Raw genomic sequence first — 60002 nt, 5'->3', positions numbered from 1 at the left:
CAGAAGATCCTCATAGAGAAGCTGCTGACATACGGGCTGGATAAACAGGCAGTGAGGTGCACTGAAAATGCGCTGAACAACCAGGCCCAAAGGGTGGTGATCAGTGGCACAAAGTCTAATGGAGGTCACTAACAACAGGTGTACCCGAGGGGCCAACACTGCATCCAGTCGTGTTTAACATCTTCATTAATGATTTGGATCATGGGGCAGAATGTACCTTTAGCAAGTCTGCAGATGATGCAGAAGTGGGGGGACTGCTGATATCACCAGAGGGCCTTGCTGCCATCCAAAGGACCTGGACAAGCTGGAAAATGGGCTGACAGGAACCTCAACAGTTCAGCCAGGGCAAGTGCCAAGTCCTGCACCTGAGGAGGGACAACCGCAGGCACCAGGGCATGCTGGGGCCACCCAGCTGAAAAGCAGCTTTGCAGAAAAGTACCCGTTTGTCCTGGTGGATACCAAGAAGAACACGAACCAGCAATGTGTCTTTGCCACAAAGGTGGCAAACAGTAGCCTGGCCTGCATTAGGCAAAGTATTGCCAGCAGGTTGAGGGAGGTGATCCTTCCCCTCTGCTAAGTGCTGGTGAGGCCACATGTGGAGTACCATGTCCAGTTCTAGGCGCCTTACTACTACAAAAGACATGGACGTACTGGAGAGCGTCCAACAAAGGGCCATGAAGATGATGAAGGGACTGGAGCATCTCACCTATGAGGAGAGGCTGACAGAGCTGGGAGGCTGATCGGCCTGGAGAAGAGGAGGCTCAGGGGGATCTTATCAATGTCTACAAATACCTGAAAGGAGGATGCAAAGAAGACAGAGACAGGCTCTTTCTAGTAGTGCTCAGTGACAGGACTAGAGGCAATGGGCACAAACTGAAACAAAAGATTCCTTCCGAACATCAGGAAATGCTTTTTCACTGTGAGGGTGACCAAGAGCAGGCACAGGTTGCCCATAGAGGTTGGGGGGATCTCCATCCTTGCAGACATTAAAAAAATGTCTGGACATGGTTCTGGGCAAGTGTCTTTAGGTGATCCTGGTTGATAGGGTAGCTGGACCAGACGACCTGCAGAGGTCACTACCAATCCCACCCATTCTGTTGAGTCTGTGAAGTTGTCCTAAACTTGCATGAAAATCAAGAAGGCTATTTCACCATACTTCAAAGTTTCATAGGATTTTAGTAGTAACATGAAAGCCCCAGTAGGAACAGAAGTCCTATGAGACAAAAAGCTTAGAAAAATTGGACCCAAGGAGCTAAGATAACCTCAGAGAAATACTATGTGGAAGCCATGAAAAGAGATTGTTTCTAGCATTTGACGGGAACTTTTTGTTTCCAGTTATTTTTCTGATTTTGTGGTGGTTTGACCATGGTTAGTCCCCAGATGCCTCGCAGGGCTGCCGCCCGCCGGCGCCCCCCGCGCGGTGCCGGGCAGAGCCCCTGTAACCCCCGGCTGGTGGGGCGAGGCCCGGGCAGGGAGAGCGCTCGGCAGTTCCCTCCCGGCACAGCGGGCTCCGCCGGGGGAAGCCGGGGGCCTTTGGGGCCGGCCACAGCAGGGCAGGGCGGGGAGAGATCCCCCCGGCCCTGACACACACCGTGTGCTGCCCTGCCCCGCGGGGCCCTCCCCGGGCGGGGGGCACGGCCTGCCCGGCCCTGGGCTGCCCGCGGGCTGCCCTGCCCGGCCCTGCCCGGCCCTGCCCGGCCCTGCCGGGGGGGCTCTGCTCCGGGCCGGGCCCCCCCGGCCTCCCCCTGCCCGGCCCTGCCCGGCCCTGCCCTGCCCTGCCGGGGGGGCTCTGCTCCGGGCCGGTCCCCCCCGGCCTCCCCCTGCCCGGCCCGGCCCTGCCCTGCCCTGCCGGGGGGGCTCTGCTCCGGGCCGGTCCCCCCGGCCACCCCCTGCCCGGCCCGGCCCGGCCCTGCCCTGCCGGGGGGGCTCTGCTCCGGGCCGGTACCCCCCCGCCACCCCCTGCCCGGCCCTGCCCTGCCCTGCCGGGGGGGCTCTGCTCCGGGCCGGTCCCCCCCGGCCTCCCCCTGCCCGGCCCTGCCCTGCCCTGCCCTGCCGGGGGGGCTCTGCTCCGGGCCGGTCCCCCCCGGCCTCCCCCTGCCCGGCCCTGCCCTGCCCTGCCGGGGGGGCTCTGCTCCGGGCCGGTCCCCCCCGGCCTCCCCCTGCCCGGCCCTGCCCGGCCCTGCCCTGCCGGGGGGGCTCTGCTCCGGGCCGGTCCCCCCCGGCCTCCCCCTGCCCGGCCCTGCCCTGCCCTGCCGGGGGGGCTCTGCTCCGGGCCGGTCCCCCCCGGCCTCCCCCTGCCCGGCCCTGCCCTGCCGGGGGGGCTCTGCTCCGGGCCGGTCCCCCCCGGCCTCCCCCTGCCCGGCCCGGGGGCTGCAGGGCCGCTGCTCTCAGGCAGGCTCTCTGCTCTCTCCCGCAGCTCCGTGGGCCATTTCCCCCCCTCCTCAGCCGCGCTGCCCCCCAGGGGCTCCCGCCGGGGCTGCTGGGCCGGGCCGTGGCCAGCGCCGGGCCCGTCTGGCAGCCGGCGGCCACGGGCTCCACCGGGCACGGGGGCAGCGCCCGGCAGCCACCCACACCTCGCTGCGCACAACCAGTATAGCTTTGTTAGAATAATTTTTTCTTATTGAAGCTTGTTGGGTGCTGTGGCCAATTCCAGGACACTCTGGAAAACATAAAATAACCTAATTCTCAAGAAACAAATCCATGTAAAGTGATGTTGCATTAAAGCGGTATTGCAGATGAAGTTTTCACATGCTTGCCGTGCAAGAAAAATGTAGGAACTGGGGCTTATTAGTTACGAGGTTTGTTTGGTGGTGGGCAACATCCAGTATCAAGAAAGAAGAAAACATCTTTCCCAGCAGGCTTTGACCAGATTGCTTCTGGCATGGAGGGAACATGGGAGAGACACTTCACAGCATCTGCTAATCCCGTGCTGACACGGGGGCCTTCATCTCCCAACATGTCCATGACTGCTCCTGCAGGAGAGAAAGCGCCTGCGAAGCAGCCGGGTGGACGCAGGACTGGCGCAAGACGAGGCGAGAGAACTGGGGCCGCTTCACCCCCCCGCAAGCCCACAGGCCCCAACTCCCTTCCTGCTCTGGCGCCAAGGTAGCGGGGGGTTCACGGCGCAGCCAGGCCGGGGCGGTGCGGGGGGGCGCTGTGTGCGGGCGGCGGCGGGGGGCGCGGGGGTTGCGGGGGCGCGGGTGTGGCGGCAGCCCCGCCCCGCCTCGCCCCGCCCCTGGGCCCCCTCGGCCGCCCGCCGCGCCCCCGCGGGCCAGGCGCTGCCCGGGCGCGACTCAGCCCCGGCGGGGGCCCCGCCCCGCCCCGCCCGCCCCGCCCCGCCCCGCCCCGCCCCGCCCCGCCCCGCCCCGCCCCGCCCCGCCCCGCCCCGCCCCGCCCCGCCCCGCCCCGCCCCGCCGGTGAGCCCCGGGGGCGGCCGCGCCTCGCCTCCCCTCAGCGCCGCTCGGGGCGGGACGGAGCGCGCTATTCCCGCCCGTCCCCTCAGGCGGCGGCTGCTGTGGCCGCGCCGGTGGCTGCTGGGCGGGAGCCGCCGGCGGCGCGGGCTGGGGCTGCGGGCTCCCGGCGTGCCGCTGGCGGGGCTGGTGCCGTGGGCGGGCAGAGCGCTTCCCGCGGCCGGCGCTGCCCCGGCACCCGCCGGTGCCTCCCCTCCCGCCCGGCGAGCCGTGAACGCGGGAGCAGACGCTGCCGACGGCGACAGGTAAAATCGGTCCCCTCACCGTCCCCCGGACACCGCCGCCCGGTGCGGCGCCGCCTGGCCTCTGCCTGCCCCCTCGGGGAGGGGGTGGCGCGGGCTCCTCGCGTTGTGGGGCGCGGCGCCGCGGCCGGAGCGCTGAGGGAGGGTCAGGCCGGAGCGGGGCGGTCGGTCTGTCCGTGCAGGTTTGTCGTGCAGGCCGCCCCCGGGGCGCTCGGCAGCCGGAGCTCGGCCCTGCGCGGCGGGTGCCCGAGGGAAGAGCCCGTGCCCGTGCTCCCTTGCCTAGCCTGCGCTTCAGTTTCTCAGGTGTGCTCTCTGTAACTCCTCTGCAGAGAAGTTGCCCGTCCCTGTTTTTACAGGTCTCCCTCAGGAAAAACGTGAGCCGTTAGGTTACAAGTCAGGATGCTGTGAAACAGGAGTGAGCAACAGCATGGACTTTAACGTAGAGAGCCCCAGCAAAAACTTCCCTACCATGCTGCAGTAATTGGTACCATAGGAAACGCCTCCAAGTGAGAGAACACTCGGAAGGATGATGCTGTGACAGGAAAAAAGTACTTGTTGAGCTGGCTGGACTGCTCCAAACTTTCTTCAGAACTGCAAACACGGGAGATCCTGAGTGAGAAACGTACAGATCCCCACTGTCCTGCAGTTAACCTCGCAAAACAGCAAGGCTGAAGAGACAGGTGCTTCACTGTGGGAAGTTGCACTTTACAGGCTAGCTTTCCAAAACTGACCTTGATTCTGGCAACTTTGGCTCAGGGGCAGGGCAGGTGTTAGAACAGTAATTTTAAAATCAAGTTACTCTCATGTTAAATTTCAGCATGTTTATAACAGTGTAGGAAATCAGAGTTCTTGCTATAGTGAGTGAAGGAATTCACAGGGTTAATGTGGACATGAAGAATCACAAAAATATTTGAAGGATTGTTAGGCTCTTTAAACATGTAAGCACATCTTATTTCGGAGATGAGAATCTGTGACTTAATTTTACTGGAATGATTCTAGAATCTCTAAACACTACTGTGAAAGCCTATTTGTGTAACTCCAAGAGTGCCAAGGCACAGAGGGCAGAAAATCTGCCTTTCACATTGAAAAAGCAAGCAATACCTTGCAAGAACATTTATTCGTAGCACTCCTTTAGTCAGTGAAAATGCTGGTTATGTTTGTGATTGTTTATATATTATAACATCAGTGAGCTTTGCCCCCCACAGTTTTGTGAGTATTTACACAGTTAGATTAATGAAACACTGTAGGAGTTTTTCTTGGTAGTTAAAATCTGTTTACAAATCAAGAAGCAAGAGCTGGAGGAAGAAGTGCTAAAACTTTGAAGTTTTAGTGGCTTTTCCTATGGTGATGGCAGCAGAATTTGTACCAGAATAGGACACTATGTTATTACTGCTATATTTGTCAGCCTGACCTCAGTATAAGACCCAGCACAAATCCACAATAGCAGCTATCTACTTCTTGGAAACAAATCGTCATTGGCTTCAAAAAACAATTTTCATACTATGAGGTGCTTTGTGCTACTTCATCTCAGAGCACTTTCCAGGACAGAACTGCTTTTTGAAAATAAAGTGAAGCTCTTCATAGACTGAAGGAGTGTTCCAGCAATATGATTTGTACAAGAACACCAGAAATGTTGTTGATGATCTGAAAGACCAGTTCATGATTTGGTGTCACACACTAGGTTGCATAGGCCCTCATTCCTTAAACTGCTATCTTGGCACAAGTTTACCTCCGCAGCTGAAAAGCAGCTCTGTCAGTCCTTGCATCTCAATTACACATGTAGTGTTTCTGACATTGCAGTTAATTAGATTTAGGAATGTTTTATAATCCCAATCTGTCCAGCATTAATCTGTCATGAGTTACTAAACTAACTACCGTTCTAGGGAATCTGCTTGAACTGTGGTCTTTCACCTCAGAATACCTAGCTGTGGTGGTTTTGGACCAGGTTGTACCTAGTCCAGGTGTGGCATGTGTTTCCACTGAGCCAGTGTCAGTGTGTGCCTTATGGAAGTCCAGCTGCACATTGTTGCCACGGTGGCAGTTTTAGGATGATGCAGCCCCAAGCACATTCTCCTGTAATTAACAGATTCTCCAGATGAAATCACGGTTATCTTCATCCAGCATTCAGGAATGTATTCTGCATAATATTGTTCCAGTTGCAAATCTGTAATGCTTCCTTAGGATCGTATAGTGTCTGATTCTGAAGTATTTGTGGATTTTTAGTCCCCAGTTTCTATTTCTCCACTTTCCTTTGCAGTGCAAAGTGTTATTACATGGCTGGATCCTAGCAGCGCTGGTACCTGTGCTCTTTCTTTCTGGGGTTAGCCAGCCTTTGCAGACCTGACAGTCCGTCCCCACCTGCACCTGCATATATAATGATGAATAGGGTTTCTGAAATTAAATATATTAGTACCCTACAAGCCCTGGTGAGATCTTAGGCACACTGAAACTGCTGACCTGCTTGCACAAAAACATCTTGGGCTTTCTCTACGGCAGGTTCATACACCATCCTGGCAACCCAATCTACTCCAGACTTCTAACTATTGGCTTAGACTAGCCTTCCTCTACCCTCACTCACGTTAACAGTCTTGGTAAAGTCTACGGAGACATCGAATTTAAGAAATTGGAGGCATTTGATCAGATGTCAGAAAAAATCTCATTTTTAGCACTGAGCCGCTGCATGACTTCAAGTAGTGTTATTCTCTTTCTGTGCCTGTTTAATGTTCTTTTGGCCTTGGCCTTAAAAGGTATTGCTGCAGGTGAAAAGGCTCATGTAAGGAGCACTGTATGCCCTCACTTAAGTAAAGAAAGCAATTTAAGTATCAAAAGAGCTTTAGATAAATATGAAAGAAATGCAATCACTGGTGACTTCCAGGTAGGTCAGAACCAAGGGAGAACACAATCAGAATTCGAGCATCTGTGCTAGCTGTTCTTTAGTTTGTTTCTGGAAACCTAAACGCACAAATGAATTTTCTTTAGTTTGTTTCTGGAAACCTAAATGCACAAATTAATTTTATACTTTTTATAAAAGACTTGATAAAGGTCTTGAATATATTACTTGTCAAAAATATGCATTTCATAATAATGATTTGCACATGAATGAAAGCTGAGATAGACACTACTGAATCATGTACTTGCAGTATAATGGAATGAATCCTTAAAGTAATTTCAACGCAACTACTTCTAAAAAATACTTTGTCAAGACAGAGGGGGGAAACCAAGAACCGGTCAAAAGACGATGATAGTACCACAGTGGTGCCGTTGTTCTTAGCAGTGATCAGAAGTGGGATGTTTACTGCTATGGACAAACAAAGAAGTTCTGGCCCTCTTCCATCCTCCTTTAGTGCTCGGAACAGGACTGCAGTCATACACTGACAGCCAAGCTTTAAGCATCTATGAAGTTTATAATTTTATCCAGATATTATTTTAAGTATTTAATGTGTTTCTTGAAGCCTAGGTGGGACAACCTTTTTTTTTTTTTTTTTTCCCCTTCACTGTGCTCACACACAGTGAGCAGTCTTTGTGAGGGCTATAAGCCCAGGAGTAAAATGCCACCAAAGGAGAACTGGTTCATCTCACACATTTGTCTCATGAGTTTTTTTTCCTCACGTTCCAAATACTGTGAGATGTCTTACGCAAACACATGCTATGTGTGACCATTATTACGCCATGTCTCCGAATGACTATATTGAATAATAGTTACATACTTTGTTAACCCAGTGCAAGTATGAAGCCCCCTACCTAACTGTTCTTAGTGACTGATGAGCCACGGGGTGTCACTGCTTAGTAAAAGCACCTGTAAGCTGCAGAGCGTGATGCCATGGAGTGAAATAAATGGAGGGATGGAATCTGTGACAAAAATGTCTTGTGTATTTCAACCAACATTTTTTTGTTTCTTTGTTGGACTTTGTTTAGAACAAACTACATTCTTTGATTTTGGAATTCGAAGTAAAACTCCAATATCAAAGACAGTAAAATTAACTGCTCTTCAGTTATTCACCAGAACATTACTAGTGCTTTCAGTGGTAAATAAAAATGAGTCTCTGTTAATTTCCTTTGCAGTTAAATGAATTAAACACTTTTCTTTCTCTAGAAATATACTGTAAATAACCCCCCCTGTAATTTTCTTAGTCTGATTTTCTCTTGGAATTACATTGCTCTGCCAACTGTTAAATATTGGTATTTTTTTCTTTTAAAGATTTTCCCTACGCATGCATAAGCACATAAAAGACATAAATAAAAGTAATTTAATTGTATTAGTTGCAGGTATACATTTGTACAAGACCTTTTGTTATTTATACCGCATTAAGCTCTTAATTTTTTTGAGTGATAACTTCAGATTTTCTTTGATACTGTCAAATGTTTCTTTTGTTTTAGAGCTGATACAGTCTGCTCAGGTACAGGACTCCCTCTCAGTCGACTGATCCCCATGATGAGTGGGACAAGCTGTGCATCACTTCACTTACACTATTTCACTCAAACTAGTATGTTTTCAAAGCAACATAAGGAAGGTAGTGTACTTCCACAAATGCGATTGCTTTTTATTTGTTTTCCAGCCACTTAATAGTTTCTTCTTAGATAAAAAATATTTTACTATGCTTGCTTTCCTTAAGACCTGTGAACTTTATTTTTCTCATTAATTTCTAGATGTTTAGCATTGTAATTTTATGAGAAAGAATAAGTGAATGTGACACTGTCTCACATTAATGAAAAAACTTTTACAGGATTCATTCAGTTCTTGCTTCTTGCACTGGTGAAAATCAGGAGTGGTACAACTACTACAGCTGCTTGAGTGCAGTCAGTATAAAGCCATTAGCATGTGAAGGATTAAGACTTTTTTTTGCAGCTTATTTGGCAAAGTGTGATGAAAGGGGGAACAGTAAAAAAACACAAACCAGAACTGACAGCCAAGCTTTAAGCATCTATGAAGGTTATAATTTTATACAGATATTATTTTAAGTTTTTAATGTGTTTCTTGAAGCTTAGGTGGGACTACCTTTTTTCTTTTTTTTTTTTTTTTCTTCCCCTTCAGAGTCTTTTCACAAAATACAGAGGTGTTTATAGAAGCAATTTGTGCAGTTAAATCCTCTATTTCGTTTTTTCTGGAGGGCCTTTTTGCTTTCTCTGAAAACCAGGTGTTCTTCCCAGCTACTAGGAAGGTGTGAGACAAGTGCGATGATGGAAATGGCAGAGTTGCCAGCAGAGGGAAATTCCCTGATAAGAGCAGTCTATCAAAGCCGGCTTCGCCTCACCAGACTGTTACTCGAGGGTGGCGCCTACATCAACGAGAGCAATGACAGAGGTGAAACCCCTTTAATGATTGCTTGTAGGACAAAACACCTGGACTCCCAGAGTGCCAGCAAGGCAAAGATGGTTAAATACCTACTAGAAAACAAGGCTGATCCGAACATACAGGACAAATCTGGAAAGACAGCCTTGATGCATGCTTGTTTGGAAAAAGCAGGCCCTGAAGTGGTATCTCTGCTACTGAAAAGTGGAGCTGACCCAAGCCTGCAAGATCATTCCAATTGCTCTGCACTTGTGTATGCAATAAACTCTGAAGACAAAGAGACCCTGAAAGTTCTTCTTAATGCCTGCAGGGCACAAGGAAAAGAAGTCATCATCATCACGATGGACAAGTCCCCATCAGGAAGGCAGAAAACAAAGCAGTACCTAAACATGCCTCCTGCAGACCTGGAGGAATGGCATTCCCCCGCTGCTTGCACTTCCCCATCAGAAATAGAACTGAAAACATCTCCCTCCCCACTTTCAAGTTCAAATGAAACTAAAAAAGCACTTTTCAGCTTTAAAGAGCTGGATCATCTACGAAGTGTGGACAACTCATCTCAGACAGTTTCACTGATGAGAAAATCCAGCTCAACAAAAGTAGGGTCCAAGCTGGCACAAGTGCAGCGGCTGCAGTCTGAGCCTTGGATAAAGAGTTCTCCGTCACTGTTCCACCAGAATAAAACTGCCTGTTTACAAGAACTTCATGATATTAGTCCAGAAGAAGAGGTCTCTTTTAAAATTAGTGGCCTTGACTTATCAAAGAGATTCATTACCAGGCACCAAAGTATTGACATAAAAGACACTGCTCATTTGTTGACAACCTTCAATCAAACTGGATCGAGGAAATTATCATATGATGAGCTAAACTGTCAGGTTCCTTATGTTGAAGGGAAGCATATCTCCAGTGGGATTCCTATGGGTAGGGATGTCAGTTCAGCACAAACCAGCTTTATTTCAAACCTCAGTAGTATTATCCGGAAAAGAAATTCAGGAGCAAATCACTACAGCTCTGATTCTCAGTTAACTAACAGTCTAAGTCCTGCTGCTGCAGAAGACAGTAAGTCAGTGATAGAAAAGAAAAAGATTTTTTCTCCATCTCGCTCTTTGTTACCAAGTTCTAGAGAAGTAGTGGACACCATGCCGCCTCTTACTTTGAGCAGGAGAAACCAAGCTTTTCTGGAAAGAGAGAGTCCAGGAGCCGTATTGTTGGATCATATTGCTCAGACAAGACCAGGTTTTCTCCCACCACTGAATGTGAATCCTCACCCCCCAATTCCAGACACTGCTTTCATAAACCGGGTTTCTGGCATGATTTCCTGTGGACAAAAACACTTAGTACCAGCAGCACCTGCTTTCCCTGGGGAGACCAAAAATATGAAAATGCTACTAAGGAGGCAGTCATTACAGACTGAGCAGATTAAGCAATTAGTGAATTTTTAACAAGGGAGTAAAGGATTACAAAATCTTTATGATACGTGCATATTCACTGCAGTACCTCACTGTAATGATACATACCACAAAACAGCAGGGCGGTGATACAAAGCTTTCTCAAGTTAAATAGCTTTGAGACCACATGAAGAGTTAAATAGCTTTGAGACCACATTAACTAATGATGCTGCTTTCTGCAAACTGAGGAATATTTATTACACTGTTTTCTTAATGTTTTCAGCTTCAGCATTGAAATCTTACCCATGACAGGCTGAACCCACAATGGGTCTCGGGCACTGCAATTCTCATTTTAGGTTGGAAATACTATCCCTCCTAGGTTTTCCCAAATGCCTACTCTTTCTGCACCCAGAAAGGTGGTACACATGGAACTTAGAAACCTGAAAATTTTGACTGTGATGCTGGACATCTGACTCTGTCCAAGTTGTGCAATGTGCAGAAATTCTAGACACAGCCAGCATGCACGAGGGGTGGACAGTGGCAGGTGTACGTAGGCAGCGTCTTCTGGCTTCAATGGCTTTACTGCACATGAACAGACAATAACAGAGTCAATAAAATTCATGTTGTAGAGGTGTGTTGTATGCATAGCTATGCCTAGGGAATGCCAGCTAAAGACCGGGGAGCCTTTCGACGCCTTGCTGCCCACTGGAAGTCAGTCTGATACACAGCGCACCGGAGGGCTGAAGTTCAGCACACGATGCCTGGGAGCCAAGTCAAGAAGCCAGCACAGCGGCAAAAAGTCCAGAATGATCTCACGTAGAAGACCAAATCCTGCTTGCACTGTCAGGCACATGAATTGACTTGGGCTTCTCAAGCTATTGGATTGCTGGAATCTGCTCATTTAAAAAGAGGAAGGGTGGGGGGAGGCAGAGGCTGTATCTAAACCAGGGCCCATTACTTTCTGTAGTTCCAGACTTAATTAAAAAAAAAAAAATATCTCTACATCATGCAGGAGCTCTTTCTCCAGTCGCAGGCTGGGGTTTCTTTTCAAGACAGGATACAGATGGTGGGGCAGATGTAGATGCTATCTTGAGCAGTGCTGATGCTTCACACACGTGCTTGGGAGCAAGGAAGAGTTCTGTCCTCCTGCTCCACTCTTAAAAAAAGAAATCCAACAGCTACGATACTCACCTGAGAAATGGAAGTTTTCATTTTGCCTAATTTGAAGCAGAGAACTGAATTTCTTACAGATGAGGAATACTCCTTTGCCTCCAAGCTACTGTGCATTTTTAAGTATCTCTATCTAAAATCTGTTTTTCCTTCCTATTTAAGTGTTCTGCAATTCCAAACATCTACCTTGTCTTTGTGCGTGTTCCACAGATGCTTAATTTCTGGTATTGCATTTGGCATTTTATAATTTGTCTTCTAAAGATTGAGAAATACTGGATGTGTTCTGTTTTGTCATAATTCACAGAAATTAATTGTATTGAAATTGTGTCTGTATAATGTGATTTTCTGTACACCGAAATGAAGTACTTTTATTCTGAAGCTACACAAGTGGATACTATCTGCCTTCTTGCAGCTTCAGTCAAAGTTCACCCAGTCTGACGTTGCCTAACAAAAAATCTTAATGTTACTTAGCTTTGCCCTTAGTGTAAGGCAATTTGTCTTAGGTTTTGGCTGGGATAGAGTTAATTTTTTTCTCAGTGGCTGACACAGTGCTGTGTTTTGGATCTAGTATCAGAATAACGTTGATAACACGCTGATGTTCTAGTTGTTGCTAAGTAGTGGTTACTCTAAATCAAGAAGTTTTCAAGTTTCCTATGCTCTGCCAGGGGGCAGGTGCACAAGAAGTTGGGAGGGAGCAGAGCCAGGACAGCTGACCCAAACTAGCCAGAAGGATAGCCCAGGTTTTATTTAATTAAAAATATAAAAATACCCATAAGTTCGTAAAATGCGTATTTCAAAGAAGGGCACATTTGACACTGGAAAGTAAAGGAGTATGGTTTGTATCTCTACACAAGAGTTGCCTATCAAGTGCTGATCTGAAACTGCAAATATAAATCTTAAATCAATTTTGCAACAAAATCCCTGGTGACAATTGCTAGGAGGCGGATGATCTTACCACTGATTCTCTGGCCAAGTGCTCAGAGGGAGCTGGGATAAACAAAGATGCAAATCTGTATTGCAGTTGTCAAAACTAATTCTCCACAAAATACGGGTCTTGAAATCTGTAGTGTCCTTTGTCCTCCTCCAGCCCCAGCTCTGCCACCTTGGGATGTGTAGCGCTCTGGAGGCAGCTGGGAAGGCCTGCAGTGAGCTGCGCCACATTATCACATTTGACCTACTCGGGTATGATTGTCACACTTGTTTAGTTTCTTCACTCCTCAAGACCAATCAGTACCAGTCATAAATGCATTGTTTTTTTTAGAGATGGATTATTCATCCACTGAAAGGCTCTTGGTAATTTATGGATTGGCTGGCACACTCTAGTTTCTGCACATACACAAACAAGAACTGTTCACTGTGCTAAAACAAACAAACAGCTACCTGAGTGTACACATTAAGCATGCAAAAACGGGCAAGTTCCAAAATAAAATTGCGTACAAGAGCTATTAAATACCAATGGAAACATAGGGAAGGTGATGGGAATATTTGGTTCCATTCAGGTTCTGCCTCTTCAGGAGACGTTGCCACATCAGCATCTGCATATACCAGGTAGAAACAAGGATTACGTGGAAATCTTTCTATGGCAGAGGAACTATGTACGAAAACATATCAATATTAAATTATTAACTGGGTAGAAATTGGTCCCTACAAACACCACATACAGACACAGTATACTTTTCAAATTATTTTTATGATGTAAATGGAAATGTCTGTTAATGTCATTAACCATGAAGTTAAAATATTTGAAGCTAAAAAGTACATTAAAAAAAACCCAAATTCTTTTTTTAGGAAAAAACCTAACAGATGAGATGTTCTAACTGGTATCTTTGCTGGAGGTATAAAGCCCAATTTCTGCTGTATTGATTTTTAAATTATTTATGTATGTGAGATTACTGCTCCCTCAACTGAAAGTTTTTTTATAAAACGCTCAGCCAATGGAGGAAAATGGCAAATGTCTTGAGAACTGAAGTTCTGCTGTAGTATTGCCAGTATTTTGTGCTTAATTTTGATGCAGAAGTAGTGTGAAAGTTAGTATTTATTGTTGCATCAATGATACAAGGAGCCTTCAAAGGAAAAACAACTCAGTTTTGTTCTGTGTATGTTGTTACAATGCATAAATAAAAGTTATCTTTTTCCCTCTTCAGGGAATATGGAAATAGACACATCCTTTGTTCACCACTTAGGAGATGCTGAGTCACTACCAAAGGTACTTGCTCTTAAGCATTTCTCAGGCTGCCTCTGTATAGAAAAACTGGAAGTGTTAATTAGGTTTAATCCAACATAGCTACATTTGTACAAAGCACTGTGTGACAGAGGCTCTGTCTGTCTGTCAGTTGTTTACTGTGGTTCTACTTCAGCGGAGACACACTTCTGCCATTTTCAAGTCCTAATCCTTGTCATCTTTGTCATCCATAAGGCGTCCACTAGGCAAAGAATGGGAAGCAAGACCAGAATTTCTAATGTTAAGTTTTCCCCTGAAACACGAAAGCTTAGAAACAACAAAATACCTTTCAGGTGTTCTTTATGCATCTTGATAAAGAAAAGACCACGAGCTGAAACATTTTCCTTGCTAGTTGTAAGAGCTGTGGCTTCCCATCCAAAGAGAACCACCTGCACTAGTTCTCAGACCTTACAGTGAACAATTCAGTTAAGCTCATCCACTCCAACGTACAGAAAGAGACCAATGGCATCAAATCCTTAAACATTCAAGCTATATAAAATGACAGTGACGTTTCTGGCACCAGGCATTCCTGTCAACATAAGTTACGGCTTTCAGTAAAAGCTGTATTTCACTTCCTGTGAGATTACTAATTTCAAATCTACGTGGTAAGTTTAGAAAGGTGAAAGACTTTTTTGTTTTTACTTTTGGTTTTCATTTTCTCTGCAAAACGCTGTGAAACAATACAATGAAAGTGACTTCTAGACAACTAGTGGCCTCAAAAGACAGTGATCATTAAAAAACTTATTTTTGTTCAAGAAATTTTAAAACGGAAACCCACTACGCAGGAACACTGTAAAAAAAGTTTTCAAGGTTTTCTTTAAGGCATGGTGTTGAAAGTACATTTCAAAAAAGCCCTCCCTGCACTTTCTTTTTGCTTTGAGGAGAAAGGCATTTAAAGTTGCTTTTTTTTGACTTTTGTCTTTTACAGATATGCAGTATATATGTATGTATAATATACGTTATACAATGCTCCATAAGAACATTGCCATAACTCAATGCAATTACACAAGAAAAACACTAAAATAAACCAATCATTAAGTTAATCTTTTCTTCTCAATTCTAACCTTCATCTTTCTGCGCCTGTTACACAATGCAACTAATTAATTTCCCAATTAATATCAAGTATTTATATATAAATTGATTCTTACATTAGTAAATCATTATTCCATTAGTTTGCTCTTTTGTTCGTGTAACAGGCACATAGCTTGTTATAGAAAGGCTAACATCAGCCACAAATAGCCATCCTACGAAAAGCATGCATACTGTATTCATAAAAGAACACGCTTTTTTCCTTAAATTCATGTCCAAATCCAGAATTTGAGGAATGCCTGTTGTAAAATATTTTCCGGTATCTCCCAGCCACACACTTTCACCTTCAAGTATTACTGGCACAGCAATACCTTCAAGGTACCACAAACCAAATCATGTTTGGTCAAGGATACATCTTAAGAAAACTCAGGGTGGTTTGTTGTTTTTTTTTTTTTCCACAGCAGAAGGGATAAAATTCCAATTTTTGTGACGAATTGTTCTGATAAAATACCCAGCTACTAACGCTTTTTAAAAGACAATAGGTCTTACACTCCTTTACACAAGTTAAACTTATTTTAAAATATATACATATGCAAAATCCCTGTTCTTCAGAGAAGGACACCCGTTACCTGAGCAGGCATCTCCTTTGCCAATGACGCATGTGGCTGGCTGAAAGCAAGCACAGACCTCTCAGGAATATCCCTGGCTGTGGCTTTTCATACAATTAAAATATAAGCTGCTGCTTTTTGCAGAATGGGCAACAGAACCCAAGGACTTTGATGAAGGGACCAAGGCACTCTGGTGATAGAGGCAAGTTAAGTTACTTTGTACAAATTCTTTACTTAAAATTCCTTGCAAACAGAATGTTAAAGCAGAACAAAGATGAAAGTTTGTAATAACCAAATTATAGGAATTACAGAATAATTACTTAAAACTCCTTCTGCATCCATGTGAATCCTCTGTGGTACTATGTGTCACGTAGCAGCCTGAACGAACTATTTTAAATTTAATCACAAATACGGCATTGCTTGTGCAAGCACCACGCTGTAGATACAATGTTAATTCAGCGGTTTAGTCCCAAGCAGAAAAAAGTTAATTTATGTTCAGCCTTTTACAAAACATACTAAGATCTTAAACTGAACAGTGAGGTATTTTTCTTAGGATTATATACAGTCCAGTTTATTCTCAATTTTCTGAAATGCAGATGCATGCTCATCAACTGTAATTAATTCCTGTATTTTTTCCCTGAAGGCATCAGCTAGCAATTCTGAACATTTTCACAAACTGACACAGATGGCATGAGTTACAGCCTTCTCTCTCAAAAGCTAGTCCATTTTAAAATATAAACTTGACCTGTACATGCAATTTAAAAGCACAATAATGAGAACACCTTTTAAAAACACATTTTAATTCTGCTTGGGCAGATGCCCATTGAGATTATGAATTCACACATGCAATTTTTTTTCTGCTACAGCAATGAAAGGAATCACAATTAGGCAGTGAGAACAACAGCTATAATGACAAAAGCATCACTGTAAAATTCACGGGAACCAAGATAAGTATAAGGATATTAAACAGCAACATACAATTGCTGCAAAAATTTAGATGTTCAAAATTCAGAAGATGATAGAGTACGATACTTTGAATTTTACTGGAAGCACAGTAAAAAAGTAATGCTTTATATTATTATGGGTTTTAATGAATTAGCTCTGCTGTGGCAGTCTAAAGATGCTATCCTCAGCTGCTTATTGCACTGACCTGCCAGAAAATTACTGCTCCTGCATGAGGGAACACCTATGCCTAATGCCCCAGTGCAACTCGGAGTGACTACAGCGTGGAGTGGCTACGTTTTTCAGCCATGCTACTAAAAGGGTGAGAATAGAACAGTTACAGTAATTTGCAGTAAAGACGTATCAGAAGTAATTGTAGCTAGAAAGTAGTTAGATCTTACTTCACTACGAAGACATATGCCAAAACTCATCTAGCAAAGCCCTAGAAAAGAGGCCAAGAACCAAAGAATAATGCAACAGCCGGTGTGGATGTTGTCTAGCAACCCGTATTTTTCCATATAGGTTAGCGTAACATTGATAGATAAAAATCTTAGTAAAACTGACAGAAAATATATGAAGCTAATACACAGAAGATAAGCCTATGCATCAGGGAATCACACTGCATAGGCAAACAGATACTCTGGCAACAACAACAAAAAAGAACAACTAAATAATAAATGTCTGTGAGCATCAAAACACCACAACAAAAAACTGTTTTTCAATTAAGATTTCAAGACATGGAATTGTTTCATGGTAGAAAATGGTTTCTAATTAACAGAAAACTTACGGAAAACTTGTTTCCTTAAAAAATTATCCAAACACTTCCTAAACTCTTTTATTAGTAGTTTTATCCTTATTAAAAGAAAAACTCTCTGAAAATTGAAAGAAATCTGAACTCATGCAAAAGAAATTTTAGAACATTGAAATCCATGGGAAAGCTCCGCAGACTCTTGGATACAATGCAGGATGCCGTTCATAATAATATAATAGGTTTTCCCTAACCTTTAAAAAACAATAAAACCCCAAACCAGTCCAAACATTTTTAATTTCCCACTGCTGTAATTTCTGGTTTTTATTAAAGAATAGGAAGGACAAGGCCATTTCATCACCGAACTATTAAATGAGTTATCAAGACTTTCTGTGTAATTCCCTAGCTGTGTCTTTTTAATCACCAGTAACACAAAAGCCTGACGGTGGGCTGCAGGAGCGGAGGTTTATGTAAACCTGCCCCTGCACAAGGGGACATGGAAGGTTCAAACACGGCTTCCTGGGGCTGCTGCAGAAAAGACAGCACATGCCAGGTGCTGCAATCAAAATTCTTCAGTATCCAAACAAAGCACAATAAAAATCACAAGTGAAAGCTTTACAGTGCTCAGACTCAAACATTTAACAGGGTTTAACAGCGCAAAGTCTGTAGTAACATTAGCAAACGGCCCAATACAGACAGCTGGCTGGTAAGTAAAACATAAAAAGCTTTAATCTGAAGGTTTTAATAGAAGAAAAATACTCTGGGTTTTTTTGCAGAGTAGGCCAAAACTGAGTAGTTCTTCAAATCAATGCTGGTGACGGAGATGCGAAGAATCGCTTTTAAAAAATGTGTCTCTGGGGGCACTTTCTTCAATTCCACAGCACGTTTAAACAATACAAACCTCAGAAAATCAGGGGCTGTTTTGCTTCCATCAGTATACATGTTACTGCAGGATTACTGAGTAATTATGCAGGACTAATGATGTCAACTCTCTACTGTAACATTATTTTATCTATTTAGTAAGTTCCATCAAATTCACAGAAAAATACAAAGCTTGAACACCATCTGGAGTAAATTAAGAGATGTTTTATTAATCAATTAACTCACCTGGACATCACAAAAAATACCTAATTCCACTAAAGATTTTTCACGTAACAAGGACAATTAAGTCCAAAAAACTGTCTGAAAGATTTCAACAAACATGAAGCAACACTGACAGAGAAAATTATTCCATTCCACAGTTCAGTACAAGGAATCGATCCCTGCCAGAAAGTGAAAAAACCCACCCAGACAGAAGCAGCTAGAGTAACATCAACATGCCACAGATCTGTTTCCAACAGAGTAACTAACTGGCTTTTATCTCACCTTTATTATCTTATTGCCAGCCCCACAGCTAACACACCTTATTTTAGGACAGCATTTGTATGAACACTGACATGAAAACAGAGAAACAAATTCAAATTAATTTTATTTATGTGCAACTCAGACCAGACGGGCATAAACAACTCCACAGGGAAGAGATCCACGGGTAAAAAATATAGACAGAAATTCAGGCATATAGGATAATCCACACAGAATAATCAAATTCACCATACAGTCAAACTCTTCTGTCACTGCAAGAATGCTTCATGGAATTCCTTTCTAGTCTTTTGTTTAATCTAGTTTTACATATCTTGTTACCTTAACTGATTTTTCTGTTAATCCAGATCATGTCTTCTTTTATCTCAATATCCCTGTCTACTCATATCCATGCATATTACTCATATGTGGTATTTCTTCCATACCGTCTGCACCCTTAAAAATACTTCTGGCTATTGCTGATGGTTTTTATGTAATAGTTTAACCAGTTTTAACAAATCTTAATACTTCAGGTTGGAATTTCTAAGTGGGGGAAAAGGTTTCTAAAGAACAGAAAAGTTTGTCAGTGTGGATGCAAAAAGGCCTCCTAGCCAACTAACTGAAAGACAAAGTCCCTTTAACCAATAAATGTAACTGCCTGCAAGAAGGAGGTGAAAAAAGTAGTCCATCCTAATCCTAAACGTTTATATAAACTGTGGAATGAAAGGACAACATGATACTTGTCTTTAAATCTATTAGAAATAAATGTATGGCTAGAAAGTATTGCTGCTTCTCAATAACCAGCAATACTTTGAAAAAAACCCCAGACTAAGCCTAGAACTAGTAAAGTGTGCAGTAAGAAAAAACTCAATGCTCTTTAATGGCACCTTTCATGCAATAAATGAACACGGCTACAGCTATGTGTCATCAAGCTATTTCCTTTATGGCCCTCAAAAGGAAATTCTGTTATGAGACACCTGCCCAAGTCATTCTGGATAATGCAGCTATGATGCATTTGATTCCAAAAGCTGCCTGATGTCCCCTAAGTGCTTCCCGTTCAATGGTATTCCCCAGAAAATAAAGACCTCTGAGCTACACCATTTCCTACTAGTCCATTTTATGTACTACAGAGACAAAACAATGTCTGTAACTCCGGTTTAATTGAAGCTTTGGTCATTCATACATCCTGTTCTCCCTGAAGGGGAGTCAGGGGCAACGGTCTTCATCCAGGAAAGGACACCACATGATCAGAGCTGCTAGCACACCTGCTCATGCCATAGCTCCTGAACCTGTTTTAGTCAAAATGATCTGGCTTAGAAAAGGGTCTCTCAAGTATTTAAAATATTTTCCATAGTTATTATGATCAGGTAGGAAACAGTTAATCTCTCTTCCTCCCACGGTATAGCAAAGTATGCATGCAAAGCTCAAAGAAACGGATGCTATAAAGGATTGAGAAGTTACATCTGTTCAGATCAGATCACGTTGTCACAGTGAACTGAAAAATAAATAATTGCTCTCAATTAATTAAAAGGAATCACGCTGCCAAATTTGACCTTGTGTGTAATTAAATTCAGTACTTTGTTTAACAACTGCAAGTACAACTAGACAGTTTTCTTCCTTATTTGGAAAAATATTTCCTAATTTTATCCAAGTATATCTTAGTAAGTAACAAAAATGATGAAAGCTCTACCCCTCAGTAATGTAAAACAATTAATAGGTAAATCTGGCAAAGGAGCTGTAGGTAACCAGGAAGCTTGAATTTTAATGACTGCATGAAATCACCATATTTCAAGATTCAGGATTAATAAATATAATATAATTATAATGAATAACTATAACTTTTCTATCACAGTTGTACTAACGCGATGTAAGAACCAAAAATTGCTGTAATTTAACACTTTAGTACTAACAGCCTGTCCAGCATTGTGTAAAATGCCAAAGTTAACACAATTCCTGTGGGAAACATGTGAAAGGAATAGGAAGAGGAGGGCAAGAAGATGACAGGGTAATGACTCTTCATGGAATCAGCTTTCATTTAGAAATCAGAATCTCCTGTCATTGCAAAAAACAGCCTGTAATGTTTGGCAGAAGGCAACAACACATAGCTTGTGTCTCAGTCTGCATAGATTTCAGTGTATGTGTTAAGGGATGCAGAAGCAAACGAGGCAAAAAAAGCTTAAAATGAAGTAAGTTAGACACATCCTGCAGGTGTAAGGAGGGTTGCAATGGTTTTAGTTTTTCTCAGAGGGAAGTTCAACTTCTGAAAATTTGTGAAGTTGTATTCTGAGAGTTAAAAAGACACATAAACCAGAGGAATGCAGAAAATAACTGTGCTATCACAGAAATGTACAGTTTTTGCTGTAAGCACTAATCGCTGTGCAGCTATTTCATTCTTGGAGCCTCTGGCTTTCAGAAAGCCTGCAACAGAGTATTTTAACGTAACTCCTGTTATACTTAAAACTTAGTTTCAAGGTCTTGAAAGAACCACCAGCACTTCTCTCTTACAAAACACTATAGGTCTTATGATGCTGTGTGCACTTCACTGCAATCCATCTTTGTGCTCTATGTAGAGGACAGGATTATTCTTCATTCTAGGGCTTCTGCTTGCCCCAGTGCCTCCCGCAGTGCAGCTGTAACTCCAGCTTGCAGTGATGACATCTGAATGTATGTTCCGTACTGTATCATATATAGTTTTCTCATTAAGTATATGAGTTACACTGTACTGTAACTCCAACTCAGCCTTCTCACAATCCAAGGAGTATGTTGCTGATGGCTCAGAAAGCATGGAGGCAAGCCATGGGCGGAATGCACAGTTGCCACATTACAGAGGAATCGATTAGTATTAATTCAGTAAAAATAACTATTCTTTCTCCCTGGAACGTGTAGCATCACAGATCCCACTCTTCACAGCTAGCAAACAGAATCTTCTGTTGACTAGGAGTAAGAACATTATCAATTGCAATGGCAGTAAAAATGGAGCGTACCAAGACGAGCTACAAAATAATCCCTTTGGGACCTGCCTAGTTCCATACTCACAGTTCCGACTCTTCTTCCCCCCTGTAAAATCAAGAACAGGCTTTACTAGACATTGAGTGTCCCACAGACCTTGGCCTACACAAAAGCAATAAGCAGCAAATTGCCTTGGTCCGCAGCTATCAGCTGGGGCCACTCTGCCCTTTATGTGCTTGCAGGGAAGAACCACAGGATCACAGAATGGTTCGGGCTGGAAGGGACCTTAAATTAGATGATCTAGTTCCAACCCCTACTAGAATATTTAGGTAATGTGAGTAGCCTTTACTACACCCTAGTGGGTGAAGGAGATGGAACATACATATGAGTAACGAACTATTAAGAAGGCATTGCATTTTTGTTTGAGAAGCCTTTCAATGAAGTGTTACACAGTAACTCCTCCAAAAACCACAGATGCTTTCTATACAATCCTTTTGGTAAGGGAAGTGCATTTCTCTGAACAAGAAGGTCAGACATTGCTTGCTTTGTATTTACAATTCTACTCCTATGGCTTTTTTGAATTCAGAATTCTGTGGCTCCAAAATGTCATAATAAACCCTACTTTTATCAAAGTTTTCTCGGATGTAAAGCAAATCTTCTACAGAATACACATCTTCCTTTCCTGTCCAAACAGTGAGGCTGTATCTATATCAAAAGGAGGAGAAAAAAAAGGAGAGAGAAAAGAGAAAAAAAAGAGTATGTTATTATCATAAAATGAAAAATGCAAGACAGAAAGACATTGCACTAATAAGATCCTAAAAATATTCAGGACTGTGGTGTCTTAATTTTAGGAATGTAATTAAATATCAAAAACTTAATCTCCTTTAGATTTCAAAGTTAAGCAACCACAATCTGTGAACTATGGGAATTAACAATGTTATACGTCCCTGCCTTCTTCACCCCTCTACATCCAGGCAAGTCATCACCCTGCATTTGTGCTCCAACTGACAGCACTGAGTCTCTCCAATCTTGTGATCACAGTGACTTCAAATTACTGGGAAAAGCAACTGCTGTATCAAAACGCTACCCCAGAAACAGGCATGCTCAAACACATCCTAGCTTGCACCCAGGGCTCACGGAATGCTTGGTACAGATATACCTGCTGAAGAATATAACTAATAGTCTTTAATTAAACATTTGATACATGGAAACTACACTTTGCAGAGGTCTATTTCTGTGCCACTTTCCCCCCCCCCCCCCCCCCCCTTATGGAGTTAAGTCACATAATTTGGCTCCAGTCAAACTTCAAGTTCTGGCTCCTAAAGCTAAACTTGCTAGAAATTCCAAAGAAAATTCCTAAGGAGGACTGCAAAACTTTTTTCAGGTGGACAATCCTGCACCACCCAGAACAATTTATCTGTAGCCTGGTCCTTGTGTGAACTTTTGTGCCAAATCTAGCAAAGAGTAAAATAAAAAACTTGGGCAGATATCCAGCAAAGAAACAAGCATTTAAAGTTTGACAGAGTAGGAGTTACAAGCAGAGAGCATCAGAACAGAAAATATGAGGAAATCTCATATTCATGGTTTTTCACCTGATATATACCAATGCCATCTGATTAACTGAATGCTGTACGTATTTTCTGTACTGTATCACATACACTATTCTCATTAATCGCACAGACTTTATTTAAAAAAAAAACACTCAAAAATTTCAAAGTATCATTTAAAGTTAAAAGCATTACCCTCCACAATCTCCACATGACAAATACTTCATTTTTGCCTTTTTAAATTAAAACTGTATTAATCTAAAATACAACTAAATCCTAATTTACGTGTATGTCTGTAAAACTGGCTCAGGAATTTCTGTCCTCTGATCAGGCCACTAAAGAAAAACTCAGAATTTTATGCTGAGGTAAAAGAGAAAACCCTAATATTTCAGTGGGAATAATGCTTGTATCCAGTGAGGATATTATCTGAGAATGGGACACTTCACAAGACATATTCTTAACATAACAATATTTTGAAATTAATTTCCCAGTTTAAAATGTTTAATTCTAACTTGTCTCTTGATTCTGCACTGTAAGTGAGAATAACAGCACTTTATTTGTCTATGCTATTGTTTCTCATTACTTAGAAATCTTCCAGGCAGGTGACCTACTTAAATTTTCTGTCCTAGGCTTTGACATTGGTTGGTGCTTAAGGAACAACTTTATTAAAGTGTAGGTAGGCAGGGTGGGTGGAAAAGATGAGTAAAGGATAGTATGTATGCATCCAGATTTATTCTCATTCTATCACATGTAAATAATTTTAAACATTAAATTGTTATGGGTTTGCATGGAGAATTCTTGAAAGAAAATACAAGTCAGTGTTTGGAAGCCACTGCATGTATTTCAAATACCTGAGCAAAATCAATTTGCTTTGTAGCAAACTCACTGACTTCCAATCTAAAAATCACCTCTGATGTTTTTAAGTGACATTACTACAGAAAATACAAATAATGAATATAAAAAAAAAAGTAGAGATAAAATGTAAGTATTTGAACTGAATTAATTCCAAATTGCAGCATCAAACTAGTCTATTTAACTATACTGGTCTTATGAAAGGTTTATAGTGGAACTGGATTACAAACCTACACAAGGTGTAAAATTACTTATTACAGGTAATGGAAGAGGCTTTTTCGAATTTTATTATTTTAAAGAAATTAATAGGGACCTATTTTATATGAGGAAACAATTTAAGCACTGAAAGAATTAAAGAGCTGAAAGGTTAAATGAATAGAAAAATATTTTCAACGTAATTGGGATAGGTATGTCCACATTAACGTGCTATATTTAATATAATCAAATACATGCCTTTATTATCAAGACAGCTGAAGGCAAAGGCCCTCAAACTTACCTATCTGACTGCTGGATTAACCAACGCAGCTCAGATATTGACTGTCGTACTAATGCCGCTCTTACAGGGAAAGTTACAGGCTGGGAAAGCGTACTGCATATCTGAGCCATTTCCTTCACCATCACCCAATCATAGCCTACAGTAAAGACCATGTGGTTAAGAAGAATTCTTCACAAATACAATCTCTACCTAATTAAAGACACAATGGTTTATAGAATGGTTAGGTTCTAAGACAAAACGAGAGCAAATATGAATTTTGTGAAAATCACATAATTCTAAAATGAAATCACCATGATTATAAATGAAAAATGTCCTTGTCCCAGAGGACAAAAGAAAAACTAACATGGAAAAATAACCTTCTTTTGAAAATATGTAATTCCGGTAACTAAAGTGTTATTTTACATACAGCTATAGAATGTGACACCTTTTAACGTCCAGGAAATTGTATCTTTGTCCTTTCACTAAAATTTAAACACTGCTGCCACTGACTTCAAGACAGCCTAGTTTTAACTTGACAGTGAGCCATTAGAAACAAAGGATTATGAAAAATTTAGAAAAAAATTTGAATTAAGCCAGTAGGACTGAGTTATACACAAATGAAGCAGGTGAAATGTTTTGTGCTTAAAAATGCTACAATCAAATAATCTAACACGCTTGAGGTTCATGCCATTGAGATTTTTACAAGCACTGGAGCTCTTTAAAATGGCATTTAATTGTTCTTTTATTTCTACATGCTATGAAAACCTTAATTTCAATAACAACAGCTGATAATTTTTTTCTCAATTACTCATGCAATGTAGTGACTGGAGAGACTAAAAAAGCACCAAAACTTAAAGAAAAGGTCTTGCTGGGCAAATGGCAACTTTCAGTTGAAACCAGTCAAATAAGCTGGTTTTCTCATGTCTTACAGTATACCCTTAATTAGTATCACTATGAACTGCAATTTAGAATAGAGATAAGGTTACATTTATTAAAAAAGGCTGCTCGGTACAGTATTTCCATTACATATTTCCAGCAACTGTTTACTGCACTGAAAATACCTTGCAGAAAGTAGCATACAATTCAGTAAAATTGCTGCGTAACATACAACAAAATCCTCACAACACGATGCTAAATCTTTCTAATGATCAATTAGCAATTGGAGCAGTGTATAATTCTGCTGTTGTGGTAACAGACGATATTGATGGGGACTATGCTACTGCACACAAATGCATGTGCCCTGGAGTAAAACACCCTAACAAAGCAGCTATGAGAATCACGAGAGGAAGCCTGTGAAAAGTACCCTAAAATAATGGCCAGCTGGAAAATTAATTGCAAAAAAATCCATTATTCCACAGAAATGAAATGTTAAAATCAGTGTTTTCCTGCAAAAACACACTGATAGGGTTTTAAATTTCCAGCTGACCGATTTTTCTTTGGGAAACATGCCAGAATACCTACTAAGAAACCAGTCCTCCTAGGATTTATGCAAAAGACTATGTGGAACAGGGCTTAAGCCACCTATACCCTGGAATTCCTCAGTTTGTGAGAATGAGTTGAAGAACAAAACAGTTTAACAAAAATACCAGATTTTTAAACAGTTCTGTTGCAACTCAAACACTGAACTAATTGCTACGTAAGACATTATCAAACATGTATCAACAAAGAAAATAATTCTTCTTTCATTTATGACTATTTTCAAACTGAGAAGATGGCATATAGCTTATTTTTGATCAATTAGGGAATGAAGAAAATAGACTATTGCAGTGTAAACACTAAATTTTCTGTCTTTACCTTTATTGTGTTTATCTGGGTGCCAGCCAGTTGTCCATCCCAGCGATAAGGTTACATCTGGGAAATATGAAGTGACAGTGTTGAGGAACTCTTTTGCATCCACTACAGCATCATTCCCGTTAGGACCTGGTAGGATGTCTGCATTGATCCAAACAGGTCGTTTCAAATGCTGCTTCACATGTTTAAGAAGTTCCAAGGAAGGCCGTACAGCTTCTAGACTGTAACAATAATACATGGGTGAGATGAAACACCTCACTTGGACCAAGGACAGGAAATTTACAGCACATCTATAGATGCATATGTTAATGACACTGTCCCTGTAAGCCAGAGAGTAAATGCTGAGGACCCTTTCTGCCATCAGGTGACTCTCGCTGCTAGTAAAGTACTGTCTCTTGTCTCCCTGCTGCCCAAGATGAACTGCTTCATGGCTCTGAGGGCTCCTCTACCTTGCAACCTGTTAAGACTTGGATGCTATTGAACGCTTGCGAACAATTTTAATGAAGGAAGCCACTGCAGGCTCTAACATTTTTGTTTAGATTAGACCACTGGGCTGACAGCCACAAATACCGTGATGAATTTAAATATATTTATTCTGCTTAGATATATCCCTGAAGTTTATATACTGTCCACAGGGGTAAAAATAATCTGTCCCAACCTTAACAGCACTTTAAGTGGTAAGGCTTTTATTGCTATTTCAGATCCAGTTAACAGACTGAAAGTTACCTTTGCATCTGTGCAAGATGACGCACCCACACGAGGAGAATAAAAAGCCCCAAACTGAGCATTTTCAGCAACGAACAGAGGGAAAGGGCACCCATCCGAACATTTTATCACCGGTAGTAGCTGTTCCCATAGCTTTAAAGTGTGGCATAGTAGCGTCAGCATGAAGCCTGCTCATCAGACGTTCATCCTACAGCTAATTGTTAAACATGAAAGTATTGTCACTTGAGCAACCAGTGCAGCACCACTTGTAAGCATCTAACTAAATATCTGAAGTCACATATTCTCATTTGTCTCTCAAATCAAAAGAAAAAGTGTTAACTGGAAAGCAAACAATAACATTCATACTATCCTACCAAAACAGCAGTATTGTGGAAGGAAAGGAAATGTGGAATAACGGAAAAAAGGAATGAATGCCAAGAAAATACATATTTTTCTCTCACAATGAATGAATACTTTGTATATCAATCAGGAATTTACAATTATTATTGGTCAGAGTTGTGATTTCCTAATAGCAAGGACCTGGGTTTTCTCCTACGAGTTGTGAAAACCTCTGAATATGCCACCTTCTAGCTTTTCCTCAAAATCTTGCAGTGACCTTATACAATGCTCAGCCAACACAGAATTATTCAAGCTGTTCTGCAGCATTAGTTTCCCTGTTCAACATCCTAAACTGGTCTCTCTGTGAGTCACAGCAGCACCAGTGAGACAAAGGGGGAGAGAAGGCACTGTGAAGAGCAAGGAGAGGATCACAACCGCTCCAGCTTATAACAAATATAAACTACAAGCTACATGCTGCACAGATGCCTGTTTCAGCAACACAGATGGGTACCTGCTGCCCTATCTTCCCAATTCCTAGCTGCCTACCTCCAGACTCTTACACCAGTTCTGATGCTTGCCTTAGCAGCAGTGTGTGAGTTCAGTGAAGTGGTAAACAGCTATTCTCAGCGTTTTGTAGGAATGGTTCTGTACCAAGTTATTCCCTAGCCTAGCTCATGATGACGTCAGATGAATTATACCAGGATGTGCAGCCCAAAATGGGAATGGCAGCTACATACTGTATTAGGTTAGCTCTAAAGCCAAAAACTGTCCCCTGAAATGCCTGTCTTTTTTCCTGTTAAGTCATTTTGTACATTTTAACTTTCATATTGTTCAGAAAGCTGCATAGTGGCTGGCAGGAATTGCAGTCAAAACTTCCAGTCAGTATTAGCTCAAATGTTCTTAAAGAAGAGCTAGTGACGGCTTGAGTTAACACCGTTGGCCTAAGTTTCTCTAACACAGTCCAAGGCCAAAACAGCTCACATTTTCCCACACACAAGGGATTGTCAAAGTGGAATGCCTTCCGTTTTACTACAAAGTACAAGCTAATGTAAAAAGAAAAAAGTCTAAAGCAGCATCTCTTGAAATAATAATAAAAAAAACCAACAGCAGTACTTTTTTATTGCACAGTGTTTGGAAAATTCAAATGTACTGCTGACTCCGTGTTGAATGACTGGCATTTCTCAAGTGGGACTCTGAAAACCTTTTGCAGAATACATTTATTCCTGTAGATAAAGCCAGCAGGAAATATGATTACGTGGTCAATCAAGCTGAAAGGTAGAAATATAAAAGCATATGCTTTTAAGTGCTATTGAAATAATCCTCAAAACTTCAGCACTGGTATCCAGAGAAACAGTGTCCAAAAGAACACCGAATTCTGTATCACTCATTTGATTGTATCTGCACTGCATCCATGTATTTTTTTAAATGCTTTTATATAATTAGGCTTCTATAATGCAACAATGGATATTTTAAAAGATTTTAAATCATGGCACTTGGCTAAAAATTCTTTACAGAAAAATAAGACGTGAATGTTTTAGAATTAATTTAAACAATAATTAAAAAAGCCCAACAACACAACAAAAAACCCCACCCTGACCCAATAAACAAACACAAACACCTATTTTCTTGTCCTTTCCCTTCTCTGTCTAGGCAGACACTTACAGATTCTGTAATAATAAAAGGATTTAGGGTGTCCACATTGTTTGTGTCTTCTTGAACATTCACATGAAAACTGACTGCACTGAACAGAACCACAGGTACAAATCCTATTTTACAACTACCTACCATTTTTTTCCACTTCTACAGCATACTTGCGAGCTTTTCACAAGTTCCTTGAGAGACACTTTCGTTCCCCTTCCACAGTGGAGAATGAAACCAAGAAAGCTGGAGGCCAGAGCGAGAGACCCATGTGCTACCAGGCAGAAAGACCCAGGGGCCTCAGCCCCATCTGCAGCCTGCGAGCCACTGTCTGACTTCCCAGTCAGAAGGTTCTCTTTCCCAATTTCTCTGCGCAAGCACAAAACTGAAAAGATCTTTCTGGATAGATGCTATCATTTCTGTTTTCCCTTTGCTCTGCAAAAAATGTTGCTCAATAGCAACTTGGTAACTAATTCACAGAATACGAAATCTTGATTTTCAGTTCAAAACACCTCTAAAGCTTTTATTCTTGCAATGCATTTAGCAATGCTGATCACGTTTCCTCATTTTCTGGTCAGCAAGGAATGTGATACACTAAATTGCACGGTAAGAAAGTGTGTGGTCTGCTGATGCCGAAAAACAGCTAGCGCTACTGTTAATTAGCAAGAATGCAAGCCGTATAAAAATACCTCTTAAAATCCAACTTGATGCCTTTATTGGTGTTGACAATCTCTTGTAGCCATTCCTGCAGCGTGATGTCACTGTCTGTTTCTGGCGGATGAGCCATGATAGGGTCTCTGCTTCCTCCCTTGGCACCACGAAGAAGAACATCTGCTTCTATCATGTGAACATCACCTGCTGGTTTAACAAACAAACACTCCAACAGCCGCAACCCCCCCCCCAGTTTCAGTATCTGCTCAAGAGTAACAATTACAGGGCAAGTCTAGAACTTCTGCACTGGACTGGGCGCACAAAGATCACCCCCTGTAAGCTGCTGCTATCTGCAAAGCAACAGAGTCTTATTCCTCTAGGTATTTTAGTCACGAAACTGTTTAGAAATCCAGAGGCATGTGAAAATGGATTTTTGCAAATGCATTTGACCAAGTAACCCCATTTCCTCCCTCCCTGAGGAACAGCAAAAATGAATATCCAAAGCTTGAATCCGCTCTTGCTGAATTTCAGACCTTTTCCTCCTAAAACAGGGTTCCAGACAGAAGATTTTAACACTGGCAGTGACCGAGTACTCCCCTTGTCTCATTCTCAAGCCTGACGGACCCACCTCAGCCAAAACGTCAAGAAAAAGTCAGTCAGCCAGCAAAACCTGCCAGGAAAATGGCAGAAACGGCAGGAAAAACACAAGAGTGAGTGGGAATCTTAGGGACGCCACAAGCTCCTGAAGACATGAGAGGCATCCGAGAGTCTGTGTGGAGCTACCAGCTTTGCAGAGAATTCAACACATACTGCGACTCAGACTAGAAGAATAATAGCAAAGATAGTCACTCAGTCAAGAGAAAGCAGATTGCATACAAAAGCACATAAATAAATCATGTCTTTCCCCAACAGTCACGTAAGTTAGAGTAATATTCGTTGAAATATAGCGCTCCAAATTCAGTCACCTTCAGCGGGCGGGCGGGCGGAGAGGAGGCAGCAGGGCTGCCCTGTAAAACGCGGGACACCCCACGCGGTGTCACAGCACCACCGGGCCTCGGGCCACCCGCAGGCCCTAGGAGACGACCCACGGCCAGAAGTGCCTGGGCACCCCCGACGGGTCCGGAGGCCGGGCCGGGTCCCGCGCGGGGCTCAGCCAGCCCGGCGTGCCGCCCCGCCGAACCGCACGGCAGGCCCCGGCCGCCTCCCCGGGCCCAAGCGGCGGCGGCAGGGGGAAGGGAGACCCGCCGAGACCGGAGCGCGGCGCCAACGCGAGCCGGCCGCGGGGCTCCCCCGGCCGCAGGGCGGGCCTGCCGGCTGGGACCCGAGGCCTCGGCTGACGCCCGGCCTGACCCGAGCGAGGCCCCGCCGGCCTGGGCGCCGGCAGCCGTTCCGTTCGCCCGGCCGAAGGGTGCCGGCCCGGCGGCTCGCAGGCGGCCGGGCCCCGTCCCCGGCGGCTCCCACTTACTTCGCGCGGCCTCCCCGGCTCGGGCCTTGCTGTTCGCGGCGTGGAACCACCCGACGGCCGCCCCGTCTCTCGCGCCGACGCGCTGCGGCCTCGCGAAGTGATCCACCGCCGCCTCGCTCCAGGCGCCTGCCCCGGGGACGTGGCCTCAGCACCGCCGCTCGGCGGCCCCGGCCCCGCGGGCCGCTCCCCGCCGCCCGGCTCTTACCCTGCGCCTCGTCCGCCATCGCCTCGGCGGCGCGGGGGACACCGCCCCGCCTGCCGAGGCGCCGCCGGGCTGCGCCGAGCCCCCGCCGGGCTGCGCCGAGCCCCGCCGCCGCGCTGGGCCCCCGCGGGCGCGGCCAGTGCTTCCGCAGGAAGCGGAACCGGTCCCCGCCGGGGAGGGGCGGCAGGCTGGAGCCGGAGCCCGGCAGCCGCCCAGGCGCCGTCCCGCCTTTGAGGAGCTTCGCCGGCGGTTACCCGCAGGGAGCCGCCACCGGCCGGCCGCAGCCGGGGCACAGACCTGGGCCGCCCCCCGCGCCCGCTGCTCCGTCTCCGCCGTGCGGGCAGGCGGGGGCGCGTCCCGCCGGCGCTGCGGGGCTGCCGCAGCCAGCCGAACCCCGCGGCCGCACCCCCCCAGGGCAAGACCCGCAACCGGAACCGGCCATTGAAAGCAGAGGTGACAGCAGAGCAGGACAGCTTAAGTTACACGTTGTTTTTGATACAAAGCCAGAAAATATCCCCTTTTAACATCCAGAAGGCATTAGCGTTTTAATACTCGTTACAGAACTGCGCCAGCATCTCTACTGAAAACAATATGCACCTTGTACATACTTCAGTTTGGATTCTGTTCTCGACCGTTGCCTGACAGTTACCAGAGCCCTGCTGCGGTGCACCCAACCCTCAGTACAAATCGCATACATTGCCAATACCTAAATAGATCTTAATGACCCGGTATCAAAAATACTACCGTGCAAGAACCTCATGTTTACCAAAAAACCGTCGATAAAAAATTTGAAAAAAAAAAATATAATCAATGCATTCATGAAAATTCACACTTAATACATTGGTTCTCCCTGAAAGTAGAGGTGGCTACCAAGAAGTGCCAAAAGCAGCAGACTGGAGCAGAAAAGATACTGCAGAACCTGGTCTGATGTACAGCTACATGTAGATTGCCTCAGGGATAATCTGGTTCTTTGTTTAACCCTCGAGAGGTCAAACTGCATCAGGACTTCAAAAACAGTAAGGAAAAAGTTGCAGTTATTTATAAAAATAGCATCTGTTTAAGTTAGGTAAGTAAGAAAGAAATCAGTTACTCTAGAAAAGAAATTAACTCTGGGCATGTGTTCCTGAAGCACCAGTGGAATATCCTAATGCTAAGCATTTCCAAGTCTTCACAAACAAGTAAAATTCTTCCTCGTGCCAGTCATAAACAAGTGCCAGAAGGCATGCACTTGTATTTTGCAGCGACACGGGAAGCCTGCTGTCAGCTATACAGGATCTCGCATTTGAATCTCAAATGGCAAGAAAAAGTTTTGTGCCCCAGCTTCTGCCCCAGTGTTTTGCTCATCTGCACACGGAAAACACATGCTGCAGAGATCAGATCTAACCGCAGGCGATGTTTCGTAATGCATTTAACCAAGGCTGAGAGGAAAGATAGTATGGCTTACAGTCACACCACTACATGCAGTAAATGCTATGAGTGTGTAAAGAGATCACAGAACCTGCCCTCTTTGGCACCTGTATTAAGTGTCAACTTCCAGAACTTCAGGAAACAAGATAAACTGCACAAACTCTTCTGTGGTAAAGAAACCAGAGAGAATTTGAGGGCTTTGAAAAACAGCCTGAAAACCTACTAAAACCTAACCGGTTTAGAAACCTTAACACTTTTAGTGTTTGTAGCTTTGTAACTTTGGTGTTCAGATCTAGCAAATCAGTATGTTGCCTGTAATCAGCCTCATCAATACAGGTGTTCTATGATGAAAAATATTAATTCCATTTTCAACGGCAGACTGGTAGGATCTGACATTCCACTGTGGATCACAGGAATCAAAGCATTGTCTAAGTCGTTCAGATAGTTTGGTGGAAGAAGGTGGCCTCCAGATCCAGCCAAGTACTCAACCTACAAGGAAAACATACAAAAGCTGGTATTAACACCTTCTGTTTGAACAAGACAACACAAGTGCAGTACCTCTGTAAGAGTATTTCAGTTAGCACCAAGTGACAAACTTTAACATTCAGACACGGGCAACTGGATAGGTTTTGAGGTCAGTCATGACCAATTCAGGCTTGCCACCGAGAGGCATGCAACACTCTCCTGGGTTTTCAGGGCCACACGTCCTCTGCATCCCAGACTGCTTCAGTCTGATGTCCAGAGGAGTGATCCCATCATATCCTGGCATCACAGTTACCGTTAAATTAATTTCAAAAGATATTACTGAAAAGTAGATTTTCAGGACTGTATTTTCAGCTTCTCTCAAGAAACATAAGGCAGTAACAAAGAACTCCTGGAGAGGCAAAGAACTGAACTGTTTGACAGTTTTGTAATCTTCCTAGAAGCATCACGTGCTAGGGAGCCTTGCCTTCCCCCTCTTCCATCCTCACCTAGGCAGACCTGTCCTTTCCTGCTGTACAGACTTCTGTGCAAACATCCCTTCCTGAACATCTGGGAGCAAAACCAGCAGAAAACTGCCTACTTTTGAGAAAAGCATCAGAAAATTGGCTCCATGCTTCTCTAAACTGACTCACCTTGGAGGCATATGAGTGCCAGAGAGACTGAAAACTAGGCAAGGACTGATGGCTTACTGCAAGCAGCTAGCTATTAGGGCATTTGGGGCAGAGTAAGACTGCAAGCAGCTAGCTATTAGGGCATTTGGGGCAGAGTAAGGAGACTTTTAAGACAAACTAGTCATTAAGACAGCTGCTTCACAAAATTTCATTCTCAGCCTGCATCTGGGCTAGGGCAAAAAACTCAAAAACATTCAGAAAGAGATCCAAGATCTCTCAAATATCCAAGGATATTTCAGCTGAAATGGAGTGTCTGCAACAAAAGTCAACAGATTACCGTATCTGAGTCAATGGCAACCCGCAGGCCTATCTTAGTCATCCCATTATTTTTCAAGGTTTTAAGGTGTGGGCAAAGAGCAGTACTGCAGGCAAGAGCAATCTCTTCAGCAAACTGATGAGGAGGAACAGGACTGGATAGTTCATGGTTCTTCAGAAAATAGTATACCTGAAATTACGGAAAGGATAAGGACAGTCAGCAGCCTGGTTCTATGAGTAAAGAAGGAGAAGAGTAATTCAATAGACATATAATGCAGAGCAGAGCAAGCTATAGTGCTTGTTTGCTGGCAAAGTGTTCTTGTCTTTCATCTATTCAATCAAACCACTGAAGTGACCAGGGGAGCACCTACCTGTCTCTAGAGCTGTCAATGCCAACAGACTTTTTAGTTTTTTGCAGAGGAGAAAAATGAAAAGTACGTAAACTTACCAAAGACCTATGCGGAATGTTCTGCCTATCAGAATGGGTTATACATCAGGTTAGTTAGTTTCTTTAGTAGTATTGTTTAGCATGAGCATTTTACCACCTAACTATTCTAAAAAGTAGCAAAAAGGCTCAAGAACAATGTAATATACTAACTTGGGTACACTTCATAACCTTCCCCTCTTTTTCGAAGTCTCTGCCTTGTATTACTTTTTCACTCCAAGTTCCTTCCATTGATTTTCCATCGACTGGGCTTAAAATTCTATGGAAGACAGCAGTACAGTTAATAACTGAAACAACATTTTATCATTCAGATTATTACTTCATACCAGTTATTCAATGTTTAGTCATCCTTAAAGGCTATTGAAGCAGCTTTACCACAAAATGTAATACAGGTCTTGTATCATGGAAATACTGATGCTACAAAAAAGAAAAATCCAAAATAGGGAACTAACAACACTGCATAAACACCTGATCTTACAGGTTTAAGAAGATATAGACCATCTTCGGTAAAGCCACTGTTTGTTTGAATTGGTCAGAGAAGCCACAGAAAAAGGCAAACTCATGGCCTGAGAAACAACTTGACATGAGGCAAGCCTGGAATTAGCGATGCGTAATTAAAGTTTGAAGCCACATAAACAAGCATTCAAATCTCATCCAATACAGATGTCTTGCATCTCCTTTTGCTTTTTTGAACACTGGCACTCCAAGCAGTGACTGGCCAAGGGCCAGTAGTAGGCAAGTACTTCCGAGCCCCTCCCTCACAAGGAAGCTTAAAGGGATTAACTGCATCCTCACACAAACTGGTTGCTGATTTGATAGAGGACTTTCAAAGGAAATGGAGGGTCCACTTGCTTTTCCAGTCAACCTCCCGAACAGAGACAAGGATTTTAAGTTTTGGTGAACCAAAAGCAAAATTGTTCCATTAGTGACATCTAGAGGACTGCAGGTAGTTTACCATTCTATCCCCTTTTGGGTTTTAGTATTAAGTGCCTTCTTTCAATAGAAATATCTTAATATCAAGAAATTAAAGGTGGATATTTGAAAGTTGGGAACAAAATTTCTCTCAGATGTTTTGCTTTGTTAATACATTTACCCTTTGTTTGTTTTTTCTTCATTTTCTACCCAGCAAATATCTACATATTCTTTTATGTCTCCTGCATCCGTTTTGCCACAAGTTATTTTAAAGTCCTTCTTGTCTCGCAATGCCTGACGTAGGCTTTCCATCGTTTCTGGCGTTATTTGTACCATTAGTCCATCTAGAAGAAAACCAGTTAAGATTCCAACTTTTCTACAGAAAGAGTAGCACAGCTTTTTAGTAGAAACTTGGCTTAAATTCTAGTGGGACCAACCCTCTCCTACAGCTCGTTACTAAATGCACATTCACATGGACTCCATTCCCCAATTATAGCATTAAATGTTATGTGAAAGAGGAAGTAATGAAAAACTTTCTGGTCAACAGAACTAATAGCAAAAGGTCAATCTAAGACTAATCTCACAAGTTTTTTGCATTTCTGCGTCAATATATGTATTTCATCAATAGGGCAATGAAAATTGTCCTAGCTATAGGCGACTGTACAGGAAAGACTTGCATGGACTAAAGCAAGTAGGTAAACTAACGTGTTCTTTCTACAGCATTTGTCTGCAGTAGGTTTTCTACAAAGGGAAAAATCCTGAAAAGGAAAAGTTTCACTTACTGAGAAATAAACATCTTATGCAAGACTGCTGCTTTTTTTCATTTTTCCCCTTCCCCGCCCCCCCCCCCCCAAAAAACCCCAACAAAACCCCAAACTCTTACAAGGAAACCACACAGGAGAAAATTCTCACCTTCAACTATACTGCATTTAGCTAAAAATCCTGAAGATGTTTTTAAGGCTCCATTAAACACCACAAAACTTGCACCTGTAACTATAAAACGTAGGAAGAAAGTGAGTACCCACTTCATATCACTCACGTTTGTCATTACTAATGTTTAACTTGCATTCCTTTTTAAAAAGACAGGCAAAAAAGGTACTTCTACACTGAAACTGCTAACTGAAATCCCTTACTGACAGGACACCACACTCTGTAAGGAAAGAAGAATTTTTCCTAGTCAGACCTTGGCAAAACAGACCAGCTTTGTTGATTTATTCTGTAAGCGCATACAGCATCCTTCTAAGATATCAGCAGTGAGCCAACACAGGCAAGCCAGAAAAAGCTCTGTATACAAAGAGGAGACATGGTTGAAGAAACAGTGGTGCAGGTTTTTGCTTGGTCTGCTGGTTGGTTGGCCTTTGGTTCTTTCTGTCCTTTAAAACAGACAGGCTACTTGGCTTGTAAATTTAGTTTATTTACAGAAGATATTCCTTAAGTTTAGCTCATTTTCAGCAGTACTGAAAGCAACTGAAATAAAAGATGACACAAGTGAATTCCCATGCTATGGACCTTCGCATTCACATGTTAGTTGCACCTCTCTCTTAGGTACCTGTCTCCACTCCTCTCTGTAAAGGTGGTCATTACCAGTTTGCTAGGTGTTGTACAGAAAAACTCACTGTTACCTCCATGTTACTTCCATGCACTCAGTTATGGAGACTATTTGTTTACTTACGTAAAATACAGCACACAATTCATGCTAATATTAAATTTAGATTTTGAATTACGTAAGGAGTCTCTGTCTGAAAGCGTAAGCTGTATTAGTAGCATTCTGGAAACAATGAGGAAGAAAGTATTAATCTCCATTTAATACAGCAGCTGTAAAAAGCAGCTAAGTGTTGACAGAAACCAGCAACACTTTATTTGGCATTTAAATTACTGTGGTGCTTGAATACTGAACCTTTGCTCTCAACAACTGACTTGGAATACTTATTTTCCTTGCAGGCTAGAAGTGAACTTACAGTTCTGCTCTAAAAATACAGTTTTTCTCCACAGGTCAAACAAGACAGCTTACCTTTCCTAGGATGTCCAGTAGCGCTGACTGCTTGTGTGTGATAAAGGCCATGCACGTTCTGCACACAGACTAAGTGAGAGTCTGCTTCAGTATTAAAACATGCTCCAATACTAATTACATGTTCATTAGAAGAACTGATGACCTTCATTACCTGTCAACACAAAATCTGACATTAAATGGACAAATCTCACTTTGCGGTACTCATTTTAAAGACAAAACACTGGAAAAACCCCAAGAACAAAACAAAGCTCAAGAACTATGCACTTAAGTTAGTTCCAGGGAGTTTGAACAATGCAGTTTGCCATGACTAGCTGGAGGAACACTAAGCACGCTCAAAAATGCTACTTCAGTTGACAGAGATTAAGTCAGAGTACCACTGGACAGTACAGAGTATCACTTGTAGGAATTCCATTGGCCTTAAGGCTAAAATGTGCATTAAGCCTCACACAGTTTATTATTCAGGGTTTTTTTTTTCTGTTAAAGCTGGAGTGAGTAATTTGTAGTAAAAATCACACTGGCAAGATTTTTTCATTTTTTCTTTCCGAGTTAAGCAAAACACCATCAGCAGGAAATGTGTCAGAGAGAATCCTTGACAATACATGCTAAAAGACTTCATAGAAACCGCTGATTTGTCTGCATTTAACACTGATCCTAAAGCTCAACTTTTCGCTTATCATTACCCACCTTCCAACATATCCAGGAAGATGGAAATGTCTGCTCAGACAATTTCATGCCACCCCCTCCCCCCATCACATGCTTCTATCAGCTCAAACTTCAAAGAGTCCTCTGCACAGCAAATAGCAAAGTAATCCAGACAGCTGCTATCAAGTGGAGAACTCACTTGCCAGACTGCTGGAAACTCACTGCAGAATAAAAAGTTCACTACCATCTAGAAGAACCACTCCCAATCCCTTTTTATTTTCTTTTTTTTCCCCTCCCGCTTTTTTACAGTTCACATTAAAGACGTGACTGGTATTGTATGGAAAATAAAGACTAAAGCAGTTTGGATTAGAAAGATTGTTTTACTCACCTCATTATACTTCCTTAGGGGTATTTTAATACAGCTTCGACCCATTTCCACATGAACAAACAGGTTGTCTATGGTATGCAAAGTATACCGATAATTTCTAAGGTCCTGTAACAGGCAAAGTTTTTACGCTAGCAGACAATCAAGTATAATTTTCTTACCTTTTACAACAAATATCACCTAGATAAAAGTACTTTAAATACATTACATCTCTAAGACTTCTAAAACAGTAAGGACATTCAGGGTGGCTAAAGACTTGGTGATCACGTTTTTCCTGCTGGGGTGTACATGAAGGGTACCTTAGTGAACACATTAATGAATTTACAGCACTGACCAAGGTTGCTGTACTTACCAGTGGGTTATTTAGACTATGGCCACTTCATGCACATTAGGGTCTTAAGAGTGTTTTAGGGAACACAATACTTCAACACCCTCACTCTGATGGAAAAGCAAAAGCATGGAAGCCACCATCTAGGTTAGTTTGCTTCCAGGCTCACACCCTGACACCTACAGCTCTAACTTGTGTGGTTATAGCTCAAGTACCACACTGTTCCTTACACTTTTCTCCGACAGCCATTAACATCCATCATCTCAGCCTCTTCTGCAACATTTCCCTACCCTGTTCTATCCCTGAAGAATGACAAGAGGTATAAAATGGTTTCATGTGCCTTTACTAGCTCAGCTGAGAAGAGGTTAGCAAAGGCTCTTGTTATCACCTGAGCCAGGTTATCAGTACCTTCCTCAATCAGCTCTGCTTTACCAAGAAGGGTATTTATGAACATACCTCACTGCACTGGAAGTTTCAATTGAATGGGCATTGTGTTGGCAATCTTAAGGATCTACATCACAGGTGCCCCCTCCTCCATCATTTGCCACTCCTCGGTCGCTTGCATGGTACAAGATTTTACACAATCCTTCACTGAGGATTTGCACCACCGCTAGTTAACTACGCAACACCAAGAACACTCTGCAGTCACCTTATGATTAACACTCCTACTGTGTCAAAAGAAGTAGTTCTGCCAAGAAGCACCTAATCCCACCGCCTGCTTCAAGCTGGCACTACAGACACAGCTATGTAGAACCAGAGTAACTCCAATCCAGCTGAACATAAACTCCAAAGAAGTCCCTTTCACCAGCAGCACAACAGCAAGATTCCTTGAAGACTGCAGATGCAATTCCACATTGGTACTAGTGCTTCACCAGTTGGCAAGGGAGCTGGCTCACGGAACCAAAATATAAGATTCCTCCACTGAGGAGAAAGATGCTGTTTTTTAGATGGTGCAACTCCTCTGATTGATGCCCTATGTAATTATATGGACAGCAGCAAGAAGGAAAGAGGGGCCAAAGACTGCAGTGTCATCGCAGCTGCAAATGGTCCTTCATCACAGCTGCAAATAGTCCTGGAACCCTTAGGAGAGGACTTGGTGATTACCTAAACAATACAGGCAATTCTTGCCATAGCCTTACAGCACTTTTCATCATAGCATTAAGGACAAGTTCTATGTAAGTATCCGAAGAGGAAGGTTACTGGTCAGGAAATAAAAGCTTACTGGAAGTTTAAACCAAATTATTCAGGTAACAGGGGAAAAACTTCCCTCAGGGAACGGCATAAACTCCAGACTTTGTGTACTTGGCTCATTTTGCCAAAAACTTCTACACATATGACAGTCACACTTGTTAACTGTGATAAGAGTAATTACTTTGTCACACAAACTTACCATCACAGTGAGACCACAGCACCTGCCTGCCAAGCCCTTCTTCACATTTAAAAAAAAAAAAAAAAGTTGGACTTAAGACTACAATTCGTGCACCACACCAACGCCTGGAAGTGGAAAATGCAACCAGATGATGATTGCTACCAGCTTCAGCGTGAATTCTTCTCGTTCATTGAAAGCTATTTCTTACTACCAGAACTGATGTGCAACAACATAACGTGAAAGATAAAGCTCTCCTAACTTGCTCACCCTCTCTGGTAAGGAAGTTTCAAGTCAGGTCTGAAGGACAAAAATATTACTCCTGTATCTTTGCCAAAAATAACTCTGCTTTCAAGAATTGGAGTTTTGAGGGTATTTTACATCACCTAGAGTTACAACTGGAAGGGAAGAGAATAAAACATTTACTCACAACAAGTAGGTTCATAATTGTGTGTCCAATCTCTCCAAAGAGTGGCTTCCGGTGCCTGTAACTTACTACAGGAGTTGGATACACTATGGTCGGGGTGAAAGAGAAAAGAAAAGGTCACATCCACCTACGAACAACTGTAGAACTTGCTAATCCAAGTATTTATTTTCAGCTGCAGCTGATGTTTCTTAAGCTCAGTATCTGACCAGCCAAAGGAACTAGTCACCACCTGATCCTCTGTCAGACTGTGCTTCAGCCCACTGCATGGCTTCCCCACCTATAGTCAAATCCTACTGCAATGTCATTGCACAGAATCACTCTCCTAGTGGCAGTTATTTTGTGGCAGACTTATGGCTGTTTCATGTGATTTTTCAGCTACGTTTCTTGCAATAGGTGGTCTGGACAGAAACATCCTCAGCTCAGGCTTGGGGTCAACAGCTGCGGGAGGGGTTGCAAGGCTTCGTAGTTGCTTGAACAAGAACACCACACAGATTAATATCCTATAATACAAAGTGAAGTACCACTTCATATCAATAAGCAAAAATAGAGTGAGCGAGGATGTTCATACAAAGCAACAGGCTTTAAAGTCCCATCGCTTCAATGGGAAACACACGCAGATGGAAACAAGGGAATGCAATGAGATGCAGACCACAGTATGAAGCCATTTGAAAAGAAAACAAATAACATAGCAAAGTCAGGCCTGTAAGGTCAAAGATGCAAAATGGGTTAAAGAGGGGGAAAAGAAAAAGAAAAAAAAAAAGACAAGTAGTTTGGTAAGAGAAAGAAGAGTGAAAGAAGCCACCAGCCTTGTCAACACACAGACAGAAGCCTGGCCAGCAGAAATCTGCTATTGACTCAAAAAAAATCTATAAATGAACAAGTGATACCTATTTATGGACTTGCAGCTTCTAGCATGGTAGGCTTATTAATCACAAATGTCTTCAGGTCAGGAAAGCTGTGTATGACACATTTTAGAAATCCATTCCACTTAAGCAACTGCTGTACGCTGCACCTTCTCTGAACTCCTGCTCTCTACACCATAAGCAGCAGTGCAACAACAAACAAAACAGCACCTACATCACTAAATTAAATGTCTGCATTATTCAAGCAACTCCACAAGCAACTCTAGAAGGCATTCAGGACAGTATCCTCTTTCAGGTCTGGCTCCACCTAGCTTTATCTGTTCTTCAAGGCAAGGGGAATCTGCATAAACACTCCTCCTCCGGTGAGCCTGGAGCATTCAATGTAAATCTCGTTGGGAGAGCCTGCAACAGACTGTGGAGGGTTAATTCCCACATGGAGGCTGTGTCACTGCACAACCTCTGGTGGTGCACATTTACATGCTCTCTATCCACCTCACTTTGAAAGAATGCCTTGTGCATTTTTACAGGCCTGGAGATTCCAAATGTATTAATGAGTAAGTTACCCTTATAAGCAACAAATACCTTTATTCTGTTCATGAAGCAGTATTGTTTTGCCAGCATACACCATCTCAGTAACAATTTAAAAAATCAATTTGTCAGAGTTGTAAACTGGCCTTGTGAACTTCCTTCAAATCCTTCTATGACAACAGAAGTCAGGCATTCTGATACTTTACGACTGTCAGTTTTGGTTACTTAGCTTTCTCATCAGCTGAGGCAAAAAACCAAATCCAATCAAGGAAGTCTAGCAGGACAGTGTAAATTCCCAAGTGTCTGAACAGGTAGCTTCACATGTATGGAACACCAGCCTTACACAAGCGTAACATACAAACACTGCAATGGTGATTTTAAATATCTTGCGTGTCTGAGAAAACCAGTATTTTCCAAGGGGAATTTTACATTTATCCAGCTACTTCAAGCATTAAAACTTACCCCCATACTCTGCTCCCAATCTCAACATTAAACGGATGGGAAAAACTTTTGCCCAGGGTATTTCCAGCTTATGGATGAGAATGCCACAAAGGAAAGGGTTATCTGGTAGAATCTGGTCATCAAGTTTCTGAAACGTTGGGGAAACAAACAGGAATCCTCCATGCTCTTTGTTGCCGAGAAAGTTTTCAGTACAAGTTATGTTTTCCATGTTTCTTATTAGCCTTCCTGTAGGAAGAGAGACAGAGGAGAGTCTTTGCACATCTGGAGAAGTAGTACACTACCATCAAGGAAACTGTCCTAACTAGCCGTCTCCTAAAGGCTTGCAAGTCCTATGGTACATCTCACATTTTTCAGAATGTCTGCAGACATCTAAACCCACAGACTGAGTGCTCCATATCTGCTAACTAAAAAAGTAGGTTTTCCCAAACAAATGCCAAAACCCCCGAAGTGTGCAATGCTCCAGCACATACTAACTGATGACCTTTGATTAACAGACCTCAACTATTTATGTACGTAAGAGCGTTTGGACGTCTACAGATGAAGTTCCAGATGTCCTAAACCACAGACTCAAGGACTTACACCCAGAATCTCCAACATACTATCAGTAAATAACGACAAAAATCCTGTGAACAAGACACTTAAAGAAGTGTATGAAACAAAAAAATTTCAATTTTTTTCTTCCTGTCATTTGTTTAAAACCCAAGGCTAATACTGCAGGGTTTTTCAGCAGGATCATTACATACAAATACTTCAAGAAAAGTTACATGTCAACTTCCAGCTTTAAAGATCAGCAAGAACATACTATAAAATAAAGAACTAATATGTTGAAGTTACATACCTTTCATTGCATCCTTATAGATGCCAATAAATAATTTAAATATTTCTCTAGGAAAAATCTCTTCATCTGGCAAACACTTCAACACAATGACAATTTCTGCCTGACCCAAACCATGTAGTCCATTTGTTGAGAAGTACCAGCACTTTTCTGAAGAATCTTTAATTAAAAAGACAGACACCATACTAATGCTGTTTTACAGACAGAAAAAGAAAGCTGGATTTAATGGAAAAGAAAATGTGCATGACTTACAAGTTATTAGCTTGACATTCACAAGAAAGTTTGCATTTAGGATAAAAGTTAATGGATGGGGACCTCCCTCCACAAGAAGCAAGGTGACCTTTTGGTGAGATGGACGTTCTTCTACTAGAGGATCTAAATAAATTAACACCCAAATTAGTTCAACATGTCAGCCAACCACTTAAAACACAAATTAAAGATCATAGTGCATCAAAGACTGTCCCATCCTCCTATCTCAGTGTGCAACAATGATTCTCAAACAGAGAACAGCTACAGATCAACAATGAACAGCTTACCCTAAGACTCAAGGAGCATGTGAAAATAAAGCAGTAACTTGTAACAAAGGTGCAAACTCGGGCTACCACTCCTTTGGTAATTACTGACGAACTGTGGATGCTGTCTCCTCGTCCATATGCTGGTACTGTCAGTTACCATCAATGAGCACAGTTGCTACTATAATGCATTTAAATGATGAAGTGTTCTTTTCAGAACATATTGACCTTTTTAGTAACGCATGCTCATTACCCAACAATCCAACAGGCAGCAAATAAATGAAAGATTAGAACTGTATTAAAATACAAGTGATACACACAAGCTCCTATTTAGAAATCTTGCATCAAGTGATGAAATATTAATAATTTTCTCATATTTTACCTTTTCCTTTTTTACCCACTGCAAGCAAAAGTGGAGGCAGTGTATCTCCATCAGGAACAAGGCTTGTCTCTTTACGGACACAGTTTTCAAGACCACATAGGGCTCTGTAACTCAAAGGACTAGCAGGCATATCACTTGTAGTCTGATCAACTGAACTGCAGCTAGTCTTCTCAGCCTCTGCCACAGAAGAACTTTCTTCTGTTGCTAGAGGCACAGATGAACAACTCTGTACCACCTCATTCTGGCCTGGAACAGCCTGCTGTGCATCATCTGAAGGAACAGGAAGACACAATCCCTCTATTCTTGTAGTAGTATCAATTTCTTCCTTAGGTTTTGGATTTACATCAGTTAACATGTCACCTTCCTCTGGGTTTGCAGCCTATGAAGAAGAAATAAAATAAAAAAGGTATCTACACTCTTGTCTCACAACAAGCTAAACTTTCATTACCAGCCTTCTAGAAGCAAAGAGAGAAAGAAATCCATCACAAATACTGAGAATGCATTTCCCTCTAAACAAGAAGAAAGCCACCATGTTTCTCCTGGATCTTCCTTCCCGCCCCCTGCACTCCCACACACCTCCCTCCCCCCTCACTTCTTCAGAAGTTACATTAGGTGAAGATATGTAATTGATTTCTACACCAGGTATCAACAGCTAACTTTAGCATTTCACACCCTGATTCAGTTCTAGTTTGGAGTTAAAACCATGCCGCTTCCCCAGTGAAATGGATATGACAAGCTATGAGCATAGGCACATCCGGATATGAGCTGTCATAAAAAAACCTCAGACCAAACACATCAGTAGGTGCACTGCAATCTCTGAAGTATGTCAGAGCTGCATCCTATCTCAAGAGAGAAGAGTTTTCCATTGCAACAAGAAGAAAAACAAACAACTCTAACTTGTCCTGTTAACAGTTCTTCTGCTATGGCATCCACTTCCAGCAAATCCTCTGCTTAGAAAACACACATGCCAGAAAAATAAAAATGAAGGATACAAAATAAAAAAAGACACTCCAAAAATTACACTCCACAAACACACAGACAAAACCATGACTAAACTGGCCTCTAACAGAATTCTTCCCTATGAATTTGCTTGCTGGCATTTCCTATCACTTTATACTTTTGACCTTCTTCATATCATCCTGTGGCAGCACACTCAAGATTCTGTGCTACCTGGTAAAGTACCTCCTTTGCTTTTGGGCTGTTTTGTTTGAGCTCCTGAAGATGCATACAAAAACCATCAACTAATTGTTTCCCACTCACTTTGTCCTGGCTGCTTTTAATTTTAGACATTGTTCATCTTTTGCAAATGAAAGGATCCTACTCTTCCCCCAAAATGGAAAACAGGTTATACCTTTGGATTACTGCAACTTACTGGAGTCCTTCCTTGCTCAAATGAGGTCACATTTACTATTACCCACTCTTCATGAACTAAGGTTGATTTACCTGCTATACACCTAGCAACTGCTCAGATCCTCCATATACAAATAGTAATGATCTGGTCTGGTTGTCAGCTTTACTAATTTTCTGCCACACTTCAAGTTCACATACACCCCAAAACAAACATGGTTTCCTGTGATGTACTGTCTACAGAATATTTCAACCCAAAGACTTCACAGTCACACACCACACCCCCCCAAAAAGTCAAATACTGGCTCAGATTCCAAAAGGTCTGAAGAAAAAGTCATATTATTGTAAGTAAGGGGTCCCCTCAGTAGCAAGGAAAGGTGTTTCAAGAGGTATTTGTGCACCCAGAGATACTTCTTAATACATACCATATGCATCTCTCCCAAGTCAGGGTTTCCTAGACTTAAGTCCTGTGATGATCTCTTTGCTCCAGATGAAAGCTTTGTCGTATCTGCCACTTCACCATTTGGCAAAAGGCCATCTGCAAACCAAACTCTCCTCTGTTCTTTCTGGCTCAGCCCTAGGACAGGTTAAAAAAACAATACTGACTTTATATTATTGTACTGTTCTAACAGCTGCAAGGGATAAAAATGAAGCTCCTTCTCTGCCCAGAGACCATGTTTACTGGAACCAAGCACAAGTAGGGAGTCTGACATCAGCCAGTCTCCTGTCACACAAATACAGGCAAGAAAAATCTCGTACTTGCAGATGAAGCTGCCACACTATAGTCAAATCTATCAATTCCTATCTAACGCAGGCTACTTTCTCAATCTTCCCTCTGTAGTAAAGTAAGAATGAAGTGCGTATGACAACTAAAAGATGAAACACACTGTAAAAGGTTAGCTTACTCCTATTTTTCATTGAAGGAGATCAGATGTTGAAGTGGAATAAAGTCACTACTCAGTCACTAATCATTTGTATTTAAATGGAGAATGAACTCCTACTGCTCCCTAGCAACTCTGATCTAAACAACTACTTTTTGGTTTTACTATAAGCTTGGCAGTTGCAACACAAGCCAGAGACCTCCTAGGCTCTATAAAAATGACAATAATATCTATCCACACACACACAAAAATTACAATATCAACAGAAAACAATGACAAAACCCCGTAACATCCACATTTAATAAACAGAGACTTAAGACAGACTTGGTCGAACTCCTACACCGCATCAGAACTGGGTACTACAAGTAACTTCCCCATGTCCCAGATCACAGAGTTTCCATTTCCCACAAAAAAATATCACTACACCAAGTCTGCATCCATGATGCCATAAACAACTCTTTCCAAAGAGATCCAGAAAGTGTTAGACATATTCTACTACATTTAGCATACCTTCAATACCAGGTTGTTTAAGTGCTGAGACAGGTAACAATGCAGAAAGTGAAGGAGAGCTAACACTACCAGATATCTGGGCTTCCTCCAAACGTGGATCAGTAGAATACTCTGGGAAGGTACTGGAACTGGGGACAGGACCAGCTGGACTCATCATCCTTTCAAGTGCCTGGGCTAAAAAAATGTGGTTAGTTTTTAAGACTTCAGAACTGATTAAATTTCCTTTGCAGTGCAGTATTATGGGTGGCTTTGGTTTGTTGGGTTTTTTTTTGCAAGAGCAGTGCACAATTTGTGAGCTAGCTATGAAAAATGAACACTCAAGCTACTGTGCAAAAGAAAAGTCACATTTTCTTAATTTTGACTTGCACATTTGCCTAATTCCTTCCTAACGCAGAAACAGACCTCCTTGTACATCTTGCTACTGTTGCAGTGACCACACTGAACCATATGATCCCTGGACCCTGGTGCAAATACATGTATCACATTTATCAAGTCAAAGTCCATCCAGGTGGCATATTAAAAATCTGGTATGTTTGCAACTTGTTATTTAAACATCAATAATCAGGAGTTCTGTTTTTTCTCCTGATGTTTCAATAAGCATCCATGCTTAAAGCTTTCAGTTAAGAAAAGCTTACCTTACGATTCAACTCCTGTAGTACTTTTAAGTGACTTGTGAAAATACCAGGACAGAAAGCTACATGGAATGGGCAAACAACATGTGAAAATATGCAGAAGCATGGCCCTGAAACACACAGAAGGCTACTGTGGAGAGATGGTCCTTTGCTATACTCCTGCTACAGACGACCAAATAACGTAACTTTATATTTAGTCCTCCAGAATTCAAACCTACTTTTTTTTTTCTTAAATAAAAAACAATCAGCTTGCTATTCTAAGTTTAAAAAAACTGAAATCCAACTAAGGTACAATTATTCTCTTCCTTCTTCCATCTCAGGAATAGGACAATATACACCAATTAAAGTAGTGAAGCTCCCCCAAAAGAGCAAAGGTTAAAGAGACACTAGCCATACCTATTCTTTAATGATTACTTCAATTACTCAAAAGAAAGTTTTACCCTTATTAATATCATCAAAACAGCCTGTACAGACTCTTGCTTCCTTCTCCATGTACTGTAGCTTGCACTTCCGTTTGCAACAGCTGCCACAAAAAACCTGAACCAGAAAGAGATTGAATAAAATGTTATAGACAAAATCCCAGTATTTCCTGAATTAAGTTCCTGTTATTATTTACTCCTTTTACTAAAACAGATTGCATTATATTAAGCATGCATGCGCTTTTCTGGAAGTAGGCAAGGAGAAAACCAGCTGTAGCACACGTATCTTACAATCCTGTCTGGGGAGAGGGGAAAGCACTAGACTAAAAAGGTTTTTATTAAAAAGCCTTTTTAATACCTTTTTAATACTTTAAAAAAAGTCCAGCTCCGGGGCCCTTGGCACAGGACTGACATGGACCTGGAGCAGGTCTACAGCAGGGCCACAAGGATGACCAGAGGGCTGGAGCACCTCTCCTGTGAAGACAGGCTGAGAGGGCTGGCGTTGTTCAGCCTGCAAAAGAGAAGGCTGCAGGGAGAACTCCTTGCAACCTCTCGATATATAAAGGGGGTTTACAAGAAATATGGAGAGAGATCTTTTACCAGGGCCTACAATGACAGGACAAGGGGCAATGGTTATAAACTGAAAGCTGGTGGATTTCAACTGGATGTAAAGAAGAAACTTTTCACTATGATGGTGGTGAGACACAGACACAGGTTGCCTGCCCAGAGAGGCTATGGACATGCCCCGTCATGGGCTGCGTTCTAGGCCAGGTTTGGACAGGGCTCTGAGTAACCTGGCCTAGTGAGAGATGTCCCTGCCCACAGCAGGGAAGTTGGACTAGATGATTTTTAAAGGTCTCTTCCAACCCAAACCATTCTATGCTGCTATGATTAGGAATCTCCACAATTTGGGCCAAGCCACAAAGTCTGCCAAGCCTGCTTTTGATCAGGCGTTCTTCCTATCCTGTTCCAAAAACTGTACCACAACCTATGCGTACCATAAGCTTTTGAAATTTGTTAGGTATTTCTGCTGGACCCAAGCAATCCTTAGATGTCTACAAATCAACCTTCCACATGTCACCAGGAACACGCACACCATATGGCTAAGCACTTTGGTCTAGCCAATACTCTCTCCGATGCAGTTATGAAACAGAACAGCACCTAAAATTTCTTGCTGTGAGCACATCTAATCACATAAGGCCAGAAGCACTCAAAATAGTAGGTAAAACTGGTATTTAAAAAAAATTCTTTGAAGTTTGCAGCTTGAAGCAGTTGGTATACAATTGCACAGGGATTAGAAAACTCCCAAGAAATAACTGTTTGATTCAAAACACTCTGCAGCCTAATATTCAAGTCTCGCAGCTTAACCTGTGCCAGGCTGTCCCAGCCGCCCGCGGTGCCCGGCGCTGCCGGCCGCCGGCGCCCCCCGCGCGGTGCCGGGCAGAGCCCCTGTAACCCCCGGCTGGTGGGGCGAGGCCCGGGCAGGGAGAGCGCTCGGCAGTTCCCTCCCGGCACAGCGGGCTCCGCCGGGGGAAGCCGGGGGCCTTTGGGGCCGGCCACAGCAGGGCAGGGCGGGGAGAGATCCCCCCGGCCCTGACACACACCGTGTGCTGCCCTGCCCCGCGGGGCCCTCCCCGGGCGGGGGGCACGGCCTGCCCGGCCCTGGGCTGCCCGCGGGCTGCCCTGCCCGGCCCTGCCCGGCCCTGCCCTGCCCTGCCGGGGGGGCTCTGCTCCGGGCCGGTCCCCCCCGGCCTCCCCCTGCCCGGCCCTGCCCTGCCCTGCCCTGCCGGGGGGGCTCTGCTCCGGGCCGGTCCCCCCCGGCCTCCCCCTGCCCTGCCCTGCCCTGCCCTGCCGGGGGGGCTCTGCTCCGGGCCGGTCCCCCCCGGCCTCCCCCTGCCCGGCCCTGCCCTGCCCTGCCCTGCCGGGGGGGCTCTGCTCCGGGCCGGTCCCCCCCGGCCTCCCCCTGCCCGGCCCGGCCCTGCCCTGCCGGGGGGGCTCTGCTCCGGGCCGGTCCCCCCCGGCCTCCCCCTGCCCGGCCCTGCCCGGCCCTGCCCTGCCGGGGGGGCTCTGCTCCGGGCCGGTCCCCCCCGGCCTCCCCCTGCCCTGCCCTGCCCTGCCCTGCCGGGGGGGCTCTGCTCCGGGCCGGTCCCCCCCGGCCTCCCCCTGCCCGGCCCGGCCCTGCCCTGCCCTGCCGGGGGGGCTCTGCTCCGGGCCGGTCCCCCCCGGCCTCCCCCTGCCCGGCCCTGCCCTGCCCAGCCGGGGGGGGTCTGCTCCGGGCCGGTCCCCCCCCGCCACCCCCTGCCCGGCCCGGCCCTGCCCTGCCCTGCCGGGGGGGCTCTGCTCCGGGCCGGTCCCCCCCGGCCTCCCCCTGCCCGGCCCTGCCCTGCCCTGCCGGGGGGGCTCTGCTCCGGGCCGGTCCCCCCCGGCCTCCCCCTGCCCGGCCCTGCCCTGCCCACAGGCTGCAGATAAATCTCTGCTCTAGTGCCTGGAGCACCTCCTTCCCCTACTCCACCCATGGGTGTATGCATAGCTGCTGCTCTGAGATATTCTCTCTCCTCTCTTACACCAAAGTTTGTTGTGCACTTCTTTCCCCCCTCCTTATTAAATATGTTACCTCAGAAGCACTACCGCCATCGCCGATGGCCTTGGCCATCAGCAGGTCTGTCTAGGAGCTGGCCAGCATTGGCTCCATCGGACATGGGAGAAGCTTTCAGCAACTTCTCACAGAAGCCACTCCTGCAGCCTTCCACTAACAAAACCTTGCCATGCAAACCCAATACAATCTCTCATGGAGAAACCTTCAGAAAAAAACCCCACACAACCCACAACAACAACACAACAAAGAGCAGCAACAAGGAGGACACAAGTGACATTAAATTTCTTATCCAGAGTGATTAAAAGAATTCTGGGTTGCACCACCTGTTCCAAAATTTGCTCCTACATCTATTAATCCCATAACTATTTTACATTATACAACACTGATAGGAACAAGGACTGAATCCCAGATTTGGGTCAGATTTGCTTTACTGCTATAGCATTGTCTCTGAAGAAATCTCCACGGGGATTCAGGTAACGGTTAAAACAATCTAGTCTCATACCAGCATATAGCATTCCTTATCGGCTGACTTTGCAGCGCTGTGCACTGCACCAAGTCTCTCCCTAACAATCATTAGTTTGTCATGAAATGCCAAGCTACTTCTTCCACCTCATGAATAAGCTGGCAACTAAGTACCAGACAGCTACTCGATCACTCTCAAACCCCCTGCTCGGATGTGGCGGAGAATCGAGGAGAAAAGGTAAAACGCATGGGTTTGAGATGTGAACAGCTGAATAATCGAAATAAAGTAAAAATAGTAATAAGGACAGTAACAACAACAGTGATGGAGAGAAATAGAGAAGAATAAAATCCATGGGGAAGAAAAAAACCCAAGTGATGCACAGTACCATTGCTCACCGCCTGCTGTCCCACAGAGATCGGCAGCTCCCAGCCAAATCCACCCCCCCACCCACCCCCAGTACATATACTGGGCATGACATCCTATGGTATGGAGTATCTCTTTACCTAGTTCTGGCCACCTGTCCCGGCTGTGTCTGCTCCCAGCTACTTCTGCACCTCCTTATTGGCAGAGAATAGGAAACTTGAAAGGCTCCTGATTTAGAGTAAGCATCACTTTGCATCGGTGTATTATTCTCATAATGAATCCAGAACACAGCACTGTACCAGCTACAAAGGAGAAAGCTGACTCTATCCCAGCCAAACCCAGGACATATGGCTAAGCAGGCTCCTAAGCATGGCTGCCTTTATGTTACTAGCTCCCTTCATTAAAGTATTTCAAAAGCTTGCTGAAGACTTCTTTGAGAGAATAGAATATGCTCTTCTATTCCAACAGGATACTGACCATTTTTAAGCAGAGATGAGGAAAAAATTGTGTCTCTTTCGCAGGCCCTACACTGCACAATCCCACTCAAAGAATTATGTCTCTAGTAAAGCTGTTTTCTGCAAGAGTTCCCATAACTATCTAGTACTTTTTTTTGCGTTTCCCTTATGTTCTTCTAAGGGTGGCCTGGAAGTTTTCAAAGAGTCCCACCATTTTTAGCTATATGCAGATGCTACTAGAGTCAGTACTGGCCTTTACAAAGAGGTATCTTTTCAAACCTTGGTCTGACAGAAGCCTTCTACTGCTGACCAGAGTTAAATAAGTAGAAAGAACACAAAAAGTCTTCTGCTTCTCCTGATTAACCCCAGGAAAACTGAGAGGATTAAAGGGAAACAACCCAAACAGTAGTGACAGAGAAAAAAATTAAATTATTACAAGTGAAGTCCTTTAAGTAGGAAATGTACTGTAAAAACAGTAATAGGTGATCAGTACAATATGAGCTCAAAAGAGCAACTGTTGCAATTGCTTCTGCATTAGCTGTCACAGATAATTTACCTCAACTGAAAATGCATATGCTCAGTAAAGATGTTAAGGATGTAACTGGTGAATATTAATTGGTAATCAATTACAAACCACATCAGGGCTTCAAGTGCTAAGCAGTACAATCCTTTGTAATTGGTATTCTCTTCTTACACTTGGTGCCACTGGGACCCACAGCAGAGGAGGCAGCTTAGTCCTAACACACAGGAGGCAAGTTCAAGACATACTAAGGGACAGCTGCATAATGGGAGAAAGGAGAATAAGGTGAGGCTGCCATGCAAAGAAATTGATTCTGGCTGAGCTAGGAAGAGAAGTGTACCACAAGAAGAGACAAATAACTAAAACTACAAAGTTGTTTGGTGTCTGTCACAAGTGCTGCAGATGTTAGAGAAAGCAGGGACCACCAACCTCACATTCCCTCCAGCACAGAAAACAGAATTCACAAATGTGGCCATTTTCTTTGATTAAAAAGAAGCTGTAGGACACATGAAAACTACACAATTGTCTTTCAGAGTAGTTGTCCACAGAGGACAACTGTAAATTCCTACCAGTTTATCCTTATATCCAAGTGGTTAAAAACACAACAACCCACAACAGGTCCACAAGGAATGCTGCTTTTTTTTTCCCTAAAGAGAAGATACTATTAAAAAAGCAGAAAGTCGTACAAGGCAGAAAGTTAAGCTATTCCACAATCAGAAAAGCTATGGCAGAGTTACAACTGCACAGCACTTCAGTGTCTGTAAAGTTTAGACAATCTGTATTGCCTTCATTCATTCTCCCAATGAACACGCATTGTGATGCTCCCTCTAAAGACACTGTTCTACTGGCAAAACCTCCTCTGTTAACACACAAGATTAGCAACACTAACAGCTAATGGTTGTAAAGAGGACTGTGTAGCAAAGGGAGCCTTTATTCCCATCTCTAGACAAGGTGCAAGAAATTTCACAATGAATGTAAAAAGGAACTTGAAGTCAGTCAGTTTTACAACTAAAACAAAACATATTCTGAAGAACTGTTTTAAACTGCTACAAAACTTCAACAGAATATTCTGCCAAGTGATTAAGTTCAATGACTTCCAGGTTGTCACAAAGAATTTTTAATTTTCTTGGCACCCAAATTCAAACCTACCTCTTTAGTTCATGCTTACTGCAGCTGAAGTAAACAAGTACTATGCTTTGAATACACAGTGCTAGAAGAAGCATCCTAGGAAAAAAATTAACGAGCCTCTCCAGATGCCTCTCAACACCGTGGATGCAAAAGCTTATTAAGTACTGACATCAGCCTTCGTTCTATCTCCTCATCTGCAAAGCTAGAGAGGAACACTGAAAAATGAGTTCATTAGTGTTGTTAGTATTTGCAGTTATGCACTAGTACAAGCGTAAACCACAGTAGCACACTGGATCTGGATTAAGAGAGATCTGGATTAAGAACAAGCTTTGACATTACTTATTCACTGCAGAAGACCCCAGGCTGAAAAAGGTTCTACAGATTACTTGCCAAGTTGGTGAGTACCATTCAACCCACAAAAGTAGCATAGTTTTCCCCTGAGATGACAACCCTGGAAAACTCTACATCCAAACACACAAAAGGACAGATTTAGGTTGTAAATCCTTTGCACTGGTATGGGTGTTACAGCTCCTGAAAGAATGCAATCCTTTCACACTCATGGAGTGTTTTACAACTATTATAACCACTAACCTGAATTCTGATCATCACCTCAATATTTTTTAAGCTTAAATACTTCAGCTTAACTTAAAAGCTGAGTAAAAAGCTAATTCACTATGATTACTATGAAATAATCCACTGTCATCTTCCTTGTACTATGCAAAACACAATGGTCTAGCCACTAATGGAAGATAAAGTAAGAACATTCCCCACACTTTCCTTTAATTATTTTCACAAAAAAGGCCATATGTTTCTTAATTAATATCAGTCTTTTTCAACAGCCTTTAAGTTTCTATAAAGTAAAAAAAAAAATTTTTAATAAAATACCTTAAGCATAGAAAAATTCTGTCAATATTCTTTCCCTTGTGTATTTTAGTTACCCACAATAAGATATTCATTTGCTTTCAGTAACACAGGGCCGTTCCCCAATAACTTACCTTACCACATGCACGACAGTGGTGTCGTCTTTTTGTAAACGTGAACTTGACTTGGCAGTTCATGCAGTTGGGTGCCTCTGAATCAGGAACCCACAATGGTTGTTTCCTTGAGAGAGCTGCAGGTATTTTAAGTGATTCTACATTTTTAGATGTTTGATTTCCTCCAGCTTCAGGGCTGCTTTTCCCAGAGTGTGCAGGGTCAGAATTTTTATCAACAATTATGCTGGCACCTGAGGGAGGAGCTTCTGGGGTAACAGAACAGGTTCCCTGATTTTCTCTCTCAAGTACATCTGTTCTACTCAGTTGTCTCTGACCAATAGCTCCTTGGGAAAGGCCAATCAACTGCTTTGGTCTTGCACCTCCAGTACAAACATTAGGAACCAGTGCTTCACTACCACTCTCAGTCACATCCTGAATATGAAACATACTCTCTTCTGTTGCAGAGTCCAACTCATTGGCAGTAAGAGATACTTTAAGATTATTAATGCTCATTATCTCCTCCAGTTTTGCTTGCATGTGGTCCTCAGTGACCTGTGTGAAATCTAGGCTGTCCACATTTCTTAAATACCCTTCATCTGCATCAACTTCCATTAAGTTACTATCATTGTCTGAAGACTTGAACACATTGGAGTGAAGACTTTGTCCATACAAGAAATCATCAAGCTCAGCATCGCTTATTAGAGTATCGCTTTTAATAACATTCTCCTCAACAGTAAAGTCAGCCATAATAGGGCTCATTCTTTCATTATAATAGGAGTCTATACCAATACCATACGGCTCAGCTTCGTGTTCTAGAAAAGCAGAAGCAAAAGCTTTGATTTGCTGAGAATCACTGTCATCAACTGCATTCTCAGTATCATACTTCTCTCCATCTGTACTTTCTTCCATAATACTTTCGTTGATTTTAGCGATGTGTCCTTCCTGTTCATGCAAGTCAGTGTTTCTGCGGGATTCCTGACTTGAGAGATCAAGTTTAGAGTTTTCAGCATGAACAGTTAATGTATCACTAATAACCTCCATGGTTTTATTTTGAGTTAGAGGATTAACTTTTTCTTCTGTTACAACTGATGAACCACATATAGATACAGGAAGTGGAAGACATGACAGTGATGTCTGGACATCCTCAACTGAAGGACACGAAGTTGAAACACTGTTTAGTATTTTATTGCTACTAAATTCTTCAGTAGCTACATTCTCTTCTGTGATTTCCTTTTGCAGTTCTACTTCAGCTCCTGTTTGATGGGAGAAGCGTGGCAAAACACAATTTCCAGGTAATAGTGCAGGGCCTTTGTGTGATTGAGGCCTCTTTGGCAGATCTGAAGGCATGGATTCAAGATTACTCTCGTCTTTTGAGTCCGCTTTTTCTATGGCACTTCTTTTGTACGTCTCTTTGCTTACTGCAGAGCATACACTTTCATCTTGTGGTTCACAAGGCAATTTTTCGTATGCTTTCTTATCTTTGGGATTGTACTCATCTGAATTCTGCAGCATTACAGGGACACCTGCAGTATTAAGGTGAGCACTTAGTTCAAGCTGATCAAACACTTCACTGCACTTCACAGATTCTGTCCTGTGTTGGTCATCACATGGATCAGAGTTCTTTGCTGTAGCGTAACTGTTTGGTTTTGAAGTTAAATGATCAATGTCCTCTGTTTTAAGACGTCCTGAATCTTGTAGCATTGAGCTCCCATGACTCTGCTCTGTACCTGAAACCTTACTGCAAGCAGCTGATGACACACAAGTTGCAACAGGTATGCAAGATACGCCAAAGCCAATCAAACCTTCACTGTACTGGAAGTCATCCGATTGCAACTTTCGAGTATCTTCATGAGCAGCCACTGAATGGATTAAGTTACCTGTGTCATTAACAAGATCACACACAGGTATACTACACCTTCCCAGGTTTGAAGCCTGAATTTCATTTAAGGAGCCACTGTCCACAGTGGATAAAAGATCAGGTCCAGCAACACTCTTCTCATTTGGTGGTGAACAACTCAGAAGTGCTTCACTTGTTCCAGTGTGGCTAGCTAGACAGATTTCTTCTGATGAAATACAGTTGTTAGCATCATCTTGCAGTTTTGGTGTTGGGTAAACATTTTGTAAGCAGTCCAGAAGTGAAGAAAGTGCCAGGTCTTTTGAGTTATATGGATTTTGGGGTGTTCTGTAGCAGTCATACTCCTCTATTTTAAGCAAAAACAGATCAAAAGCAAAGTTTATAAAACTCTTCTATTTCCACAATATACTCCCTATAAATACCATCTATTCATCAATGCAAGCTTTCACTTAGCATACGCTACTTTCAAATTCCATGGTAACAGTCATTTGACCATTATGCTGGTGAACAACGTAGTGCAGGAACTAACCTGTATTTTGTTCAAATTCATCAAGTAGTTTGTCCAGGTCACAGACTGCAGCTTTAAAGTAACTGTCCATTCTAGTCACAGTTCTAGCAAAGCTTTAGACTTCTTAAACCTAAAAAGAAAAACACAGCATTTCATTCACAGCATTTTCCTGTTTACAAAGTCAAAGTATTATTATTAGAAGAAACTTCTATGAAGTATTTTTTCTTTTTATTAACACTTTCTTTCTCTCTCCATGTAAACAACATGAATGACCAAACAGTGTCAGCCTCTACGTACTCTGAATGTGCTCTATAGTACACTCAGTACACTATGTACACTCAAAATTCACCTCAAATCAGGAAACTGAAGCTGCCTTATTAAAACCAAATGCATTTGAAAACAATTATAATGTCACAAAGTTTAAAACCAGAAAGGATACTAGGATCTTCTAGTTTGACCCCCTATACATTTTCCTCTGCCCAGTTCACAGGCAAAAAAATCCAAAATAAGCCATTATTACCTTTGCAACACAAGTGAACTGTTTAAATAAATGATGCCTACAAAATTTCATGACACCTACTGACATTTCATGCTTTAAACTGCAGCAGAAAGCACATAAAGTATCCTTCTGTTGGCAGAAGTGCCACCAAGAAAACGTCTCCTTTGGGAGCCCAAACCTGACAACCAGTTCAACACTGAACATGTGAACATGGCACAAAGAAATAGGCTGTCTTAGTTCCCAAGCTATCCAACTAATCAACTTTGATTTACTTTCAATTCTGACTAGATGGTTCAGATAAGACTAAATGCAGGCTAAACCCTAAAATATATCAGGAACTATGCAGCAGATAAGACAACTTCCTCATGCTTCAGCTGGTTAACAGAGCTGTAACACATTTGAGCAGGCTGAGGTCAGTACTCCTCCCCTACAACGATTAATGAACTGCCTTTAAGTCATCCTCTTAAACCTTCCTCCAAGGCCAGGTAAAAAAAAAAAAAAAAAAAGCATATATCCAGCACTATAGTTCAGCTTATCTCTATTCTACTTAAAACACAAAAAACATTAAACCTCCAAGTCCCAAAGTAATTTACAATAAATAAATACATACCTTTTTACAGACTTATCAACTCAACAGAAAGCTATTTATTGATCACATTCCCCATTACAAAACATCCCATTTCATTTGCTTAATGAAGATTTCCAGCCACTCAATGTTATGCCTCCCTGGTCACTCTGAATTGCTTTCTAATTCCGCATCTTTTTCGAGCCTGAACACCCATTCTGTGCAATTACCTATAACATATAATCAAGATGTTATTTATTTACACTTCCCTTAAGTAAATTGAAGGGGCTCGGATTCCTTTAGTCCAATGTCTGGAAACTAGACCTGTGCAGGTCTATCAAGCTTTCCTTCCGCTTTTACCAGTGCACTCAGTCCCTGCACTGGCTGACTCCACACTCTATGCCATTCAATGTACTTTGACCATCTGGTACTACTTATTCTCAAAGCTTAAGCCAAAGAAGTATTTCAATCCTCTCAGATCACTTATGCCACCCTGCAGCTATAGCTCTAGATTCTATACCTAATTTATTCCATTAAGGAGTAAGGTTTCCTCCCACTGAATGATTCTGATCCAGTGCATTCACTTTGTACAACATTAACGTGTGTGACAAGAATACTTTTTTTTAAGCTAACACATAGTTCAGATAGACTCGCAAAGCGTAAGAAAGGTGAAACAAATAGTATGTATCCAACGTAATGCGGTGCTTTGTGTCCACGTATAAGCAAAAAGCAAACAAACTGAATATATCACTGTATTGGTATCAATGGCCATGAATTAGTCACTCCAAGGGTCTTCAGCACGCTGCACTGTAAGTCAAGCCTCACATAGCTATCCAACGAGCATCAAACACCAAAAAGTACACAATCAGTGCCGTTTCTCTTACACTCATTGAAATACAGTTCTTGCCTGTAACAATCAGCTCATTTCATGACCTCCTGGCAAGTGGGAGATTACAATCTGAGAAGGAAGTTATTTCAGTTAAGAGCCTTAAAAATCTAACAGCTTGTGGTGATCCATTAAGAGACATTAAAGTACAGATCCCATCCTTAAAGCATGAATTTGTGGACAGCAACAAAACCTGCAGAAGTTAGTCAAACAAATGACATAGATACTGAAAGATTACAAGAAACCTGGGCCTCAAGAAAGACATAATGCTGATTTTTATTCTCTGTATGCATTTATTATTGTCCTTGTTTCGGCTGGGATAGATCTAATTTTCTTCATGGTGGCTAGAGCAGCGCTGTGCTTTGGATCTGGTGTTGGGATAGTGTGGTCAGGGACTTTTCAGTTTCTCACTCCCTGACTGCAAGAGGGCTGGAGGAGCACTGGAAATTCGGAGGGGACACAGCCAGGACAGCTCACCCGAACCAGCCACAGAGGTGTTCCATACCACAGCACATCATGCTCTGTATATAAACTGGGAGGGGGGGAATGGCTGGGGCTGCGGGTCGTTGCTAGGGGACTGGCTGGGCATCCCTCAGTGAGCAGTTTGTATTGTGCTTCACTAGTTTTCTCCCTTCCCTTGGGATTTCATTCCTCTTCCCTTCTCCCTCCTTTTCACTGTAACTGTTATTGTTATTATTATTGATCTTTTATTTTATCTCAGTTGTTAAACTGCCTTATCTCAACCCTCGAGTTCTGCATTCCTTTCCAATTCTCCTCCCCACCTCCCTGGGTGAAGGGGGAGCGAGTGAGTGGCTGTGTGGTACTCAATTACCAGCTGGGGTTAAACCATAGCAACTGTACAACCTTAACACTCAGGTACAACTTAAGTTACAACTAATGTGCAGACTAACAGCTGAGACCAAAAGGGGCAGTGGTCACAGGCCCCTCAGGACTCTCCCCAGTTTGTACCGGCACCCACTCCTGTCTCATCCCACAAGCAGCCTGATCAAAGAGCTACAAGAACAAAGTCACTTACTTTAGTGGGAGAACAAAGATAGTTTTATACTTGTTTCTCCACCAACACAGGCCTCCAAAGTGAAACAAACATGAACCCAGCACAAAGTCCTGGCAAGGATCTGTAAATCTGGCTGCTTCACTGCTAATTATCCACACAAATCACTGCTGACAGTTACAGCCCTGCAAGTTAAGGTCCCAATCTGCAGCAATCAGAATTTTGAGTATTTTTAAGATCAGCAATAACTGTTTTTTAAAAACCCCTAACTATTAATGAAGGAAACAAATATCTGCCACCAATAAGTTAAAAGACATCCTCTGAAATTAATTCTTTTCAAGTATCTCAATGACACCAGAAGCTCTTACAAAAAAAAAAACCCAAAACTTTCATATTTCAAAAAATGTATTGAGGAAGG

General features: G+C 42.9%; 3 protein-coding genes across 6 annotated transcripts; 1 reads left to right on the top strand and 2 right to left on the bottom strand.

The window, feature by feature from the left end:
- The first annotated feature begins 8096 nt into the window (after positions 1–8096).
- On the top strand, positions 8097–20068 carry ANKRD34B (ankyrin repeat domain 34B). Its single transcript, XM_037374477.1, has 2 exons — positions 8097–12739; positions 13702–20068. Exon 1 carries the CDS (start codon positions 8888–8890, stop codon positions 10439–10441), a length of 1554 nt encoding a protein of 517 aa, XP_037230374.1. The 5' UTR covers positions 8097–8887; the 3' UTR covers positions 10442–12739; positions 13702–20068.
- On the bottom strand, positions 18555–31196 carry FAM151B (family with sequence similarity 151 member B). 4 transcript variants are annotated; one of them, XM_037374479.1, is made up of 6 exons: positions 31061–31196; positions 30856–30981; positions 29429–29597; positions 26061–26278; positions 24288–24423; positions 18555–22097 (listed from the first exon to the last, which is right to left on the bottom strand). In XM_037374479.1, the coding sequence occupies exons 1-6, from the start codon at positions 31077–31079 to the stop codon at positions 21944–21946; spliced, it is 822 nt and encodes a 273-aa protein (XP_037230376.1). In that variant the 5' UTR covers positions 31080–31196; the 3' UTR covers positions 18555–21943. The 4 variants fall into 4 exon arrangements, with proteins under 4 accessions (XP_037230376.1, XP_037230377.1, XP_037230378.1 ...); XM_037374480.1 differs by having other exon boundaries at positions 29429–29594; XM_037374481.1 differs by having other exon boundaries at positions 29429–29576.
- Positions 31197–31535: 339 nt separating this feature from the next.
- On the bottom strand, positions 31536–56772 carry ZFYVE16 (zinc finger FYVE-type containing 16). The gene is made up of 17 exons (XM_037374476.1): positions 56644–56772; positions 54281–56460; positions 47782–47878; positions 46710–46883; positions 45744–45895; positions 43972–44350; positions 43330–43452; positions 43081–43236; positions 42243–42467; positions 40393–40475; positions 38272–38376; positions 37242–37392; positions 36143–36223; positions 35412–35574; positions 34472–34577; positions 33896–34063; positions 31536–32953 (listed from the first exon to the last, which is right to left on the bottom strand). Exons 1-17 carry the CDS (start codon positions 56711–56713, stop codon positions 32792–32794), a joined length of 4575 nt encoding a protein of 1524 aa, XP_037230373.1. The 5' UTR covers positions 56714–56772; the 3' UTR covers positions 31536–32791.
- Between the last annotated feature and the right edge of the window lie 3230 nt (positions 56773–60002).

This window comes from Falco rusticolus, chromosome Z, assembly GCF_015220075.1.
Source record: "Falco rusticolus isolate bFalRus1 chromosome Z, bFalRus1.pri, whole genome shotgun sequence".
Lineage (NCBI taxonomy): Eukaryota > Metazoa > Chordata > Aves > Falconiformes > Falconidae > Falco > Falco rusticolus.
This window is presented reverse-complemented; position numbering and strand designations above follow the sequence as displayed.

Bases quoted from the DNA above. Each gene is read 5' to 3' on its own strand.
- ZFYVE16 (XM_037374476.1), bottom strand. From the start codon at position 56,713: ATGGACAGTTACTTTAAAGCTGCAGTCTGTGACCTGGACAAACTACTT. The intron at 56,461-56,643 runs GTTAGTTCCTGC...TGCTTAAAATAG, and splicing joins TGAATTTGAACAAAATACAG to AGGAGTATGACTGCTACAGA. The intron at 43,237-43,329 runs GTAAGTCATGCA...TTTTAATTAAAG, and splicing joins GAATGTCAAGCTAATAACTT to ATTCTTCAGAAAAGTGCTGG.
- ANKRD34B (XM_037374477.1), top strand. From the start codon at position 8,888: ATGATGGAAATGGCAGAGTTGCCAGCAGAGGGAAATTCCCTGATAAGA.
- FAM151B (XM_037374479.1), bottom strand. The intron at 29,598-30,855 runs GTAAGTGGGAGC...TTGTTAAACCAG, and splicing joins AGCCGGGGAGGCCGCGCGAA to CAGGTGATGTTCACATGATA. The intron at 22,098-24,287 runs GTAAGTTTGAGG...CTTTTGATATAG, and splicing joins TTAATCCAGCAGTCAGATAG to ATACAGCCTCACTGTTTGGA.